At 31.6% G+C, this 72,089-nt stretch overlaps 3 protein-coding genes and 2 pseudogenes across 6 annotated transcripts; all 5 read right to left on the reverse strand.

The window, feature by feature from the left end:
- Positions 1-474: 474 nt before the first annotated feature.
- On the reverse strand, positions 475-1,792 carry LOC131037431 (cationic peroxidase 1-like). The gene is made up of 4 exons (XM_059217298.1): positions 1,673-1,792; positions 1,399-1,590; positions 1,141-1,306; positions 475-1,053 (listed from the first exon to the last, which is right to left on the reverse strand). Exons 1-4 carry the CDS (start codon positions 1,790-1,792, stop codon positions 668-670), a joined length of 864 nt encoding a protein of 287 aa, XP_059073281.1. The 3' UTR covers positions 475-667.
- Positions 1,793-8,407: 6,615 nt separating this feature from the next.
- LOC131037449 (cationic peroxidase 1-like) lies at positions 8,408-9,878 on the reverse strand. Of its 2 annotated transcripts, XM_059218214.1 has the most exons (5): positions 9,616-9,878; positions 9,341-9,532; positions 9,081-9,246; positions 8,739-8,992; positions 8,408-8,650 (listed from the first exon to the last, which is right to left on the reverse strand). In XM_059218214.1, exons 1-5 carry the CDS (start codon positions 9,823-9,825, stop codon positions 8,633-8,635), a joined length of 840 nt encoding a protein of 279 aa, XP_059074197.1. In that variant the 5' UTR covers positions 9,826-9,878; the 3' UTR covers positions 8,408-8,632. The 2 variants fall into 2 exon arrangements, with proteins under 2 accessions (XP_059074197.1, XP_059074196.1); XM_059218213.1 differs by having other exon boundaries at positions 8,408-8,992.
- An 8,693-nt stretch (positions 9,879-18,571) lies between these two features.
- Positions 18,572-23,847, reverse strand: LOC131874075 (cationic peroxidase 1-like; annotated as a pseudogene).
- A 2,780-nt stretch (positions 23,848-26,627) lies between these two features.
- Positions 26,628-28,018, reverse strand: LOC131874076 (cationic peroxidase 1-like; annotated as a pseudogene).
- Positions 28,019-33,717: 5,699 nt separating this feature from the next.
- LOC131874485 (cationic peroxidase 1-like) lies at positions 33,718-42,006 on the reverse strand. 3 transcript variants are annotated; one of them, XM_059217885.1, is made up of 5 exons: positions 41,964-42,006; positions 34,829-35,019; positions 34,537-34,728; positions 34,208-34,373; positions 33,718-34,103 (listed from the first exon to the last, which is right to left on the reverse strand). In XM_059217885.1, exons 2-5 carry the CDS (start codon positions 34,874-34,876, stop codon positions 33,718-33,720), a joined length of 792 nt encoding a protein of 263 aa, XP_059073868.1. In that variant the 5' UTR covers positions 34,877-35,019; positions 41,964-42,006. The 3 variants fall into 3 exon arrangements, with proteins under 3 accessions (XP_059073868.1, XP_059073867.1, XP_059073866.1); XM_059217884.1 differs by lacking the exon at positions 41,964-42,006 and adding an exon at positions 41,210-41,268 and having other exon boundaries at positions 34,829-34,988; XM_059217883.1 differs by lacking the exon at positions 41,964-42,006 and having other exon boundaries at positions 34,829-35,035.
- Positions 42,007-72,089: the final 30,083 nt, after the last annotated feature.

Genomic DNA, 72,089 nt, shown 5'->3' on the forward strand with positions numbered 1-72,089 from the left:
CTCATTCAAATAAAAATAAAAAGATTTTATTTAAAACATGAAGTGGGATTGATGTAGATGATAGGCATGAACCTAATTTGTTAGGTAAGATTCTATCATTCATTTCTCTAGGCTAAAAATGGATCAGGGACCCTATGTTTATGAAATAATTCAAATCCACTATATTGCAAACATAGGGGGACCATGCCTCAAAATAATATGGTCCCCATGTGGGTTTTTTCCTAGTGCTTTTAGCACTTTGTGAAAAGCAGGTTTGGGAAGGTGTGAAAATTCTAACGAAATCATCAACAAGCAAAGATTCAAATTAGCTGACGTTTAATGTAATTATCGCCAAATTTATGCATTTGACAAAATAAATAAAAAAATAAAACTGTCAGCTACTGACAAGAGAGACGGACAAATTCAAATCATCAGTAATGCAAATAAATATTTGAATGCTGTTGGCGAGAGAAGTCGACTTCTGAATCTCCCAGTTATATCTCTCCTTCAAGAATTCGTTAACAAAGTAGGGTTCTTGTCATCTCATAGCTCTCATACTTGATGTACGCTGTCAAGCTTTACGTGCCCCAAATATGTCGAACTTATCGAATAACTTAACTAGCTGGAGAACACTTCAGGAATTATTAGAACAAAAGCAATATCTGAATCGAAGATATGAAGACATCATTCAATTAGGCTTCCGACAGTTCTTTCGGACTTCTCCACTGCTTCTCGTGAGAGGGCTTATGTTTCCCATATTCACCATGGCAGCTGCAAAATCCGTGAAGAAAGTGCTTCGGTTATTAGCGTAGGTAGTAACCTGAGAGTCAGCTGATCCATTATTAAAAAGCTCATGGTCGGAGTGGAGAAGTCCCTGCTGGCTCATCAGATTTGTGTAGTAATCGTTGTCAAAGGTAGTGGGAGTTTGTACATCTAAGGGGGACAGATTGTTGTCTCCACCACTGAAAGGGCAGTTAGCCCGCACAGAACTCGCGAATGTGCTGTTGATGTTGGTTTCATTGTAGATGTGCGTTCTGAAAATGGTACACCGAGCTTGACCAATTGTATGAGCACCTGAACATCATTAAACACTCAAGCCCATCAAACATAACAGACATTGAGCTCAGAATTTTCATTCTTATTTCCGACATTCAAAATTACCTGAAAGGGCAATCATGTCCTTGGTAGAAAGACCTTGAGCACTGAATGCTGAGATGAGTCCCCTGAGGTTCAATGCAGGAAACGGAATGTTGCTGTTTGCAGTGGTTAGGCTCGCAGTCAACGAGTCCCTCCTTCCCAACTGAACTGTCCATGTTGGCCCTCCCAACTGCCAATTTCAAATAACATTCTTTTGATCAATTCATTTCCTGGTGACAATCAGGATACAAATACAGAGTTTTCTACAAGAAGAGTAGTTACCGCGACAATAGAATCACGAGCAGCAATAGCGAGAATGTCTGCACAAGACACAACTCCACTGCAAATTGCTTCGACTTGTGATTTGATGGTATCGATCACGTCGAATCCTCTTACAGAATTGTTGTTTGGACCAGCGGTTTTTTCTCCTGTTATGTTCACTGAGTCATCCAACAGTATCGACCCGTCACACCCCTGCAAAAGCAAATTAGCAATTTTAAAAGATCGAGATGGTAAAAGAGAAGAAAGTGAAGCATAGGCTAGTTGAAAATGTTACGTTAACAAAGCAGTCGTGAAAATGAAGGCGGAGTAAGGATGCGCCCATCCTTGATTCGTTGGCGATTGCTTGTTTCACCACCGCTTGAACGATCGACGACACATTCAGACATGTATACATTGAATGGAACTGACTACTGTCATCATTGCTTCCTATGCACTTCAATGCATAACTTGCACAAATTCAATTTCTATGTCGGCAATGAAGAGATTGAGGGAAGAGTTGGCTTGTTATAGTTGCTATTTGTTAAGAGGTTAACACGTCAATTTCTCTGAGCTCGTCATTGACAATGATTGATAGTAAACTGCGAGCTTCGGCTTTCGGTTGATTGGATTAATTGCACAGAGCAGGTAACAAGATTCCAAATGTGGCAGCCCACACGTCTCCACCGCCACCCATAGCATGCGTGGACTATTGAATAATGTTATTATATTTTCTGTCCGAGTTCCAATAATGAAGATTCCTTTAGAGTATTTAGAAAGCAAATGCTTAAAAATGGTTCTTAGAGAGCAAAATTACGGCTTCTTAGTTTCTGGTTAGCGCAAGCCAGTTATTCAATTGACGCTGTACTGTAAATATGTAGAATTGCATATTCTCGTTAATGTCTCTCTATCTAACATATTGAAATTCAGAACATTTTAGGTTTTACATTCAAATTAATTATTTAGGGCGAAACGTGAATACAATATGCTTGATAGGCAACTCGCGTGTTTCTTTAAATGATTTTTCTTGTTAATGTTCTTTAACCTTATCTACATGAAAGTAAATCATTATAATATATTTTTAAAATGTTTTTTATTATTATTTTATTAAAGGTGCGAGGAGGTTCTGAATAGGAAAGGACAAAAGGATTCAAAAAGTATATTTTTTTGATAAGGTGGTTGTTTCCTTTTGGTTTTGGGTCATGTTCAGTTACTAGTAAGATCATGTTCTGTTACTAGTAAGATATTAGAATCTATATCTCTATCTTTGTATTAGGAAGATATATTTGGAAGTTAATTTTTTTTTTCAATTTAGTGATGTTTGTATAATTTAGTGATGTTTGTATAATTGTGATTAATATTCTTTATAGTTTTATTGTATCTACAACAAAAGCTTGATATCTAGATTAGGTAGCGTTCTTGGTATTTTGTAGGTATTTTTTGAGGATTTTCTCAATGGTAATTATGTCTCACAAATATCTAAAAAGATTAGGATAATAGAATATTGGAAATTGTGGTGAGTGTTTTGAAATGGTGTATAGGTATAAATGGAATAATGACTTATATTTTCTAGTGGTGTGTGTTGACATATTGTCTTTGTTGTTATGAAAATAGCATGCCTTGATTTCATTGAACTAGAGACATATTTTTTTATTTTCTTATAATTATCTAGGATGATTACAAAACTAAAAAGAAAAAATGATTTTTTTCACGTATTTGTCATGTACTAAATTTATCCTTTTCCTCTTCAAATGACAATAAACTCAAAACTCCAATACAATCACTCTAATTTAATGGTACTTGTAGATGTATAAATCTGACCACTTTCTAAAATAAATATTTAATATTTATTTTAACCCTATCCCCCTATTAATTAAATCTTATTTAATTAATTTCTTCATTTTCATCTATTTGATTAAATAAATTATTCAATTTATTTAATTAAATTCACCTAAACCTTTTCTAGCCTTTAATTAAATAAATCACTTTATTTAATTAATTCCCCTTTCTTCCTTTTAATTAAATTTACATTTAATTAAATCCCCCTACTTGTATTTATGCAAGTTGCATCTATTTTGTTTTCAATGGTAGTAATCGATCGTTCATCAAAATATACGTAAAGATTTTAAAACCGAGGTCGTCTAGGGTTCAACCAGGTATGATTCAAATTAGCTGACGTTAAATGTAAACATCAACGAATTAATGCGTTTGACAAAATAAAATCAGAAACGAAAGAGTGAGCTACAGATAAGAAAGGCGGACAACTATAAACCATCAGCAATGTGAATAATAAATATCCTAGTCTTGTTGGCGAGAGAAATGGACGTCTGAAATTCTTGAAATCTTACCATTGCTCATGATGTGTATCCGTCCTTCAATAAATACTAAACAATGTAGTATTTTTCTTCAGATAACTGTGATACTTTATGTATGCTGTCAAGCTTTACTGAATAGAGAAATTACTGGAATTGACTATTGGAGCTTAGTTCATTTCTTGCTCTTTGTATTCTTATTTATGGCAAGACACATCAACAGAATTTACTGTCCATATTTCTACATTGCAGATTATTCAAAATACTTGTATGAGATTTTTTATGTAGGTTGACTGTGATTGTGGAAGGTGATTAGAAACGGTGGTGTTGATTTTGTTCAAATTTATTTATTTTAATATCATTATAATATTATTTTTAAATATTTTTTATAATTTAAAAATAATGATGAATTTTAATATAAAATCTTGTTAGAAATTTATTTAGAATTGATACTTCTTTTAAGATTTGAATGGTGATGAGGTTTATTTATTTTTCTTTAACTACATTGAAACTGAAGATTCATAATTTTTCAAATTACATGTCACCCTTTTTGTACTTTCTAGAATTTATCTCCACTATCTTAATTTTTAATTTTACCTTTTCTATCATTATAAACACTCTTTTCTTCAACATAACTTTTATATCATAATGATCATCGACTTGCTTTTGCAAAATACTAAAGCTTGCTAGATAGGTGGCAACATAGTGTAGTAGCACAACTTTGATAGTATACAGATGTCTGTAGCCCATAGCAACATGCCAAGCTGGCATGTGTCATGAAGTATAGACTTGGGCAAAAGCTTGCAATGTTGAATCTTAACAATGCGAAGTGGAAATGTTGACTTCTATCAACGCAACGCTCTGGTTTGCAGATTTACTGGGTTTTGGCCTTCCCTCCCTAACCTTCATTGCTGGGTGAGTGATTCTTGGAAGCCCCTTGTTTCTTTTGGCATTGAGCTTTTCCCTTGTGCTAAGGGGTTTTTTGTGGCCTCCTTTACCTCTACTCATGAGCGTGATTTGATTCTGGGTAATCTATGGACTTGGGGGGATCACTCCCTCTCTATCAAGCCCTGGACTCCTTCTTTCAACCCCCTTACAGAATCCCTCTCTGTTCATCCGATTTGGGTCCGCCTCCTCAATCTCCCCCTCCATTTCTAGGAACATTCTTGTTTTGAGGCCATCAGTAACTCTATTGGCAGCTTCTTGAAGGTTGATGATGCCACGTTCTCCATGGGTCATTCTACCTTTGCTTGCCTTTTAATTGATGTTGACATATCTTTGGCTCTCCCTAGGGATGTGGTTCTTATGGTTGGAGATAGGCCTTGGACCCAACCGCTGGATTATGAGGGCCTCCCTTTTCGCTGTCAAAGGTGCTTCTGACTATTCTCTCTCTCGTCACAAAGGTGTTGTTACTTGGTGGAAGGATGCTACAGAAGACCACTTGATGATTAATGCTTCAGATTCTGTTTCGGTTGATTCATCTCATGATGAGGTGCCCCTTACTGCTGATGAAGGCCTGGTTGCTGTTACTATTGTGGTGGACCCTTCCCCCTTGGTTCCTACACCTGTTGCTCCTGCTCCTCACCTTCACTCTGCTCTTGGCGTTTGTTCTCTTGTTGCTGCTCCGCTACAATGGCAGTTTGGCAATGACCCTGCAGGGTCTTCCCCGCTTGATTCTTCTTTGAAAGTTCCTAATGATAGTGTTGCCTAGACGGTTTTTTTGTCATAGGTGGAAAGGAAAATCTAACCCCCTTTCCCAAGCCCCCTGGTCAAGTTCTAGGTTTTTCTCCCCCCTCTTGATTTGGGTTGGGTTGTTGATGGTTTGACATGTCAGTTTGGCCTGTTCGACTTTGTTCTTTTGGGATTTGCACCCTTGGTTGATCTTTCTAATTTTGATAGCCTTTGGCTTTGTAAAGGGTCAACGCCCTATTTAACGCTTCTTTTTTAATAAAAAACAATGCAAAGTGGATGCTCGGAAATGGGGCTGATAATCGATGAGGCTATAAGACTTAAGGTCATAACTTAAAGATTGACTACAAGCTATTACAAGTCAACAGTGAAATATAATAGAAAAGTGACTATGGCTTAGGGTAACTATTAGAGTTTTCACACTTAGAAAAAATGCAAGATCTGACAAGGCTTTTAAGACAGAGAAAATTTTCCAAGGTGCTACTAGAAGGTACCTAATATATCTATACGCTTTGCAAAATGGAGAGTCCTTTAGTTTTGTTCTTTTTTATGCTTTCTCATGATATTTTCTTGGCTCATGATTTTTGGTTCACTTTTCAAATGTATAATAATCAGTTCATATAAGTTTAATCATATTGAAGGTAAAGAGTACATGCTGTATATGTTCTCTTTTATTGAATATTAATACATATGTGTTCTTTTATTTGACGATGAAATTTATTCATATAATAGTTTTTTGTGTACATATGGTATCATGTCTTTATTTATCATAGTTAACTAGTTTCTATTTTTTTTATTCAATACTCTCTTAATGAGCCCTCAAATGTTGCATTAATAAAAAAACAAAAAGAATCTTATATGATCTTTGAAGAAATAATGTTTATAATATTTACCCTTGTTTTAACAAGAAAAATGTAGACTCCATTGATTCAATTTTAAAGAATGAAAAGTATACTTTAACCAATAAAAAGGTATCTTCTACTATATAGATTGTTTCTTTCATTTTAACTTATTTTGAATTATAATTTAATTTTAAAATAAATATTTTATTGAGTACTAATTTGGATCATTATCCAATATTAATATTTGAGGTCTCTCCTCTCAAATTTAAGATTATATTACAATCTTAATTTGGAAGATTTTCTTAAGATATGGTGGATAGATTATTTAATTTCACATGGGTCCAAGTTGTTTTCCTTATCTTATAAATATAAATATATTGAAAAATATTTGAGGATTGGAATCATCTACACATAGAAAATATTTTTCAAGAAAATAAAATTCAATTTGAACATGAATTGTTAGGTTAAAATTGAAGTGGATGGTGGACATGGATAAAGTTTGATTCAACATAAAGATAAATTAGTTTAAATTTAATTTAATGAAATATATATAAGAGGAGTTATTATAGAAATAAAAATTGTTAAAGAGGGGGTTAATATATCAATTTTTTTTCTTAACTCTACAAAGACAAAGGGAACAATTAATAGAATATCATCTACCCATTTGATTAATGACAGGGTGTTTCATCCCTTTTAAATATCATAATCTCTTCTACCCAACTTAAGATTATCATTAGCACATTATATATTAATTTTCTATAAAATTCCCTCAATCATTCTTTAGACCCAAGAAGATGCTTATGGACTTATTTTCGAAGAAGGGGGCCAAAATTGTTTTATTCTAAATGTAGAAGGACAATTCTTTTTTCTTCTAGTTTTCAAAAGCGCTTTTGACATTTTGCACAAAAGGAGGTTTAGAGTTAGTAGAAAATTCATACAATCAATTATAGTATCCACCACAATGATAAACACCAGCATATAAGTTATTTATTTATTTACTTGACTTGACTCCACCTTGAAAAATTCTATCTCATTTGTTGTGTATTAATCACTAATAGATTTAAATAAGATTTTTTAACCATAATAAGAAAATAAATTTCAAATTTGTTAGAATCAATTTTACATCTTTATATTATTTGTAAGATTATTTAAATGAATCTTGCACAAAAGTATTATATCATTTTTTATAGTAATAAATATCCATCTCACCAAACATATTACATATAACATATTACATATAACATATTTTCATCAAAATACAATAAAATTGAAAATAAAATAATCCATAACTGGTACATTAAGTCTTTTTCAATATTAAATTTGTATCTTAAAATATAATTTATTATTATTAACTTATTTTAAAAATTACTACTTATTTGAATAGTAATAATTAGAATCTAACTTACTTTTAAAAGTCCCTTGAAACTCAATATTCTTACAACTATTAGACATTCTACTAATAGCGTGTATGTCTCAAAGAAACTTTTTTCCTTTTAAGTGTAACATTTATTCTTTCTTCACGATATGTGAACTTAAAGTCTCACTCAAAAATCCTACTCCAATTTATGTCCATTTCATCGTGTTTTCAATGGCAGTAATCCATCGTTCATAAAAATTTACGTGAAGATTTTAAAACCAAGGTCGTGTAGGGTTCAACCAGGCAAGATTCAAATTTACTGACGTTAAATGTAATTTTCACCCAATTAATGCGTTTGACAAAATTAAATCAGAAACAAAACAGTAAACCATCAGCAATGCAAATAAATATCTTAATCTTGTTGGCGAGAGAAGTAGACTTTTGAATATCTTATTCTCTTAGAATTCTTGAAAACTTACCATTGTTCATGATGTTCATCTGTCCTTCAATATATACTAAACAAAGTAGTGTTTTTCTTCACGTAACTGTGATACTTGTTGTGCGCTGTCAAGCTTTAATGAACATTTTTTAAACTGAGAGAGACAGATATATTTTTTTAAAAAGGCACTAATAAATATTTAATATTTTTCTCTTCTTTGTTTCAGAACATTCTATTTATAATCTCTTTTTCATTAGAAAATTACAATGCTCCAAAAATGTATAGGCAAAATAAATTAAAGAGAATTTTACAATACACATTTTCCACATTGCAGATCATTCATTCGAGTTACTTGAAAACATTTATCAGGTTGACAGTGAATCTCGAGAGTGAGTGGACTGGCGAAGTAAACTTTGTCGGCAGATAAGCTCTGCCGACTAAAGCAAGAAATTAATTTATCTAAATCAAAAGTATGGATACACCTTTCAAATATATCAAATTTTATTGAATAACTTAATTATCTGCAGAACACGTTTGAGTAATTACTGCAACGAAAACAATTTTTAAATCATAGGTATGGATGGATACACCATTCAATTGGGCTTTCGACAATTGGTTCTTACTTCCCCACTGCTACCTGTCAGAGGATTTATGTTTCCCATATTCACCATAGCAGATGCAAAATCAGTGAAAAAGGTATTCTGATTGTTAGAATAGGTAGTTACCTGGGAATCAGCAGATCCTCCATTGAAAAGCTCTTGGTCGGAATGGAGAAGTCCACTCTGGCTCATCAGATTCATGTAGTAATCGTTGTCAAAGGTAGTGGGCGTTTGTAAATCTAAGGGCGATAAATTGTTGTCTCCACCACTTAAAGGGCAATTAGCCTGCACAGAACTAGCGAATGTGCTGTTGATATTTGTTTCATTGTAGATATGCGTTCTGAAGACAGTACACCGCGCTTGACCAATTGTATGAGCACCTAAACACCATTAAACACACAACGCCATTAAACACAAGTAGATATTTAGCTCAGAATTTGGATCCTTATATGCAATGTTCAAAATTACCTGAAAGGGCAATCATGTCCTGCGTAGAAAGACCCTGATTACTGAATGATGAGATAAGTGCGCTAAGATTCGATGTCGGCGCCGGAATGTTGCTGTTTGCAGTGCTTAGGCTTGCAGTTAACGAGTCCCTTCTGCCCAGCTGCACTGTCCATGTGGGCCCTCCCAACTGCCAAATTGCAAACAACATTCTTTCTCTATAATTCATCCCCTTCTGATAATTACAATACAAATACATAGTTTATCAAGAGAAGAGTATTTACTGCGACAACAGAATCACGAGCAGCAAGGGTGAGGATGTCTGCACAAGACACAACTCCACTGCAGATTGCTTCGACTTGTGATTTGATGGTATCGATTACGTCGAATCCTCTCACAGAATTGTTGTTTGGACCAGCGGTTTTTTCTCCGGTTATGTTCACCGAGTCGTCCAACAGTATCGACCCATCGCACCCCTGCAAAAATCAAATTACCCATTTGAAAAGAGCGAGCAGACAAAGAAAAAGTAAGCGCAGTATTGGATAGTTAAGAATGTTACGTTGACAAAGCAATCATGAAAGTGAAGACGGAGCAAGGATGCGCCCATTCTCGCTTCGTTGGCGATCGCTTGTTGCACCGCCGCCTGAACAGTCGACGATACATTCGGACACGTACTGTCATAAAACGTTGAATTGAGCTGCCCGTTCACTTTACTAAAACCCAGAAAAATCAACGTAATACATGCAATGGAACTAAGCGCCCTCGTCATTGCTTCCTCTGCAATTCAACACATAAACTGAACAAATTCAATTTCTGTGAAGAGATTGTGGTAAGCGTTGGCTTGTTATAGTCGCTGAAGAGGTTATCACTTCATTTTCACCGACGTAATCGACAATTATTGATAGTAGACTGTGAGCTTTGGGTTTCCCTCCATTGGACTAATTCCACAGAGGCGGGCAAGAAGATCCCACATATGGCGGCCCACACGTCTTCACCGCCATCTTAGTACGCGTGGACTAACGACTAACATTCACATATTTGAGTCAGAATCTTAATTATTAAGATTCCTTAGAGTATCTAGAAAGAGAACACTTAAATATGGTTTCCTGAAAGTGAAAATACGGCTTGTTATTTCCGCGTTGTTGTAAGCTGTCGATTCAGTTGAGACTGGAAAAAATATATTTGCTTGCCTGTCTTTAATATATTGAAATTCAAGGTTTAACATTTCAGTTAATTAATTTTCCACGTCAAATGTTTATACTATGTCCTGGATACGCAACATGCATATTCCACACTTTTTGCCATGGACTGCGGAGCATATACCCCGCAAAGTCTTTGAAAATGTTCTCTAACTGTCTTTTCGTTAGGAGTAATGTCAATAATTTAGGGAAGAATTCTCTCATTCTCTTCGATCAAGCTTCCTTTTTCTTGCTGTTTAAAAATTAGAACATTGTTGCGGCGGAGCTAACGGAGGAGTACGCCGAAGATCGAATTTTTTTAATTTACTTTCCACAGATGTGATTCATAATAGTATATTTTTAAAACGTTTTCTATTATTATAAATTCCAAAATCGTTTTCTTTCTGCAAGTTTTTGTTAAAAAAAAGTTGAATTTCTGAGATGGAATGACCGACCGAAATCTAAAGAATGACATTTTTGTTATTCTTCTCTATACTGGGATGCTCTACTGTCTATTCTGGCCTACAATCTGCACCTTTTTTGCCAGCTTTCTATTGACTTCCTGGGCATTGCAATTTAGTACGAATATTGACGTCCAACTACCTCTATTATCATCTTCAATACTACCAACTACCTCCCTAAACCTACGCCACTGTAGATTCCTAAACTTCATGTATTAAATTTGCCTCTTTTCTATCAGATAAAAGTAGTTCTAATCCGCCTAATAAGCTCTTCTATGGAGATTAATAGTTAACATCAAACTTATGAATAAAGTTTCTAACTCCCTTCTCCCATCAGTAGTGCTTCTTAATTTACCATCCACATTATGAATAGAATTTTGAATCCTTTTCAGTTCTAATAGTAATAGACAAACCCTTCTTATTATAATTATATATCCTCTCCTTTTTAATTCTCTATCAAATAAAAGGGAATGTAACCCAAATTATAGTATTTGTCAATATAGAATCAAATGTCATCCAAGACCTAACTACATGTCACTTCAATTTCACACTTATTTGATCTATTGTGAATGAATTCCAAAGAAACTATATATAGGGGAGAGGGACGAGTAGTTATGTGGGTTAACTTCGTCCACATGTAGCCATTATATAGAATATCATAGGACCTTTTTTTTTTTCTAGAAATGTAAAATGCACACTTAACTATCTAAAACTAAGGTTTGAAGGTATGACTCATCATGCAACTTGTCAAAATAACATGGACCTCGTGCCAAGTATTGAAAAAAAGACTTTTTAAAGATTCTACCAAAACTTAATCTAAAAATCTCCAGTATTTAAATAAAAAAATATCATTTGTTATTAGTAGAATATTTTATTTTTTATAAAATACAACTTATATGCAACTTAAATGAACCAAATACCTATTAGTAATCATAAATGTTTGTTATCTCTAACTTTAATATCCAACACAAAGGGACCAATAGTTGAACACAAAAAAATATTTTTTGTTATAAAAACAACATATTATTATATAGAATACAAGTTATGTCCAACACAAATGGACCAATATTTAAACACTAAAACCTTTTGGCAATATGTTACATTTTAAAGAAAAATACAAGGTATTTATTGTACTCGCATTTTATATTTGTGAGAAGACAAATTATTAATATGAAATACTCCAATGCATATATATTGTTATGCCAATAGTTGTACACATAAGAACAATATTTTTTCACTGTGATAACAATACTTGTTTAAGTGGGCATCTTATTTTATTAAATGAGCATCTTAATTTATAAATGACACACTTATAGTGGATAGGTATGATATTTTATTTGGAACAAAAATTATTTATTTCATTTTTTAATGAATATATTTATGTCTTTTTTATACATCTATAGGTTCTCATGTGTACAAGTATTGGTCCATTTTGACCAACATTTCATAATTTTTTTTTTTAACATATGGATTATTTATTTACAATATATAGTATAAATATGTGGAAAGACTAGATATTTTATTGGCTCGTGAGTTTTGATTCACTTTTCAAATGCATAATATCTAGTCCATATAAATTTAATCATATTGAAGGTAGAGTACTTGTTGTATATGTGAACTCTTTTATTGAATATTAATACATATGCGTTCTTTTATTTGATGCTCTGGAATTAATATTATCATTTGGTAAGAAAAGACTTTATTATTAATTAGAATATTTATTTATCATAGCCTTGGTTTATTTATTTATTTAGGTTTATATTTAATAGGTGATTTTATATTATTGATTTATGATCATTGGATAAATATTATTTATTAATTTGAGTATTTGTCTGTACACCTTTAGCTATTTTGTTGATGGAATTTTATAGTTAATTGTGCCCATGATTATTATTATTATTTCTCTTTTTACACGTTTAGATAATTAATATATTCTTTCTACTTACCCTCTCATTCTATTTGTTGAATTATTGATTAAGTTAATTAAATAATATCTTATTATTTTTACCTTGGTTTTTAAGATGGGTTGATTAAATATCTTATTATTTCTACCTACCCTTTCGTGTGATTGGTTGAGTTTTTGGGTAAGTAAATTAACTATTATTTCATTTATTTTTACCTTGGAGTTTGATATGGTTTGGTAAGGAATATTATTTTGCCTATTATTTTTTATTGGCCAACTTATTCTATGGCTTGGTTTGGTTTTCTATTTAATTGTTTTTCTGTGATTTCATTGGGGTTGGCTCTAGAAGTATTTTCTGCGATTTTGGATTTGGATTGCTTGAAGGGATTTGGATTGTAGCTTGTTGGATTGTCTTCAGAAAATTCAAGCTTTCAATTTTAGCTTTTCCAAGTTGAAGGATTTCTTACATTGTATTTTAAGATTTGAAAATATTGTCTTCTCTATGTATTCTCAGGAAATTTGGGGAAAATAATTATTATCTCTAGTTGTATGTTAGTTGGCTATATTTCTCTAGGGTATTTTGGAGGGCATTACATCTAGTATTAGAGTGATTGTTGCAAACACTGGGATCTCTAGTTAAGGTTGTTTCTCTTAGTCTTGTGTGGTGTGATTTAATGTTTTCTTGATTGAGTTGTTCTCAGAGATTTAAGATATACATGCATTATGTTCTCTCCCTACCTCTCTCTAGAAATAATAACTATGTGCGATATGCATATTTGTTCTTGTATTTGACTTTTGAATGCTAGCAAGGAACCAATGATTATTCTGTAGAGATAGTGTATGTCCCTTAACTAATGTTATGGTTACAAGAATAACTTGTTGTGTTGGAGTAATATATTAATTTGTTAAAAAGTATAGAAGCTAAAATGTTTGTATTATGTGATTGGAAAAGTTTGTATTAAATGCTCTATCTCTCCCTAGAAAATGTTCTCTCTATCTTTTACTTAACTTTTACAAGAGAATGCATTGCATTAAGATTAACAAGGTGTGTAGATATATATAATAAATGTATGGACTTAAATGTTCGTACGCACTCTCTGTCATATCTAGGGCATTCTACCCTTGGAGGTTGTGTAGCAGTTACTCCCTTTGGCATGACTGGTAATGGTCGCCTCGTGATGTAGATTTGAATGTATTGGCCATGTTGTGTTGATTCGTTGGATTTTTGGATTTCTATAATTTATTCTTCTATCTATTTTGATCTTTATAGTGGCACTTGTCACACTTGTTCCTTGTTAATTTCATTGGTAATCTTTCATGATTTGATGGTTTTCCTTTTTGGATTATTTCCTTCTTCTCTTTCTTTTTTGTTGTTGTTGTTAATTGTTGTTTCTAGTGGTTATTTTGGGCATTGATTATTGTAGGCCCTCGTCTTGTGTTATGAGTAGTCTCTATCATGTTCGCTTGGAACCTCTGATAGTGTGTGCAAGGGAGAACATTGCGGAGATATGCACTATATTAGTAAACAATTACATAATGATGATGATAATCGAGTAGATAAACATGTTAAGAGGATGAAAAGTAATGGTAACTTTCTAGATTTTATGAAATATTAGATAGAAGTACATTTGAAATTGAGACATTTGTAATAGTTAAATATAAATGAACTACAAATTTCCTAGCTTTAGTAAGTGCTTATGTACAAAATGTATATCTGACTTATTGATTGTGTGTAACTAGCTATTAAAAGAGTGATTGTCAAGCTTGAATGGTGTGAGTTATTGTGATTTTTGCACATAGATGCTAATTTTGTGACATAAATTATAGATTTGTCTTGCGAAATGTGATTAAATGAAGCTTTGTTGAAAATATTTTAATGATTTAGCATGCTTTTTGTAATTAGTAGAAGTTTTGTGACTTTTATTATCTATTTTGTATTGTATTTATCGTGAATAAATAAAGCATATGTAGGAAAATTTAGTTGTCATTATCTTACTATGGGCTAGGAAATGTTTGGATTAGGAAGTTCTATTGATTGATAAATCCTCTAATGAGGAAGATTAGGTGTATTGTTGGTAATTGTCCTAAAGGAAAAATTTTAGTTTGTCTATGTTCAAGGAATTTTTGGATTAATGTGTGTGTGTTTCAACTTAATCTTTGCGACTTCCAGGAGTAAGTCGAGCCCAAGGGGGGTAGGATGTAGTGTCCCTTCCTGATTAATCTTGTCTATTGTGCATTAATAGATCATATTGATATAGCTTAGTTTACTTTATGATGATTTGATGGTATCTAACCATGTACTAAACCTAATTCATAATTATATTGGATATGATGATGATTATGATATTGCTTGATTGTTTGCGAGTGTCTTCTACTGTCTTTGTGATAGGGATGATGTCACATCACTCATTGCGAGTGGGATGTGCCATTGTGATTCTCTATCACTTGCATGTTGTTATGTATTGTATATGTTGTATAGTGGCCTTGTGGATGCAGGTTGTGCAGGTACCAAACATCAACTCCATCAGGCTTCATAGGTCTAAGCATGTCTTATCCCAATGGCAAGTTGATCAGAGATACATAAAATCCTATCCTACGCTCTAGGTTTGAGATTGATTACCCTTGTCAATCTTATGTGAGTTGTAGTTCAGTGTTGAGTGATCTCTTGAGTTGTCTCTTGTTGGCATTCTTGGAGTGTTGAATGTATTGATTGGTTTAATTATTAATTAATTAAAGTACTTTATATAATTTAATATTGTTAAATTAAATTAATAGACTTATATAGTTTATAATAACATAAATAAATATAGTTAGCAATAATAAAATAAATAAATATTTGGTAATAATATTTAATAATTAATTCAAAAAGAGTAATATTGGATAAATGATTTTATATCATTAGATAATTATTATCCATTTTTTAATTAATTGATTTGGAATTAATATTATCATTTAGTAAGAAAAGACTTTATTATTAATTAGAATATTTATTTATTATAGCCTTTATTTATTTATTTATTGAGGTTTATATTTAATAGGTGATTTTATATTATTAATTAAGTATTTATTGATTTATGATCATTGGATAAATATTATCTATTAATTTGAGTATTTGTCTGTACACCTTTGGCTATTCTGTTCATGGGCTTTTATAGTTAATTGTGCCCATGAGTATTATTATTATTTCTCCTTTTACACTTTGAGATAATTAATATATTCTTTCTACTTACCTTCTCATTCTATTGGTTCAATTATTGAGTAAGTTAATTAAATAATATCTTATTTTTTTTACCTTGGTTTTTGAGATGGGTTGATTAAATATTATTCTACCTACCCTTTCGTGTGATTGGTTGAATTTTTGGGTAAGTAAATTAATTATTATCTCATTTATTTTTACCTTGGAGTTTGATATGGGTTGGTAAGGAATATTATTTTGCCTATTATTTTTATTGGCCGACTTATTCTATGGTTTGGTTTGGTTTTCTATTTAATTGCTTTCTTGTGATTTCATAGGGGTTGGTTCCAGAAGTATTTTCTGCGATTTTGGATTTTGATTACTTGGAGGGATTTGGATTGTAGCTTGTTGGACTGTCTTCAACAAATTCGTCCTTTCATTTTTAGCTTTTACCAGGTCGGAGGATTTCTTACATTGTATTTTTAGATTTGAAAAGATTGTCTTCTCTACGTATTCTTGGGAGATTTGGGGAAAATAATTTATTAGTATAATTTTGTATAGTTGGCTTATAAAATATTTCCTTACATATAATTTAACTTTAGGAAATGGGAAAAATAATTTGGGGATATGGTTGTTGTTGTGAATATACAACTCTGTATTTTTGTCTTTAATGGAGTCTTGCTCTTTTCTCTCAATTATTGATTGAAATGTGTTTAGTTGTGGTTTTGATGGAGTATTGTCTTGTTTTGGGTTCTCTATGGGCTGTAAGAGGCTTTTGGTAACTCCATTTTTGTGAAGTTTGGGTATTTGTTGTGTAGTTTTGGAAGGGAGAATTCTTCCTGATTATTCTATGTTATTTTGATTTGTTTACATCTTTCTTTTGGTCTTGGTTGGGTGTCACTTTTTAGTCTCATTTCAAGGCTTAGATTTTTTTCCTTGATTTTTAATTTGAAGTCTTAACTTAGCCTTTTTTGATAGCTTTTCCTTTCTATGTTATATGCGCTACTTAATCTGTCATATGTGCTACTTAATCCGTCATATGTGCTACCTAAATTGTCATATGCGCTACTTAATCTGTCATATGCACTACTTAAATTGTCATATGCACTAAATTGTTTTCCATATGCATTAAACTGTAGATCATATGCGCTAAAACGTATGTTGAATGCACTATAACAGTTATTGTATGTGCTGAAGGATCAATCATACGCGCTGAAGAAATAGTTATATGCGTTATTTTTCTTATCATATGTGCTATTCTATGTTGACTGTATTATTTCACCTTTTGGAGTTTGTAGTTTCCTCTTTTTGATTCTCAGTTTTTTAAGGGGTCGGCTCAGAGGTTGTGTCGTGTTTCTAAGTGCTCTTGGTTGTCCAGAGTAGAGATTTAATATAATATTTGATTATTCATTTGGTTGCAAGATGTATAATATCTTGCTACGATGATGGTTATTTGCTTTATGATATTTATGTAACCATGTTGGATTGTGTTATTGGCTCAATGCGTATTTATTATGTTCTATCTTGGTTAGCCAGATTTTGGTTTATGAGCTTTATTGTTTGATTAGGGGGAGTGGGCTTCCATGAGTCTAACGAGGTCAGGAGGAATAGACTGCTAGGATTCTTGAGTAAGAGAGCCAAGGTCTAGACTGATTGGATAGCTCATTGGAGGTTTTCTATTGTAATTGATAAATGATAACATAATAATTAATACTAGGTGGGTTGGGTAGAGTAACTCATCTAAGCAAGATAATAAATGTGTTGTGTAGTGCCTATCTCATGGATTGGGTACAACAGTGAGGTAGAAGATCTGATAACCAAGTATACCGAACTCCCTTGATTTCCTCAAAGGTTGAGATGGTTCTGCATGTGTATCCTATGTGGTATCATGTGATGACACTCTTTCCCTACATGATGATCCTAGTTTCTTGTGTCTTGTTGTTGATATGCGTCTGGAGGTTGTTTGGTATGTTTTTCTTGGTTTGTGATAGTGTTGCATTCTCTTTGGTTGTTAGGTGCCAGCTTAGATCTAGATTGTGTGTGGGATCTTGTGTCATCTCCTAGCACGGGGGGTGGTTCCTTTGGTTCCATATGGTCAGGTGGTTGGTGCCTTTCTTCCATTGGGATGTTCTTCATTGGATGCTCTCTTATGCGTGGATGTGGCTTCTATCATTGTAGCTCATGGATGGATATTTGTAGCAGTTTATTGTAATATGATTCATTTGACATTTGTATTGGTATTATCCTTGATGTAACTGTATATAGAGAGTTATACTCAGTGATGTAAAAGACATTGTATTCATGTATCTAGTAGATGTTATTAGGTAAATGATGTATCATGTGTATCTTGAGATTGTTTAATAATGAGATTAGTGGATATTGAATCTATGGTTGGGATTAGGAACATTTGGTATTGGTGCTTAAAATGAACCTTATGGGATGGTTGAGGATTCATAAATGGATGCAAACATTCTAGGATAAAGTAATCAATTATATATGATTATCTGAAAGGAATTAATGATAGTAAGTTAGATTGCATATGGATTATGGAAATTAAATGACATCATAATTAGGAATTGTTAAGGGTGTAGTTAAGCAGTGGAGTTGATTTACCCTGGGGAAGTTAGATGGCTATTGATGTATTGTATTTCATTTCCACTTGCATAACGTGATTGGTGATTATATTCGTGATGAGTAGTTGTGTTTCAAGTTAATGAATGTTGAAAGCATACGAGTAGTTGATTATAAATGTTGTATTAGCTTATGTGATATTTTTTTTAAAAAATGGTATCCCTATTTTATATGTTAGTGTGTTTCTCTAGAATATTTTGACGGACATTACAGCATAGATAGTAACCTGAGAATCCACTATGGCTCATAAGATTCATGTAGTAATCGTTGTCAAAGGGAGTGGGAGTTTGTAAATCTAAGGGCGACAAATTGTTATCTCCACCACTTAAAGGGCAGTTAGCCTGTACAGAACTAGCGAATGTGCTGTTGATATTGGTCTCATTGTAGATATGCGTTCTGAAGACACTACACCGCGCTTGACCAATTGTATGAGCACCTAAACATCATTAAACACTCAACACCATTAAACACAAGCAGAAAATTTAGCTCAGAATTTGATTCCTTATATGCAATGTTCAAAATTACATGAAAGGGCAATCATGTCCTGAGTAGAAAGACTCTTGGCACTAAATGCTGAGATAAGTGTGTTGAGGCTCGATGTTGGGGCCGGAAGGTCGCTGTTTGCACCGCTTAGGTTCGCAGTTAACGAGTCTCTCCTCCCCAGCTGTACTGTCCATGATGGTCTTCCCAACTGCCAGTTTCAAACAACATTCTTCCCATTAAATATTCCCATATTGATAATTCCAATACGAATACAGAGTTCATTAACAGAAGATTAGTTACCACAACCACAGAATCACGAGCTGCAGTGGCCAGAATGTCTGCACAAAGACACAACTCCACTGTAGATTGCTTTGACTTGTGATTTGATGGTATCGATCACGTCGAATCCTCTCAAAGAATTGTTGTTGTGAACACCGGTTTTTTCTCCGGTTATGTTCGCCGAGTCGTCCAACAGTATCGACCCGTCGCTCCCGTGCAAAAAACAAATCACCCATTTGAAAAGTGCGAGCAGGCACCGAAAAAGTGAGCGCAGTATTGGATAGTTAAGAATGTTACGTTGACAAAGCAATCGTGAAAGTGAAGACGGAGTAAGGATGCGCCCATCCTCGTTTCGTTGGCGATCGCTTGTTGCACCACCACCTGAACTGTCGATGATACATTCGGACACGTACTGTCATAAAACGTCGAATTGAGCTGCCCGTTCACTTTACTCAAACTCAGAAAAATCAACGCAATACATGCAATGGAACCAAACACCCTCGTCATTGCTTCCTCTGCAATTCAACACATAAACTGTACAAATTCAATTTCTGTGAAGAGATTAGGGGAAGCGTTGGCTTGTCATAGTCGTTGAAGAGGTTATCACTTCAATTTCATCGACTTCATCGGCAACTATTGATAGTAAGCTGTAAGCTTCTGGTTTCGCTCCATTGGAGGCGAGCAAAACGATCCCACATATGGCGGCCCACACGTCTTAACTACCATCTTAGCACGCATGGACTAAGGACTACCATTCATATATTTGAGTCAGTATCTTAATGATGAAGATTCCTTAGAGTATTTAGAAAGCAAACACTTTAAAAATATGGTTTCCAGAAAGCGAAAATACGGCTTGTTATTTCCGCGTTGGGGTAAGCAAACACTTTAAAAATATGGTTTTCAGACTGCAAAAAATATATTTGCTTGCCTGTCTTTGGCAATTTCTGTCTGTCCAGAATATTGAAATTCAAGGTTTAACGTTTCAGTTAATTGATTTTCCACGTCAAATGTGTATACTGGATAGACAACTTGTGTGTTCCACACTTTTTGCCATGGACTGCGGAGCATATACCCCGGAAAACTTAGTCTTTTAAAAAAAGGGTCTCCACTATAATTAGAGAACATGATCTAGGAATAATAGTGAAGTAATTTATAAAATAACAAGAAAAATTATGAGAATTGTTTTTAATGATATCAACAAACGAAAAAAAAGGTGAAGATAAGAATGGTTTAAAATACAATTTTACATCATTATTTTTATTATATGAATCTATCATATGTCAAAATTATATGTATTATAGTGAAAATTGTAATGAAACAAGGTCATTAACCACATGAAAAAAGGATGTAGAATTTGTACTATGAGCATCACTAAAGATATCATCATAAGATCGTGAGTGAAAATATATAGAAAATGGATTGTTAATTTCGTATGATGGTAGAATATGTATATTAATTTTATGGGAATTCTAATATAGGAAAACCCTATTTGATTACATGAAAAGATAGACTAAGATGTAGAATCGATAAGCTCACTATGGAGATATCAAAATCACGTGATATTACATACCTAGATGCATCATGAGAGGTTAGGGTCAAAGTATCATTAACATAAGAAGGCGAGGTGGTTAAAGCTAATATGTCATTGAATGCATCTTTGTATCACTAGTTGTAAGAAGAGAAGAAGAAACAAGATAAAATGATAAGAAGTAACAAGATATATAAAATAAAATAAAACATGATAGAATGATATCTCATAAGGAAACACCTCCATGCATATGATAAAATCATATCAAAGTATCAAGGAAGGAGTAATCATAAATTAAAGTGTAAGAACATATATGTATAGATAGAACCCAATCACAATGGATTGTGATAATCCATGATAAAAGATCAATTGGTGAAGAGAAGATGAGCACATGTGCATACAAGATTAAGAAACATTAACTCAAACCCTAATATGAATAAATAAACAAAAAACATACAAAGATTAATCTAAATATTAATCATACCTAAAAGGAAAAAGGTAAATTTTAAAAATGAAACCCTAGAGTCAGGGCATAAGTATAAAGGTATTTTCCATTTGTGGGTTACATGTTGACTAAAAAATTTAGGGTAAAGTTTATATTTGTGTCACTTTTATTCAAAAAAATGTCCCGAGGAAAAAAATTCATCCTAAATAGCTTCAAGCATAATGGTTTTACTTGAAATTATATAGCTATCAGGAAAAATGAGTTTTGGGTGAAACCCTTTCACCCAAGAAACCACTGAAAATATAATTTAATTACATAACATATTGTGGATGATTATGAATGCAATATTATAAGCCATAAGATATTAAGCAAGAGGGTTTTATGCAGAATCTTTAAATCTAAAACTATCTAAAATTTCTCACATTAGTGACATTTTAATGAAAATAAAAATATACCCTTTTATAAAGCTCAAAGTCTGGCATCTATTTTTTTAGATATTTTTATTAGTTTTTATTGGGATTAGCTAGGATTAGAAAGAAAAAAACCCAACTTCAACATGTTATGAGCACAAAAAATTTCAAATGAATGTTATGAAGGAGTTGAATATAACTTACAAAGTAGACGCATATATAGGCAAGCTAGTAGCGGTAGGCAAGTTGGACATAGTGACTAACTATCCTTCTAAGGATGAGACAATTGTTAACACACTTGACAAGTGTTCTAGTGAGTGGCAAGTGTGTGTGTATGTGTGCAAGAGGTGTCTCGCAAAGTGAGTACACATGTTTCGACTACATAAGGCGAGACAAAAAACTATACAACCTAAGAAAAAATAAGCTTCTATGTGAATAGGTCAATCTAGAAATTCATTACAAGTAACTACTTATGTAATGATTTTATTTACACTAATATATTAGAACTATGTTTGACTAATAAAATTGATAATACCAAAATTTAAATAAATTCATAAACAATGTGTTTACATTAGATATAGTGACTTGGTCATATAAAAAATTGATCCTAACACTATATGAGTGGTGGCAAGTAAGCTCCACTGAGTGGAAAAGAAGTTGTGACATGTATCTTGGATGAGAGTGATCAACTCTCCGATTTTCCACATGACCTATCTAAGGTGGATGTGTAGAAATTCATGGAATAAATACTTATTCAATAAAATACATTCTACACTAACAATTTTATTATGATACTTTTTTAGTTATTTACAATTAAGTTATTATAATCAATCATGACACTAAATTAAAATTAAAATTTAAAAAATAACTATCGAAATACAATAACAATGTTCAAAAAATATACCATGCATTAAAGAAGAGAATTTTATTCAAGAGAATATAATTTATTTTTTTAAAATTATAAAAATATTCAAATAAAAACTACACAGTTTGATTAAATTTAACTTAAAAAATGTTAAAAAAATATTTATATAATTTAGTTTTCTTCATTAAGTTTAGAGAGAATAAGATTAAAATTAAGATTATAATATATTCATTAAAAAATTTATTATATTTATGATTTTTAATAACAAGTTTTATTAATTGTATATGAAATTTTTTACATGTACCTTTCATATCTCAAATATTCTATGTTGTATGATTTTTCCTCTAATACAATGCCCATCATGACATAAGACTTTACACAACCTTCAAAATTAACTTTCAAAAAATTATAAACAAGTATATATCTATAGCACACATTGAAAACTAGCTAACAAGAAAATTAATTAAATAGAGTTCTCTTGGCTTTATTTCAAAAAGGAAAAAAAAAATATATGATAAAATATTGAGGCATTATCAAGAATTATTTAAATTAATATTTTTTTTCATGTAAAAATTAGTAATAAATTAAAATAACATAAAAATGTGCATTCTAAACATCAACCTTAATAATCTGTATTTAAAATATTATGAAGAGATTTTATTGTAGATTATGTTGTGCATGTTACAAAAAAAGTGTTCATTAAAAATATTATCAAATGTTAAAAACACATTTAACAATTTATATTTTATTAATCATTAAAAATAAAATTACACTGCTTAACAACTTTGCATTTTAAAGACTCAACAACCATCAACCAGAAAACACCCACCAACAAATTCCATCCTACAACATTCATAGGGAAAACAATCAAGATTTGTATTTTGCTCCACTCTTCATATGAGAGCGAAGAATCATCAAAGGATGCCTTTGATTTTTTGACTTTATTGCTTTTCACAGTCATCCAACCATCTTCCACTTTGGCTGCCTCCTCTTGCCACTCTAGCAATTTACAATCAACCATCCTCCCTACCATGATAATCCTTCCATCTTGTTGAAGGTGGTTGTCAACACTCTCCTCCACTTCCTCATGCGCTTCTGCAATTCTTTTTTTTCTCCCTCCCAAAAGGCTTTGTATTGATCAACACCATTTTACCTTCAAAAGTGATAGTCTTAACACTATGCAAAGAAGGATGTGCACCCAAATTCGAAGGCACACCGACATCTAGAGTGCCTTCCGCATTAGATTGGGAATTTACTCACATATCATCAACACTACCACCAGTAGCAACCACACCCTGAGGAGATGTCTCTTGCGGCCTATCTTTTGCCTCCTTTGCCACTACTTGGGAAAAACTCCTCTGTTTATCAACCTTCTTCTCAACCGTGTAGTGATGTTCTATAGCATTTTTCCACCAAGAAGCTTCCCTAGGCATTTTATCTTTGCTACATTGTGCAGCCACATGTCTTGTTTGATGACATCTTCTTCACCTAAAGGGCGTCCTTTCGTAGTCTAGAGATTGAACCCAGTGTCCCTTAGATGTTTTTATCAAGATTTCTGCAGGCAACCCTTTAGACACATCTATTTCAACTAAAACACGAGCATAGGTGAAATGTAGAAGACTTGACGAATCAACATCTACCATCAAGAAATCCCCTAGCGCATTTCTAATTACTTCCAAAAGAGAATCAAACCACAAATGAAAAGGAAGATTAGGGAGCGTTACCCATAGAGGGATCTTGTCAAAAGCTTCTATAGATGGATTAAAGTCAGGATGCCATGGCTTCAGCATCAGAGAGAACTTGTCCTCCCAACACCAAAAATATTCACATAACACCTTATTTCTGTCCGGAATGTTCTCAAAAACAGCAATGAAAAACCCTTTTGCTGCCGGATAAATTTGAACACGACCTGTAAGAATAGGCTCCTAGTGGGCAGATATCTAGGAATGCAACTTCGGAAGGCTTGGCCAAAGGCCCCTGAATCGGCCAATAACACCAAGATTAGAGAAAACTGAAACATTCGAAGTGATTTCTTCTTCCGCCTCTGCTTCCAGATCCATCGCAATAACATTTAATGTTGGTATTAAAACCCCCATTCTTCCCGTCGCCTTTCTCTGCAACCCAACCTGTAATTTTTTGCGCTTGGCGGGATCGCAACCTTGAGACGCTGCAAAAACCTTATCTACCATCAGATTCGAAGCCTCTTTCTGGTTAGCATTGGTAAGCCGCTCGCATTCCGTGACTCTAGCCTTCTATGTGCCATCAAAACCTGCAGAGGTCAGAGCCGTCCAAAAAACCCCCAAAGTCTTTCCTCTGCATATGTTCAGCCAAGCTTTCAGCGTCGCCATTACCAATAGGCTTGATCGCGTATGCAGTCTTTCTTCTCGACCCTGTAAACCCATCATTCGCCTGGCCATGGCAGGAGAATTTCACCTCAGACCCTGAAGATGAAACCCTAGTCGCACCACCCAAGGGTTTCAAACAGCTCCAAAGCGTCATTTTCCTTTAATGAATAAAGTTTTGATACACCTAAAATCAATCTTTTAGAACAACAAAACTGAACAAGCTAAAGAAACAAATTAACACATTTAACAATATTAAAAATATTAGATAAGTTTTTTAATTTGCTTGAAATTAAAAATAGAATCTACATAGAAAATGTATTTTGCTAGATTTGATCAAATACATTATGGAATATATTTGTCCTTTATGAAAGTTACCCAAATTTGTAAGATGAATCTAAGAAAAAGTTAAAGACTATGATAATTCTGCAAAATGTAATAGTTATATACTATGCATTTTTATTTTTAAGCAAAAAAGAATCTAATGGATAGATATAAACGAAGAATCTAGAAAAAAATATTTCCAAACAACAATAATTGTCATCAGGATTGAACAAATAAAAAATCAAGAAGTTTTTCCACAAACTAACAATCTCTAAAAAATAAAGGAATTTATGAGATCATTAAAAAGTAATGTTCTAATAAAAAATGTGAGAGTGATCAAACCATTGTGAAGGCACTAAAGAAACTAGGAAAGTTTAACAAAAGATAAGAAAATCATTGTTCAATTAATTATTTCAAAACTTTATGTAAGTTATTCTAATAATGAGTTAATTTGTATCTTATTAAATCGATATTTAAGAAAAAAAAAAAAGAAGTTTTTTAAGAATATATTTAGAAAATTATTAGAATATGATTTTATTACTTTCTTATTTTATACTATTAATACTAAGTTCAAAATTTTCTCAACTTTTCAAAAAATAAAATTCACTATCGTGTTTGGTATTAATAATTTATATAGAGATATGTTTTTCTTTATGACTTTGGAGAATGTTTGGAAGTTGGGTTGGAAGCGAAACATTATTTGTGTGAGAGATTCCATGATTCTGATTTCTTTTTTAAAGAAAGGAAGTTTTGATGAGTTTTTTCACCATTGACATCTTTTGTGGAGCAAATTCTCCATGTTTCCTAAAACATTGATTCAATCTTCTTTATTCATATTTCTTGTGAATGGAATGTTTTTCTAGTTTATCTAGCTAAATAAACTTCTAAAACTAATTATAAATGAAATGTTTTATAATGAAAATTCTTATCCTTTGATGAATCTTTTTTATTTCTTTCACCCCTTTATTATTATTTTTATTTTTTTATTTAAGATTGTTTGATTTGTGAAATTTTTGTTTCTGTCTGAACCTTTGAAGTGGTGGTTCAGTGACAAACCTCTCTGACTTCTAAATCTTCAGATTTTAATAATAACTATTGCTCTATAAAAATTCTCTTTAATCTTTTTGACTTGTTAACCAATATTTTTATTTTTGTTCAGAAAAGAAGAGAATGGAACTAACGCTGCGTGCATAAAAGAAGGAAGGCGATCAAATTCATCCATCTTAATATCAGTGCATAAACATTCTTCATTTTTGATAAACCTTCTCTCCTTGTTCACTATTATAAACATTCTTCTTTTTCCTTTGAAATAGACCGTCCATTTCTGGTCCCTTGTTTGATGCGAGAAATGGGATATATGCTCTTTTCGTTGTGAAAATAACTCAAATTTTTCATTTCGGTTGGTAGTTTACATCCAAGAGAAAAACTACTTTATTCAAATCAATTCAGTACAGTATTTCCTCACAGGCTTTGCAACTGTGGTGAATTCCCAACAAGAAAACAATCTCTTACAAACATATGTGACGACACCCATTTAATGCATAACTTTATTGAACTGTGAGTTGGAAATAATACTTCCTAATTGGGTTTCTGCAGTTCTTTCTAACTTCTCCATTGGTGCCAGTGAGAGGACTTATGTTACCCATATTCACCATGGCAGCTGCAAAATCAAGCAAGAAGGCATTTCGGTTGTTAGAATAGGTAGTTACTTGAGAATCAGCAGATCCTCCATTGAATAGCTCCTGGTCAGAGTGAAGAAGTCCTTTCTGGCTTTTAAGATTTATGTAGTATTTGTTATCAAAGACATTGGGACTTCGAACATCTAAGGGCGACAAGTTGTTGTCACCACTAGTGCTTGGGCACTTAGCCTTAACAGAAGTAGCAAATATACTGTTTATGTTGGTTTCATTATAGATGTGAGTTTTGAAAGTGGTGCACCGCGCTTGACCAATTGTATGAGCACCTGAAAGTCGTCAAAACAGTCACTCCTTGAGTTAACATAAATGCCAATTTAACTAGCATACAACCAGCATAAAATTGCTATTCAAACATATATAACATAAAATGACCTGAAAGGGCTATCATAACCTTTGTAGAAAGACCTTTATTACTAAAAGATGAGATAAGTGTGCAGAGGCTGGATGTAGGTGCAGGAATCTGGCTGTTTGCGCCACTCAAGCTTGCAGTTCTCGAATCTCTTCTCCTCAGCTGTACTCTCCATATTGGTCCTCCCAACTACCAATGTCAAACAATATTCTTTCTAATCAATATCAATATTGTGTCTCTTGCATCAACTCTAACAGCAATGTTATTTTTTATGAATCTCCCTCACATTAATAGTAAAAGTACTACTATTTTTATTCAATCCCTCCCACAACAGCACTAACGATTTATAGTAACTGGGTAAAATAAACAGGGTGGAGGAGGAAATTAGCTACTTCAACTACTGAATCACGAGCGGCAATGGCTAAAATGTCGGCACAAGAAACAATTCCGGTGCAAGCTGCTTCCACTTGAGACTTGATGTTGTCTATCACGTCGAATCCTCTCACAGAATTGTTATTAGGACCCGCAGTTTTTTATCCAGTAAAGTTTGCGGAGTCGTCCAACAGTATCGACCCATCACACCCCTAGAAATTAAAACAACAATTGTTGAGAACAACGTTATATTGAAATAGTAATCTAAGAGATCAAGAAACCAGATAACGTAAAAGTTGCAGGAGAGTCTTACGTTAACGAAACAGTCGTGAAAGTGAAGGCGGACTAACGATGCACCCATGCGCTTTTCCTTGGCGACTGCCTGTTTCACCACAGCTTTGATTATCGACAGTGCCTTGGGACATGTCGTGACGTAAAACGTCGAACTGAGCTGCCCATTGGCAGGACTCGAAGACAAGACTACCAATACAATGCATGTAATGAGATTATTAATCTCCATGATCGACTGTTATGCAGCTTAATTGATAAACTGCACTGATATTTCTTGGTTGGAGAATAGAAATAATTTGTTGTGTGGAAACATTTGAGAGAGCAATGGCTTTTTATAGTTGTTGAAGAGCTTCCGTAGGTGATAAAAACACTAACTACAATAATTGATGGCAAGCACAATAATTGGATGTTTCTGTCTGAATTCTGAAAGTAATCATTCTTGGGTGGAATGAGTCCCAAGCACACAAAAATTCAAAAGACTACCCTACAGCCGCGAACTGCTAAGAGATTTTTTTGAAAGCAATATCTACTTCGTGTGGGCTCCTTCTTCGTCGCGTAGAAAATGCTGTGATATCATGCTGTCAAAACACGTTGAATCCTTATAAAATTAATTTACGATAAAAATTCTTTAAGTCTGTTTCATTTTAAGTTGTGAACTAATTTATCCTTTTCCTCCGTCGACGTCGTGCTTGAATACATAATAGAAAATTGAAATTCTTTGATGTTTGAAAATTATTTGTTAAACCTTTCGATGAGACATCAACTTTTGTGCAATCCCCCCAAAAATTAAAATAACGGTTAGTGATTGTTTATTTTTTCCATGCTATTTTGAATAATTTTAAGTTATTGAGTTTAACTTTTTATTCATAAAATTAAATAGTTTATGAAAAATTGTAAGGAAATTAAATTTTGATAGTTCAAATATTTTCTATTTTAAAGAGATGATATTCAATTTTTTTTCAAATGAATTTTGTGAAATGAATCTTTTTTAGATGCAATTTACACATCAAAATCTATAATGTGTTAAAACTAATATTATAATATATTTATCTTTTAATGACTGATAGTTTAAATTTTACAATGACAATATTTTTAATATAAAAATTGATTTTAGAGGTGTTAATTTATTATATTAAAAATAACTATTTAAATTTAAATAAGAATGAAGAATAATTGAAAAAAATAATACACTTAAATAACATTTAAAATAAATATAAGTCAATTATTAATTTAAAAATAATATGATAAAAACAACATACTCTATAATACTAAAATTATTTTGTTGACTAAATTACAATTTCTTTATTATTAACCATATTTTAAAAAAAAGAATAAATGTTTACCAACATTTCATTTTACAAAACACATAGATAAGAGCTTTCCTTTCAATTTTAAAAGAATTGACTTTAGATATTTATATTAAATTAAGCTAAAAACCATACAACACTTGTCAACATGTCTAAAAATAACACACTTTCAAATCAAAGACAAACAACAGTCACCTAAACATGAAATTATATATATTTTTATGATTCCTTACTTTTAATAATTAAATATGCATTGTCTTTTACTATTTATTCATACATTGTATAAAATAGTTTGAAATATTTATATAATAATTTAAATGTAACAAATAATTTTACAAGAATACATATAAAAGTAGAGTTAAGTCAACCATACAATTTAGAATTTGTTAAGACTACCAATTATTTGTCGTAAGCCTATAAAGTTACTCCTAGAAACGTGTTGACCAACTCTTGGACTTTAAACTATCTCCTTAAAATAATGAAATCGTTGAAAATTTCCTAGTGGGCGAATAAAAGAGACTAAATATATATTAAAAAAAAAATAACATATAGCAAGTGCCTTAAACTTCAAGTTTAATTAACTATATAAAACACCTAAATATCTAACTAACTTTAGGAATCCGATTCGCCAACTTGCCAAAATGTTGCGTATGCCACGTTTCCCTTCGTTGGAGTATGTACAAACTCTTATTTTGGATCTATTGACGACATTAATATTTCACAAATCTGTGGATATTATTTTTCCCTAGGTTTGAAACAAAGACTCTCAACGTGAAGAAGTGCATGTTTTATTATTTCGAATTTATTTTAACTTTTTAAATACAATGATGATTATATAGATGGTGTATGGTTTTATAGATTCGCTGGCATGTAGATGGAAACATAGAGAAAAATATCTTAATGGGATGCTTGAACATATTAAGAAAATGTTGAATGTTGGTCTTAATAATAAAAAAGATTCAAATTTCTGTTAGTGTAATTGAAATTCAATTATAAAAATTGAATAATTATGAAGATAAAGATGTTAAGATAAGAGCTAGATTTCATTGAATCAAGGAATGAAACAGAGGGTTTAAATTTTTCTTTAAATATTTCAATTATAAGCATGAAAAAGAGAGAAATGAAGTCATATAATATGAGCATGGATTACATACTGATTTTGTTGAAATTTCCATGATATTCAATAAATTTTATAAAAATTTATATAAAGAAGAGAAAAAATAGACTTTACATCATATCGTCAAGGAGTATTTCTCTATTAAAATTGATTTTGGATATAGTCTTTATTTTGATCATATCTTTTTCTTGGAAGGTATTGAGTGTGTTCTTTTTTCAATGAAATCAAATTTAAGCCTAAGTTTTCATGGCCTCCTTATTGAATTTTATCAAATTATCGGGGATCATATCAAGAACTTTTTTAATAAAAGGTTGTAGAACCTTAATATATTATAAAGTTTATTAAACATATCAAATTCAATATTTTTACAATCTAATAATTTAGATTAATATTTGTGGATGAGGATTATTAAAAAGTTGTGCCTAGTACCCCTTTGAGTATGTTTCCACCCTTCCTCTTGTTCCCTCTCATTTGAGAGTGTGTAAATTAAAAATTTATAATGAGTCATATTACTATGCATAGAATGTGTTATTGACCATGTAAAAATAAGGAGCAACATCTCCAAGTTCAATTTATTTTATATAGTCTATTTCGTAAGTGTTTTAATAAACTTATGCTTTATGGTGTTTTTTATCCAAATGGATTTTTTCCATATGTATGTTATATAATTTGTATTTTTTTTAATATAGTTATCAGCTTTAATATGTATATGTATATCTATAAATTTTAATATCCATAACCTAATATATGTTATAGCCTTATGATATTAATTTTTTTTAAACCATTCTTTGGAGATTACTTTTTAGTTACAAACTCTTTGATATCTCAAGTCTTTCAATAAAAAAAAATAGATACACATTTTTTAGAAGATATTTCTTTGAAGAACAAATCTTGAATCAATCCAAACTCCATCAAGTTGCCTTGTGACCTGAAAGGTCAACCATTGTAAAGGTGTAGCTTTGAGTTCAATCCTTGAGCTCTCACTCTTGAACTCTCGAATCAGAGACACCAAATTATTCTAGACTACAATCCATATTGAGATCCACACATAGTTCTCCATCATGTAGTCTCTAGTCCTTGTAAGGGTGATAATTATTGATTCATAGTCTCATTAACACTTGGGAAACCACCCAAATTGAGCTCTTGAACAAACCCCAAACCTATCTCCAAAAATCAAACTCCACAATATATGTATTCTTGAAAAACTATAAGTGGTGAAAAGGGAAAAAAATTAAAAGGAAAGCAAGAAAGAATAAAGCCAAAAATGCTTCTCATGTAAGCACCATCTCAAAGTGAGAGGCTTACTTGAGATCATAGAACTTACTCCATCCTTTGATGCCACTGACCTAAAAAAGTGAAGGTCCAATGTATTAATACAAAATTAGCAGCACCACAGGATCCATTACTAAAATCATCATTTGTGAATCCTCATCCTCAATGCAACTAAATTTCCTTCATCTAATTGATCTTTGAGCTTTCCTTGAAGAAGCTCACTAGCTCAAACTATACAAAACCATACCATGTGACCATTTCTCTTATAGTAAAAACATCTATTTTCTCTTTTTATTGTACAATATTGTTTATCATTGCTATATGAATATAGCTAGCTTTAACATGAGTATCATCTTCTGAATCTTATTTTGTTCTCTTTTTTTCTACTAAAAGAGCTAAAATCATATCTTCTAAATTTTGTGATGTAATTTGACTGAGTGTGAAAATAACATTATTGTATTTTGAAGGCAAGTTATTTAACAATATAGCTTTGGAATCATCATAATCTACTGAAGCCTTAACCTATGATAGTTGCCTAATGAGAGACCTCAAATTACTTATATGGTTGGACATTCTGATTCCATCTTTCATTTTGAACCTAAACAATTGAAATTTTAGAGAAAATTTTGCATTGACTTTTTTTGATCCAAACTGTTTATTCAAATTATCCCAAATTTCTATTGATGATTTATCTAGAGCTATGTGGTGTGATTCAGAGTTGGAAAGAGAAAGACCAAAAATAGTCTTTTCTTTATCATCCCTACTATTCTAATCCAATAACTTAATTGCATATGTGGGCGCTTATTTATTTCCACTTATCTTTCCCATTAATTCTTATTCATCAATTGCTTTTGAATTTTGATTCTCTAGATATAAGAATACTTGTCAAATAGAATTTCCATTTTAAAGACTATTATCAATCTAGCCTATTTTTTTTTCACTTCTCTCTCTATAAAGTGGCTTCCATTTAATGTTCTAACACAATTCGTTCACCCTTTCTCGCTATTTTGGTGCCTTGTAGCCTTTTGTTAATAGTCAAGGCACTTAGTTTGCATCCTACTCTTAAAGTCCATTCCACCATTATATTATTGTCTCCAAACATAATGACAAATCAATATACGACAACAAACTAAAGTCAAAACATTTAATAATATATGATGTACTTCCTTGGTAGCAAGGTGAGACGGCCAGCATTAAACCACATACACTAAGCAACATATTAAGCCTAGAGAATGTCAGTCAACTCTAAATGTTTAAAGCTTTTAAGTCTAAAAATCAAAGCTTAATGTGTGTAATTTAAGCCATGCTGATAGAACACACTGTGCAGCTTTGAATGTATTCAATTTCCAAATAGGCCCAGCTCACACTTGAATCAGTTACAAATCACGTCCCCATCCTATCTCTAATGTCAATAAAGCATTAGAAACATATGTTGGTCCATGCGTGGCAGACCTAGCGCATCTTCAAGATAAGAAATAATTGTACACAGTAAGGGTAGGAACACTTAAACAGTTAGGGTGACAAAAAGATCCTTGTATTATCTTTATGAAAGATTATAACATGTAATACATGAACAAACATCAATGTGCAGTAATGAAAGGCAAAGGTCAAGCAGTTAAAAGATTACTAATGGAACAATGATTATGTTAGTGATCTCATAAAGGATCTGAGTTGTGACCATGGATTGCGACTTCATCAAAGCAATATCCGGTTGGTTTGTGAATTTTTAATTTCTTCTGAACCTCTCAAGCGGCGGTTCAGTGGCAAATCTCTTTGACTTTTCATTCTTTAGATTTTAGTGATAACTATTGCTATCTAAAAATTCTCTTTAATTTTTTTGCCTTGTTAATTAATTTTTTTATTTTATTAAAGAAAAAAAGTGAGAAGGGAACTAACGCTGCGTGTATAAAAAGAGGAAGGTGATCAAATTCATCCATATTAATATCAGAGCATAAACATTCTTTATTTTTAATAAACTTTCTTTTCCTTGTTCATTGCGAGAAATGGGATACATGCTCCTTTCGTTGTGAAACTTTGTCGAATTCTTCATTTAGGCTGGTAGTTTACATCCAAGAGAAAAACTAAATTATTCAATCAATTCAGTACATTATTTTCTCACAGGCTTCGCAACTGTGGTAAATTCCCAATAAGAGAACAATCTTCTACAAACATATATAACGACACCAATTTAATGCATGACTTTATTGAACTGTAAGCTGGAAATAATACTTCCTAATTGGGTTTTCTGCAGTTCTTTCTGACTTCTCCGTTGGTACCAGTGAGAGGACTTATGTTACCCATATTCACCATGGCAGCTGCAAAATCACGGAAGAAGGTATTTCGTTTGTTAGAATAGGTAGTCACTTGAGAATCAGCAGAGCCTCCATTGAATAGCTCCTGGTAAGAGTGAAGAAGTCCTTTCTGGCTTTTAAGATTTATGTAGTATTTGTTATCAAAGACGGTGGCAGTTTGAACATCTAAGGGCGACAAGTTGTTGTCGCCACCAGTGCTTGGGCAGTTAGCTTTCACAGAAGTGGCAAAGGTACTGTTAATGTTCGTTTCATTGTAGATGTGGCCTTTGAAAGTGGTGCACCGCGCTTGCCCAATTGTATGAGCGCCTGAAAGTCATCAAAACAGTCACTCCTTGAGTTAACATAAACGCCAATTTAACTAGCTTGCAACCAACATTAAATTGTTATTCAATAATATAATATTAAATGACCTGAAAGGGCTATCATATCCTTTGTAGAAAGACCCTTATTACTAAAAGATGAGATAAGTGCGCTGAGGTTAGATGTAGGTGCAGGAATTTGGCTGTTTGCTCCGCGTAAGCTTGCATTTCTCGAATCTCTTCTCCCCAGCTGTACTCTCCATGTTGGCCCTCCCAACTGCCAATACCAAAAAATATTCTTTCTAAGTAGCATTAATATCGCGTGTCTTACATAAACTAATACTGACAGTATTATGACTTTTATTCAATCTCTCCCACAATAATTCTAACAATTTATAATAGCTGGAAAAGATAAACATAATAGAAGGGAAATTAGCTACTTCAACAACTGAATCACGAGCAGCAATGGCTAAAATGTCGGCGCAAGAAACAATTCCAGTGCAAGCTGCTTCCAGTTGAGTCTTGATGGTGTCTATCACGTCGAATCCTCTCACAGAGTTGTTATTAGGACCCGCACTTTTTTCGCCTGTAATGTTTGCAGAGTCGTCCAACAGTATCGACCCATCACGCCCCTGCAAATTCACAGAACTATTTAAGAGAAAACGTTATTTTAAAATAATATTCTAAAAGATCAAGAAACCAGATAGTGTAAAAATAAAAGAAGAATCTTACGTTAACGAAACAGTCGTGAAAGTGAAGGCGGACTAATGATGCACCCATGCGCTTTTCCTTGGCGAGCGCTTGTTTCACCGCAGCTCTGACTATCGACAATGCCTTCGGACACGTATTATTATAAAATGTCGAACTGAGCTGCCCATTGGTAGGACTCGAACACAAGACTACCAAGACAATGCATATAATGAGAGTATTAATCCCCATTATCGATTGTTATGCAGCTCGATAAATAAACTGCACTGATATGTCTATGTTGGAGAATAGAAGCAGTTTGTTGTGTGGAAACATTTGAGAGAGCAATGGCTTTTTATAGTGGTAGAGGAGCTTCCGTATGTGATAAGAATAATTACAGTAATTGATGGCAAGCGCAATCATTGGAATTTCTGTCTGAAAGTATTCATCTTTCTCAGTGGAGTAAGTCAAAAAGTTGTATTAAATTCAAAAGGCTACCCCACAGCCGCGAATTTCTCAGAGATTTCATAAAAGCAATAGCTACTTCGGGAGGGCTCCTTCTTCATCATGTAGAAAATTCTGTGAAATCACGCCGTCCAAACACGTTGAATTCTTATTAAATTTATTTAGAGTGACCATTCTTTAAATCTCTTTTATTTTAAGTTGTGAACTAATTTATTCTCTTAGTCTGTCAATGCCGTGCTTGAATACATAATAGAAAATTGAAATTCTTTAATGGATAAGAATCAGTTGTTGAACCTTTCGATGAGACATCAACTTTTCTGTAATCCAAAAATACTATGTTTAAGGAGTAGATACAGAGCATAATTGTTAGTAGTAGTTTTATTTTCTTCATATTATTTGGAATAATTTTCATTTATTTAGTTTTCTTCATAAAATTGAATAGTTTATAAAAAATTATAAAGAATTTTTTTTTTTCAAAAAATTATAAAGAATTAATTTTTGATGTGTTTAGAGATTTTTTATCTTAATAAATTGATTTTTGAATTGTATTTTCAATGGATTTTATGAAATGATTTTTTCTTAAATTCAATTCATACATCAAATTCTATGATGTTTGAATAATTTTAAGTTACTATGTTTTTTCTTTATTCATAAAATATAATAGTCTATCAAAAATTATAGGAAATTTAATTTTTGATGAGTTCAAAGATTTTTCTATCTTTAAGGGAAATGTTCGAATTGTATTTCAAACAAATTTTGTGAAATAAATCTTCCTTGGATGCAAGTCATGTATCAAATTCTATGATGTGTAAACTAACATTATAAGATATTTATCTTTTAAATAGATTAAATTTTACAATAACAATATTTTTTTTATATACAAATTGATTTTAGAAGAGTTGATTTATTATATAAAAGATAAGTATTCATTTTTTAACAAGAATGTAGAATAATTGAAATAGACTTACTACACTTCATCATTTACAATAAATTTAAAGTCAATTATAAATTCAAAATTAATATGATATAAACGACTTACTTTATAATACTAAAATTGTTTTGTCCACTAAATTACAAATATATTATTCTTAACAATATTTAGAAAAAGAGAATCAAATGTTTACCAACATTTCATATTATAAATAAGAGCTTTCCTATCAATTTAAAAAAAGTTGACTTTAGATATTTTATATTAAATTAAGTATGAAAACAACCAACACTTATCAACATATCTAAGATTAACAAAAAATCAAATCAAAGACAAATAACAATCACTAATCAATTACACCTAAACATAAAAGTATATAAATTTCATCATTTCTTATTTTTAATAATTAAATATTTTTAATATTGATTCATACATTATATAAAATAATTTGAAATCTTAATATAAATATTTAAATATAACAAATAATTTTGTAATAATACATATAAAAGTGGAGTGAAGTCAACCATAGAAATTATAATTCGTCGAGACTGCCAACTATTTGTCTTAAGTTACTCTTAGAAACGTGTTGACCAAATCTCTGAACTTTACAATATCTCCTTAGAATATTGAAATCGTTGAAAATTCCTGGTGTGCGAAGAAAAGAGAATTAAATAAAATAAATAAAAAAACATATAGCAAGTGTCTTAAAATTCAAGTTTAATTAACTATATAAAACACCATATATAATATTAAATTTAGCAATCCGATTCAGCAGCTTGCCAAAATGATCTGTCCGTCATTTTAAATATTGCATATGCCACGACAATACCACTTTTTAAATCGCCTAACATAATTTCGTAATCCACACGTTTGCCCTCCTTCGAGTATGTATAAACTCTTATTGTATTAACTACAATAATATTTTACAAATTTGTGGATTTTTTTTCCCTAGGTTTGAAACAAAGATACTCAAATTTCTGTTGTTTTCATTGAAATTCACTATGAAATTTGGACAATTACAATTATGAAGGCCAAGGTGCTAGGATAAGAGCTAGAATTCATTATATCTAGGAAGGAAATACGGGGTTTAAATTTTTTATTAAATATTTCAATTATAAACACAAAAAATAAACAATTGGTGCCATATCATATGAATATGGATTACATACAGATTATGTTGAAATTTCTTTGGTATTAAAGAAATTTTATGAAAATCTATTTAAAGAAGAGAAAAAAAATTGACTATGCAACAAACTTTGGAAGATATTGTCAAGGAGTTTATGCCTAATAAAATTGATCTTAGATATAGTCTTTATTTGGATAGTACATTTTTCTTGAAAGGTATTGAGTGTTCTCTTTTTTCTATGAAACCTAATTAAAGCGTAGGTTTTGATGGTTTCTTCATTAAATTCCATCAAATTATGTGGGATCATATCAAGGAGGATTGTTCTAATATAAGTTATTAAACTTTATATATTATATGCTTTATTAAGCATATCCAATTTAAATTTTTGATAATCTAATAACTATTAGATCATTATTTATGAATGGGGGTTATTGAAAAGGTGTGACCAATAATCCAAGTATGTTTTCACCCTTATTCCAATATTTAAAGGTGTTCCCTTTCATTTGAGAGTGTACATTTGAATTTTTATAATGAGTCATATCAATATGTATAGAAGGTTTTATTGGACATGTGGAAGTAAGGATAGGCATATCCAAGTTTAGTATATTTTTTAAAGACCATTTTGTAAGTGTTGTAATAAAATGACACTTTATGTCATTTTTTACTTGAAACAATTTTCGCCATGTGTATGTTGTATAATGTGTAAAATTTATATATACAGACCATGATTAGTATCAAAAGATCGTAATTTCTAACATGCTATTAGAATCGATTAGACTATACTAATCATTTCTATAGGTTATACTAGAAGACATGTAAAACTTTATGAGAAACCTTTCTATGTTCAATCAACACATGTGCAAGAGCATTTTGTACAATACATCTAGTATACCCTTTCTATTTTTTTAATATTTTGACAAATGATATTTGAAATATTTTTCATACTAATCATTCCTTCTCACATACTCATGAAATTCCTTAAATAACTTTTTCAACTACCTCATATTATATTAAACTATACATTATATTGAATATATATATAAATATATAGCAAATATTAATATACATCTACACATTAATTTACAACCGAGTTATGCTATGTAGCTTCTCTTCTTTACATGTACCTTATGTAGTTTCTCATAGCTATAGATGCAAATATACTTAGGTGTTTTAGATGGGAAAAACATGGCAGCTCTTCAAGCTCTTAACACTCCATTATATGTAACACTTCTAGATCAAAGTTATTGGAGACTCTTTTAAGAAATTAAAACCTATACAATTGAAGATGATTGTACTTTGAGCATTTATCAACACTCTAGAAGCATTCAAGTGAAACAAATTAGAGTTCTTGGTAAAATTTTGTTTGATGAGTTTCTTAGAAAACAAGTTAATGGGGCATGCTATTTACTTTGACGGATCATGATGGGATTCTTTTATATTACTCGATGAGAAAGCTAGAAGAGATCATGAAGGAGTAGGCTACATAATATATAAAAGTGAACATTAGATTCATCTTTTAGATGGAGTTTTATAATAAATAAATTTAAATAAATTCCACATCATAATGGTCATTTTAAGTGCAATATATTCTCACCCCTTAAGAACATTAAATCATTCACAATCCTAGTCATTTGTGATGGGATATGAGTATGATAGATGATATGATAGATGATGTGTTGTTTTAATTTTTTAAAACCACATAATCATTATTAGGGTTTTTTCGATTTGAAGATATTCAAGATGCATAAATTTTCTTAAAACTATTGTATGTAATAGTGTACATGTGCTCCAACCTCCATGTAATACATTTTAAGGTCTAGGATTGAATTTGTGACTTTTATGCTTGGTGATTTGCACTACTTCCTAGATTTTTTTGCAAACTAGATGACTATTTTTAGGTTATTATTGATGAATTTTTTAAATGTAGTCTATGAGAGATTTAAAAATGTATAATAATAAGTGTACATATTTTTTTTGCATTATAATTTTGTCTAGCATGTAATATTAGCTATGAAAATCTAACAACCTAAATATTCTCACTTTTCCCACCACCCAAAGTTTAGTTAAATACATTTCAATTCAATTTGTCTATTTATATGATTAAACATTTTCTGTTTCGAATATATATAGATATTTATTGAAAGGTTCTCTAAGATTGACTATTTAAAGATTATTTATTTCTTAAGATTGTCTTTAGGATTTCCGCATCTTTTACTATAAATGTGGCTCATTCTCAATATCCTTTTTTCTACTATAACTAGGAAACCTTTTGTTTTTCTCATGTAGTTCTATATTGAGTGAATTGTTTCTTGGATCTAAATGGACATTCTAATTAACCATATGTTCCAATATATGTTTGATATTTAGTTTTTCATTACTAGCCTCATCATTTCATTTATGATTCTTTTGTGAAAAAGACTCTTCATTTTTTATTCAATTTGTTGAGATGAAAATATAAAATGTCAAATGAGAAAGTATTCTTAAAATTATATTTATGAAAAATGCATTTCAAAAAGTCTAAAGTGAACAAATACCACAAAATAAGTAAATATATTAGCAAAACTTAGGAACTATTTGAATTTTTATCAATACCCTTGTTTAGGATATACACTTATCCAAAAGTTCTTATCATTTTTTATAAGGACCATTAGGTTATATACTTTTTTAGAAGCCTTATACATTGCACTGTTATTCCATGTTGTTAAATTAGAGATAGTTGAATCACTTTGTTTGACTTTTGCTATGCTAGTGACTACCTCAATCCATTGTCTTTCTTTTCATTCTCTTTCAAAATAGAAATTATCTCTTGTTTCAAGTACCTATTTTGTATTTGAATTTATTTGTAAATGAGAGGCCAAACATCTTTCACCATCATGACATATTTTTATGTAGACACTAAAGCTTAAGATTCATAAATTGTTGAAACTATTCATGAAGTACCTTAATTTATTCATTTTACAATGAAAATTATTAAAATTGCCCTTGAATCTAAATATAGTTGATTCCACTATTATTAATCTTGTAGATCATCTATTCTTGAATGTAAATATAGTTGATGCTACTATTGTAGATAAAATATGGCTCTAATGTAGTAGTCATAAATATGGCATAAAAATGGGATGAGCCTTAGGAAAACAAGGATAAATCATTGAGATGGTATTTAATGCTCCATCATTGTTTTTCTAATCCTCATCACTACTAAAAAATCTATAGTAGAAACAAGCATTGTGGCAAATTTCATAGGAGGAGCAAAGAAGAAATATATTTATCCTTAGTTTGCCACTTACTTGTAGCTTTCGAAAGGACCCTCTAAATTTCTAGGTTGATGTCATTGACTCATCTATAGAAACCTAATAAAAAATAGAGGATAAATTTCAATTGTAAAAGTTGATGAATTTTCCAAAGTTTTCTATGCCTAATTCCTACAAAGGGTTTCAACATCGTGCTTGTGAACCCTTAACTGTATACCATGAATAATCATTTCATTACATAAAATGTAATAGAATTATAAGAATTTAAAAGTAACGTAAAAGAGTGAACCTATAAAAAATAATTTTTCAATTAACTTAAAAATGTCATTTTCGTTGTGTATATCCACATACAAACCTAATGTCAAAAATAAGATACCTTATTCTCTATATTGATTGTTTTTAAATTTTATGGCTTCCTCTAAATGAAATAATAAAGTGGTTGGACAAGGAGCCATTGTCTTGTTAGGTGACAGAGGGTGTACAAGTGTCTTATTGGCATTTTCCCTTATATATATATATATATATATATATATTAATGGATATTTGGTATTAAATGTGGATAGGAAGGTTGGTTATGTGGTGATGTATACACATGTGAGAAATGGTGGCAAGTGGAGTGCACCAATTTTCAAGGCAGATTTAGAATTGTGTGAAAGGATGAAAGAATAGAGGATTTAATGAGATTGATTTGGAAATATTTGATCACAAAAGGCATTAATTACCCTATCCTATGGAGATATGATGTATTTGAAAGGAGTTAGGAAATATTTTTGTTAATAAGGAGTGGCATTTGGTAGTAAGTCTGAACAAAAAAGTTAATCTACAATGGACATGCCAATTTTATTGGAAACAACCAAAAAATAGATGGCCTTTCATGGAAAGGTGACTCATAAGAGGTTATATGATATTCTATCCTTTGGCCATCCTTTGATTTTGCATGTTGTTAAGTCTATTCTGGGGGAGGATTTTATCATGGCTTATCATAAATATAGGGTGAAAATGGACATAATCACAATGTTCTTGGCAATGGAACTGTACATGGGCACCCCAAAGGAAAGAGTGAAAAAATTGTGCCAAATGCTCTTCAAACATGCTTTTTTGGGGGAGATTTATCTATTAATTGATAATGTGGATGGAAATATTATGGTCCCATTACCACAGAGTTATTACTTATCTCGAGGAAGGGGTTGTGAGAAAAGAAAATTCCTAGTGGTATGAATGATGGAACCAAAGATTTTCGCAAGCTAGGTGGGGAGATGTTGACATGAGCATCAATTTTCTACAATGTGTGGTGGGTGTGATGGGAATCTTGAAAGAGAGATGGGTGAAAGAATATATGGTAGATGAGGGCCTACTAGATGATGAGGAGGTTGTGATTTGGGAGGAGGAACAAAATTGGTATTGCCAATGCAAGAGAGAAGTGGCTTGAGAATGATATGTGAGATGTTGAAGAGGTGGCAAACAACCCAACTCATGCAACCTACAATGCAGATTGTCTAGTGGTGACTAGGGCTATGGCATTCTAGAAAATCTAGAGAGAGGACATAAATCAAGTCAAGGTCTTAGGTTCGATGCATACGTTTTTGGTTGATCCTTTTAGTTTATAATTGTTGATAGCATATTTTTTGATTTGTGTGGGTTGCCTGTGTAATTGGATGTATTTCAGACTTGGGTTTTGGTTGGTGGCTTTGATTTTTTGGCTCTTGTTGGTAGTATTTGAGGTATGGACAACTATTTTTTCTTCCACCCCCACTTTTATGCTCTATTACTTATAATCCTTACTATTTCTATTTAGGGTGCTTCCTCTTAGAAGATATTTAATTATATAAAAAAAAATGCATTGAATGTCATGAAGAAGAAACAAGAAGGGAATGTACCCTAATTTAGGAGATGCCTCAATTATTTCATGTAGCCTACTACATACAAGTTTATGCAAGTGCGGTAGATGGTAAAAACCCCCTAATTTTCATTTTGAAGATGTCTAATGTGCTAGCTACAATTAGCATTATATTGAATATTTAGCAATAAATCCCTATCCTATCTTCAATTTCAAATAAATCTGACAAATATACACAAGGATGAAAGAAAAAAATCAACCAAATACATGAAAGGAGGGGAGCTTATGGTGACCCTGGGAATGAATAGTAGAAGGAAAATCAATCCTCCAAGGTGGGCAACAAGTTCAAATCTAGCAGCAAAAATGTGCAAGACTTGGAGCCCCCCACCAAAAAGAAAACAAAATTAACCAAATCTAGTGGGTCCAAAGTCTTGGACGATGAGATTAGGTTGGAAATCCACATCAATGTGGATGATGAGAAACAAGGGTTTGTGAATAAGGAAAATAAAGATGAGAAAAAGGAGGAGATGGTTTTGGGAAATCTTCTTTTGGAGGCTACTAGAAGTTAGGAGAACTACTGGAAGTGGGTGGATAAGGAAATTGGATCCCCAAAAGATGGGATCTAGGGAATTATTGAGACTATCATGAAATCCCTTGGGCCAAGTAAAAATGAGAAGATCATGAGTATGATCTAGAAGATTTATGAGGATGTTGCAAATATGAAGGTTGTCCATGAGCATTGAATTGAGAAGCTAGAAGAGTATGTGATTGAGATCAAGGAAAACCTGAACAACCTGGTGGAAATCAGTAGGCAAAAAATGAACAATAGTGCTAATGGTTTGGAAAAAAAATTCCATGATGACCGACTATAGAACTAGGACCATCGCCAATGAACCTCCCTTGGGGGAAAAGTAGAAAAAGAATGTGTTAAAGGGTGGACAGAGTGCTACTGGTTGGAAGACTAGCTCGGGTCCTTGCACCAAAACCAAGAGCTGGAGCTAGGACTAGGGAACCTCCAGATTCATCATGGAGGATTTGGAGAAAATTAATAAGAGGACTATTGAGAAAAACATTGATTTGATGCACTCTTTTAGTTGAGTGCTACGCCCCGTTTTTTGGTTTTGTAGTTTTGGTTTTTTGGCTTTTGATCTATGTGGGGTTTGTCCCCTGTTTTTCTTAGTTTTAATGTTTGGTTGGTTGTTGGCCTTGGTTTGTAATACTTTGGGTTTTAGGTCCCTGTAAAACTTGTTTATCATTATAAAAAACAAATCAACCAAATGCAACTTGCAATAGTACATTGCATGAGTTCCATTTGTGTGCCCTTATTTCCTTTCTCCAAAGCATGCAATAGAAATATGCTAGCATATGTGCCCGCAAGAGAACCACAAAAATAGAACTCAAGCCCATAACAAAGTGAAAGGAAATAAAAGAGCAATAAAATGAAAAATAAATCCAGTTAAGTATGTTTATTGAAGTAATGCTACCAAAGTAGAGAGCAACTTGAGAGCAATCACCCAAAACTTGAAGAGGAGACACAAGAGCTTTTAAAAGGGGAAAAGAAAAGAAAAACCTCTTATGTATTATGAATGAAGGAAAAGCCTAGAGAGAGAGAGAGAGAGAGAGAGAGAGAGAGAGAGAGAGAGAGAGAGAGAGAGAGAGAGAGAGAGAGAGAGAGAGAGAGAAGCTCATTACAATGCTATCAAAAGTGAAGAATGAAAGGAGAAGGATCTCTTAAATAGAGATGAGAAGAGGAGATACAAAGTAACTCCCAAATCCATGAATTCCACCATTCATAATATGTGTGTGCAATGTGTCAACATCCTCTTAAGGAGGATAAACTAATATTCTTTAATAAAGGAAAAAAAAGAGAAATGACTTGTCCTCACACATGTACTAGAGGACAAATTAGATGTAGGGATTCCAAAGGAACATCCAAAACTAAATACAAATAAACCTAAGCCAAGTAAAGATTAAATATTCTAACACCTCCCCTTAAGCTTTACTGGGGAGTTTACATCAAACCCTTCAATGGGTTGCTAACCAAGATTTTTACAATGAATTTGGAACTTCTCTTTACAAAGTAGCTTTGTTAGAATATCTACAACTTGATCTTCACCCTTGCAATATAGAAGTGAAACATGCTTGTATTCAATTTGTTCTCTAATAAAGTGGTGTTGGAGAGCAATATGTTTTGTCCTTGCATGGAAGATAGGATTCTTAGCCAAGGAAATGACACTTTTATTGTCACAATACAAAGGTGGTTGATGTTTTTGAGGTGTCCCCAAATCTTCAAGCAATCTTCTAAACCATAATACTTCTTTAGAGGCATTAGTGCATCCTTTATATTCAGCTTCTATAGAACCAAGAGAGGTAGATTGTTTCTTTTTACTATTACAAGAAATGGCACCTAAACCAACAAAGAAATAATATCCACAAGTAGATTTCCCATCATTGGGATCTCCCCCTAGATCTGAATCAGTAAATCCTTTTAAAGTAAAATCACAATTTGCATCATAAAATAAACCAACATTAAGAGTTCCTTTAATATATCTCAAAATTTGTTTTGCAACTTTAAAGTGAGTTTATTGAGGTTTAGACATAAATCTAGAAACTAAACCCACACTATAAGCAATATCTAGTCTAGTAAGAGTTAAATAATTTAAACTTCCAACTATTTGTCTATATAAAATACTATCAACTAAAGGAGTTTGCATATCAAGCATTAACTTTGTGCCTAATTCACATGGAGTAGAAACATGATTAGCATCATTCATTTTAAACTTGTCTAAAAGATATTGAGCATATTTACTTTGAGCTAGAAAAATACCATTACTTGTTTGCCAAATTTGAATTCTCAAAAAATAATGTAAAATTTTTAAATCAGTCATTTTAAATTTGTGATTGAGTTGAAACTTAATTTTAGAAATCAAATTATTGGAACTTGAAGTTATAATTAAAGCATCTATATATAAAATAATAATCACAATGTTATCTTCACTATGTTTAATATATAAATTTGGATCATTTTTACTTCTAATAAAATCTTGAGAAAGAAAGAATGAATTTATCTTAGAATATCATTCCCTAGGAGATTGTTTAAAACCATAAATTGATTTCTTTAACTTGCAAACTAAATGTTCATTACCTTCCTTAACAAAACCTGGAGGTTGAGACATAAATTTCCTCATGTAAATCACCATTTAGAAAAACACTTTTAACATCCATTTGATGAATAGGACAATTCATATTAGAAGCTAAAGAAAGAACAAGTTTAATCATAGGCATTTTAGCAACAGGAGCAAAAGTTTCATTATAATCTAAGCCTTCAATTTGAGAAAAAAATCTAGAAACTAATCTAGCTTTAGACTAAGTAACTTCATTATTTGCATTCAACTTGGTTTTATATAACCACTTACAAGAAACAAGATTTTTACCATGAGGTAAAGGAACTAAACCCCAAGTTTGATTAGCAAGAAAAATATCATGTTCTTCTTGCATAGCTTTTTGCCAATGAGGTTGATTTTTAGATTTCTCAAAAGAATTAGGATAATTTAAATTCATAATAGTAGACATCAAAGCATAATTGCAATAATTTATTCCTCTAGCCTTAAGTTTATCCATTCTAGATAAATAATCATCACTTTCTTGAATCAAAGTCTTAAGCCATTTAGGCTTCCTTTTAGAAGTAATAGAATCATCACTAGAAGAAGAATCACTAGGAGTAGAATTATCCTGATCATCATCACTATCACTTTTAGAAATAGATGCATTAGGAATAGGGTTGAGAGACAGAGTAGGGTTTAGAGGAGGAGGTTTATCCTCGACAACCACAACCTTACTTTCAACAAATTCAATAAACTGCACATTAGAACAATCATGAATACCATTTTCAGCAATACAAACATCTCTAGCAACTTTAACTTTGTTAGTTATAGGATTGTAAACTCTATATGCTTTAGAATGTTCATCATAACAAACAAATATATAAGGAGAAGATTTATAATCTAATTTGTACCTCTTTTGTTTAAGTTTATGAACATAATCAATGGAACCAAAAATTCTTAAATGCTTTAAATTAGGCTTTCTAGCGGACCAAGCTTCTTCAGGAATTATATCCTTTAAGGCTTTGGTAGGTGTTCTATTAATGAGATAACTAGCACAAGCCATAGATTCAGCCCAAAATTTATATTGCATATTCTTAGCATGCAATAAACATCTATCCATTTCAACAATGGTTTTATGCTTCCTTTCAGCTACACCATTTTATTGAGGTGTATAGGGAATAGTAAGCTCATGTTTAATACCAAAAGATTTCAAATAACCATTAAATACATTGTTAACATATTCCTTACCATTATCAGTTCTAAAGATTTTAATCTTAAAACTAGATTTCATTTCAACAAACATATGAAATTCAGTAAAAACATCAAGAACTTGATCCTTACTATGAAGGAAATAAATCCAAGTTCTCCTGGAAAAATCATCAACAAATGTAAGTACATACCTTGATCCTTGGATGGAGGTATTCTCCATAGGTTCCAAAAGGTCACTATGAACGAGGTGCAATTTATGATTTTCCCTCCATGATTGACCATGAGGAAAGGGCTCCCTATGCATCTTACCACTCATGCATCCTGTGCATACAATCTTAGGAGGAAAAATGCTAGGCAATCCATCTACCATATTTTCTTTTTGCATCAAGGCAATATTATTAAAATTTATGTGGCCAAGTCTTTCATGCCAAACATTAAAATCAATGGTAGTAAGCAAAGAATACTTTGAACAAGCAAACTCATAAAATTTGAATAAGTTATCATTGTCCACTTTAGCATTAACAATAACTTGGTTATTCTTTGGATCAATGATATAACACATATCCCTATAGAATTCAATCTTATAATCTTGGCAAAGCTTAGCAACAAAAAAAAAATTGATTTTAATTCAGGAACATAAAGAACATCATGTAATTTACCATTAGGAACATCAACATCACCAATAGCTTCTACTTTACAAGTATAATTGTTAGAAAGTTGAACATTCTTATTTGAAGTATCAGGATGCATAGAATAAAAAAAAAAATTATTAGAAGTAACGTGTTAAGATGCACCAGAATCAATAATCCATTCAAGATGCTTTGAAACATTGTAACTACAAGTAAATGCATGATGAGATGAATTATCATTATTATTACCTTTCTTATAATGAGGTTTATCTTGTTGATTATTTGGATTATTTTGGTTCATGGGCTTTTTACCATTTTGCTTCTTAAAACAATTATTATTCACATGACGATCCTTACCACAATACGTACAATGGGGCCTCTTAGAATAATTATTCTTTTGATTATTATTAGAATTGTTATTAAAAGATTTAGAATGAAATTTATTATTAGAATAATGATTATTATATTATTATTATTATTGGATTTAAAATAATTATTATGATTTTGATTTTTAAACATAAAAGCATGTTCACTACTTTTAAGAGTACCAAACTGAATTAATTTAGCTTCCTCTTGATGTAATAATTTACAAAAAATATCATAAGTTAATTGAGTAGCTAAACTAAGAATATCAATTTGAGCATGAATATTAGTAATAAATTGCTGAAATTGATGAGGAAGACATTTTTTAAGAATAAGATGAATTAAACATATATCAGGTAGCTTAACTCCTAAACTAGTTAATTGACTATTAATAGAATCAAAATTTAATAAGAATTCATCCATGGTTTTAAAATCCGTATTCCTAATGTCTTCGAGTTGATCTTGAAGTTGAATTTTGCAAGATTCTTTTGATATATCATAAGTTGTTTTACAAATTTCCCATGCTTCATATGCTTTTGTACAATCTCCAATAAGAATGTGTACAATTCATGACCCATCAAAAAACCAATTAAACCAAGTGCTTCCTCATTTTAAGCCTTCCACCTATCTTGGTCGTTTTGAGGAGTAGTTGTAGCGGGCTCTGAACTTTTATCAGTTACAACATCCAAAAGGTGTTTGAAATGAAAAATAAAGGAAATATGTGTTTTCCATGAATGATAATTAGTTCTATTTAATTTAATTTCAGGAATTAATATAGACATGATAGCAAGATAAAGTTGAACAAATAATTCTTAAAAATTAAAATAAAAGAATTACCCCCTTTGACAAATAGACAAAAAATAGCCTCCTTGATTAAAAATAATAATTTAAAACTATTTATCAAAAAATGTTATTTTTAAAATTTTAATAATAACTTTAAATTTTTTAAAAAGCTTAAATTTTAATAAAACAAACTTTACATTAAAAATACTTAAAAGCTTTATTAATAAAATAAAATAATTTATTTTAAAACTTTATTGAAGAAAATTTATATATTAAAATACTTTATTAAAAAAAAATTATAAACTTTTTTAAAGCTTTTATCTTTTTAATTTTTTTTTATATATTAATCTTTATAAAATTCTAATCTTTTGAAATATATGAATGATTAAGATATGAAAAATTTAGAACTTTTTATAAATTAGTTTGCATGAAACATGGACAAGCTACTTAGGAAAATTTAAGAAACATCAGGAAATACTTGAGATTATAATACGTTAAAGATAGAGCCACGAATAAGGCATGGGGTGATATAATTGTTGGTCAGAAACGAAAGCTAACAAAGATGCTAAAAGAAAAGGAAGAGCAATATCATAGCAATCAAAAAGCTATCAAGGTAGGCAGTTCGAGAAATTTAGAAGGCAAAAAGAATGATACTTTTATAGACTAACTACCATACAAATATAGTTTGAGCGCGGTCTATAGGTTGGTTACAGTGAAAACGAATATGAAGAAGAGTGAACTCACAAAGCTAGTTTTCACTTTTTTGTACATCCTGATTTTTGTTGAAATCATACATTTTTTAGAAAATATAATGATTTAAGCTTTAAGAGGTCCCATTTGAAGTAATTAATTGAAGAGAGTTAGATCAAAGGCTCTGAGATCAAAATTTCTTGGATAGAACCTCTCTACTTCCAAATCATACTTGCAATGGAGTCTCCTTTGCATCTATCAAATGTTGATAAAAAACCAATTTTACATTAGCTTTTGGGGACTCAAATGAATTCATTTAGAATTTTTATTTTTTTAAGTATTTAGCCCTTATTATAAGCTTTCCAAATAATATAATCTTTAATATATTTAATTTCACTAATATATATATATATATTTCTTATGAATGTAGGTTTTTCACCAAACATGAACTTCTTTGTTCAACGCTTATGGAAAAATAGTAAACGTCAAATATTTATGCACTAGGTATTGAAGTCCTCTTTCCAACAAAAAAATAAATTAATTTTTCCTACATATACAACAAGTTATGTAATATCAAATGGACATATGGCAAAATTACATTAAACTCAACTTCAAATCTTCATAAAATATGAAATATTGAAGATAATGTTACAAAACCAATTGCAAACACTAGATATGGATGTTACGAAACTGAATTCAAAATAATCACATTCATATCTATTGTAGAAAAAAAAAGTTATAATACACAGAGTGAGTATCACTATTTAAAAATGTTGTTTTTTGAAAAAAACTAGTTTCCAAGGGAGATAGAAAAATTGAAGTAAATTGATTCCAAAAATAATCAAAAAAATATTTGTAGAATCTACATACAAAATGACATAAATCACTAGTTCACATCATCTACAAATTCTTTACAGTTTAGAAGTAATAGGTGTTTGAATCTGATTTTTTTTTTTTTTTTGAGAAAATGAATATTACAGTGTCAAAGTTGGTAAAAAAGTGTAATCCACTATTGTGGGCTTACCCAAAAATATGGGCCCTAAAACATAGATTGATAAAACAGAGATATGAAACTTCCTGCATTATACAAATTTGGAGAAAATATAATGAAAACTAGAGATATTTATTACATAGAGATCAATATGAAACTTCTTTTTAACAAAATATTGCAAACACGAGATGTTAGAATCTACAAGCAAATTAGATAATGTCTTGGCAACAAGCCTTCCAAAACAACATATACAAAAAAGGGTTTGGTGGCAAGCCTTAAAAAACTAAAAGAAAATAAACTTTCATCTAGAATCTAAATGGATTAATCCTGCATGCAAACTTGTTAACAAGTTTGGAAAAAAAATTAAATACTGATCAAAACTTGCACAAGAAAAACGTTAGTGAATGAACTTCTTCTCTCCTCCCAAAGAATGTTTCCAAGAAAGGTGAGCTCCACAAAATGAACAATGACAACCTTCCTCAACTTCCACTTAAATAAGGATTAGTAATCTGCTCTGATACCATGAAACGAAATGCAAGAGCAAGAAAATGAAAAATAAATCTAAGTAAGTATGTTGATTGAAGTAATGCTACCAAAGTAGAGAGCAACTTGAGAGCAATCACCCAAAACTTGAAGAGGAGACACAAGAGCTTTTGAAAGGGGGAAAACAAAGAAAAGCCCCTTATGTATTATGAATAAAGGCAAAGCCTAGAAAGAGAGAGAGAGAGAGAGAGAGAGAGAGAGAGAATCTCATTACAATGATATCAAAAGTGAAGAATGAAAGGAGAAGCATCTCTTAAATAGAGATGAGAAGAGGAGATACAAAGTAACTCTCAAATATATGAATGCCACCATTCCTAATATGTGTGTGCAATGTGTCAACATCCTCTTAAGGAGGATAAACTAGTATTCCTTAATAAAGGAAAATAAAAGAAGTGACGTGTCCTCACACATGTAGTAGAGGACAAATTACATGTAGGGATTCCAAAGGAATATCCCAAACTAAATACAGATAAACCTAGGCCAAGTAAAGATTAAATATTCAAACACAAAGACACATCCATAGTCCAAAAAACTTTAGAAAGCCAAAAAAAAATATTCCCTTGGTCACATTTGATTGGCCGCTAGATTTTTTCCTTCAAATTTGTAAATGAGAAAAGCCAAAAAAAACTCCTAGCAAAAATTTGAGCCACGAATCAAAAAATATCATAAATTAGAAGAAAAACCATTTTAGTAGAAAAAATGTACAAACAATAAGATAAACAATTTCCTCCTTTTCCTAAAAAGAAATTAATTGCAAATAAGAAGATGAAAACATAAGTCTCAACCTTATGAGGTAGGGACTAACAAGTGAATGCAATATAAAAAGAAGCTTGTTAATTGTCTGGATGTAACTTTTTCATCATCCACGTGCCACTGTGATTACCAACTTCTCACATCGTGATAGGCTTCAATATATCCAAAACTATTTAATGCCTTTTTTCTACATACTCCAATTTCACCATCTACGAACTATCTTAGACACCTAGGCGAGAATTTACATTGTTGCTCTAGTGCCCAAATACATTGTAGAATGCTCAATAGTATATTTGATCCAACAATAAACACATTTATACAAATGAGAAATGTAATTGCGATATTCCAAACTACATAACTGTCAAATCAAATCGGTAGCTGAGACAAGGTAGAATATATATACATAAATTGATAAAAGAATATGAAGAAAAGTAAATTAATATGTATTTAAAGAAAATGAACATATCATTAAATCCAAATCAAAATGAATATCTTAATTTGATAAAAATGCAAAATAAATTATATTGTTAAAAAAAATAGACCCAGAAATTGGTGGTGTGACTTAGATCTAAAATGTGTATATACATAATGAAGAGCTAGTAAATTTTTTTATTATTTTTCGTAGAATATGTATTTGTACACCTATTATCAAAAGTATCTATAGATGGATTTTAATTGTTAAGAGGTTCAATATGTGCTCCAATTTTTTTTTTTGCAATCTTATTGTAATGTTATCACATTATGGCTCATACAAGACTTTTTGGAGTGCATATTATTATGCATTAAATTATATTTTGCCCTTTTTTCCCCATATTGGTGCACATGTATAAATATTTAATAATACTTTAGAATATATAAGTTTTCTAAAAGATTAAAGGAACTACACTTCAGTCATGTAAATTTCCTAGAGTTATTTGATGAAAAATTATGTTCTGTTTAATAATTTAACATAAATGAATTATTTTTAGCATTATTGTCTTCTCAACATATAGTTTTTTTTATATTAATTATTTCTATGGTAATGAAGAAACTTAAAATAAATTTAAATGCATATACATATCTAGTAATAATGTGGAATATGTACTAAGTTAGCTCATAGAACTCCTAAAATAGGCTAAGGTTGGAAAAAGTTATAGTTAAAATATTTAATTTTCAAGTCATTTTATCATTATATTAGATAGTGCCCACATCTCATAAGATTTTTTAGGGGTAAATAAGTTATAAAACAAATGCTAATAATGGATGTATCAAAAGTAGAAATGCATGTGATAAAATAAAAATTATTAGAAATATACTGGAAGAAAGTGGGTATGGAATATGCATAGATATATGAGAATGGGTGTAAATGGAGATGGCTGATCAATCAAGGAATGAGTTCAACTATGAAAATGATTTTTTAATTTTTTAATTTTTAATTGTCTAAATTAATCAAAATGTGCTCAAAATTAAACAAGAATTAGCATGGGTGTTTATATTCTATAATTATAATACTAAAGTTTTTAAAATTAATAATTCAACTCATTAATTGGTTAAGTTATCTTAACATGTATTATTATTATAAAACTGTAGCACTTCATGAAATTTTCATAGCCATGTTGATTCTATTTAGTTCTGTCTCATTTGGTGGTTTTTAATACAAAGTTTTGTATTAAAGAAAAAAAAGGTTTTGAAGGGTTCCCGAAACCCTTTACAAAAAGATTATAGGAGAGTTAGAATCATAGATTCACATAAATCCTAAACAAAACAGGCTGCAAAAGATAGACATTATAAACAACAACCATAGAGACAACAAAATCCCAAACGGGTAACAAAAACTAGCAAAGAGAAGAAAAACACAAAACTAGCAAAACAAAGACAACACCGACCACAGACAATAGAAACACAGACTCAATTACATGAAGTTATTGAGGGTCTCAGCCAACTTAGCCTCAAGGACACTCATATTTTCAACAACAAATTTTATTTCTTTGTAGTCCACCTTCTGAACGACTATCTTCTTCTTCATGTTGCCATGGGTCCTTTTGTTCGGTCCTTCAATCTGAGTCACATCAGTTTCATCTCCAATGGTGACAATATCCCTTTCCTACTACTCCCAACTATGCACTATAACATTCATAACATCAACAGTATTCTTCACGATCTTGTTTCTATTCGATATGATATCCTTAAGCATAGCCTAGGCCTTATTGTATCCCTCTTCAACGTTGGAGATGCATTCTTCAAACCTTTTCTTTATCTAATCAACCCCTTCACCTATACTTTTAATGCATTCCAGCACCAACTTCTTCTCCTCTGTTGTCCACTGCCCCATATCCATCTGATTGCTTTGATCATTCCCAACATGGATGGCCTCCATTTTACTTCCCAGGGCTCTCTGATTGAGTCTAACCTCCTTCAATTCATGAAACAACCATTTAAACACGTTGAACATGTCAATTACATGCTCTCAAGCCATACCCAACACATTCTCATAACCTTCCTCTTTATCACTAAGCTTTTCATATTTTGGGTGAAGGCCCTCATGAATCGCCACACCCACATTACCAGAATCATGGGGTGGGGAATGAGGGGTTTGGAGATTATGGTTGTCCGACTCCTTTCTATCTTTTTTCTCACTCAAATAATCCTCAAGACTTGCTTGGGTGCCACTAGAAGTAGGGGAATCATCTCCAGTAGAGGTAGAAGAGGAAGAAACCATAATTTTCTTATGACCTTATTACCCTTGCCCCCCATGGGATTGGTATTCACGTATTTCTCAAGTTTAACTTATTTTAGAGGGGGATGAGACTCATCTTCAGAATCAGACCTAGAGTAATCATCACCCAAATCACCTGCACTAGTATCCTTTTTAGAAGAAGTGTGAATATTGTCATCAGGGGCAGGAAGGGCACAAAAATGAGATTCAATAAGGACTAATAGTCCTTTATGAAATATAGGGAACTTATAGGGGTTCTTATTGTGGTCTTTAAAATTGGCTCTCAGGGAAGACATAAGATAAAACAAGAATGACATCTTGACTCCATGACAAAAATTATTCATGATCACAAAATGATGCCCATACACTCTAGTAAAATGACCATCTAAAGTGAGGTATTCCATAATTACCTTTAACATCTTCTGCCAGAAGGGCTTGAACACCAAGATGGAGTAGTAATTGGTAGTCTTTTTAACAATTTTAGTGCTCTCCACTTCCTTCTTGGGAAAATCCTTCACAACCTACTCCATATATGCTCTATCCCTATAATATTTCATGCCATCCATGGAAAGCCCAGTGACTTGGGCAATGAGAATTTCATCCACCAGAACTTTTCGCCCATGGAGAATAATGGTCCCATCCTTCCAATGCTTAGCAAAGTAATTCATAACATTCTTGTTACAAACCTCCAATCTCTCAATATAAGAGGTGAAACCCCCTTTCTCCAAAATTATCCATTTCTTAGGTTCCTTCTTCAGCTTCATGCAACTAGGAGGTTCAATCCTTTTTCTTGTGCCCCCCATTTTCAAATTCTCTTTGTCACTTTCACAACAATCAGCTTGCAGAACAAAAAGAAAAGCCCAAATAATGCCAATAATTACCCACAAAATGTACGATATGAAATCGCACTTACTATTATCTACTCTCTTCTCACCTACCTTGGTTGGAAAGGTTTCGATCTTTCTAGAATCACTTTGATTCATTATAGACCATCATTATTAATGTTACTCCCTCGGCTTCGGTCATGAAGAAAATTAATCACAAAATCCAAGTCCAACCTATCACCATTGGTCCAACTCAACTGACTCTTACTTGGTACCCCTTAGGTAGTTAATAATATTTTTTGAATCCCCTTCCACCTAAACACAACTAAAGTTGTGATTTTAAGTAAGAATTAAGCTTTGATAGGCCCCTATGGCTTGAACAATATGGTTGGTCTGAATGCCTAAGGGGAGCACCACCACTGAAAGAAAATTGCCATCATGATCTCGCAACACTCACCCGCAACCGATTGGTCTAGGGTTCCCTTTGGTCGCCTCTTCAAAGTTGATTTTGGCCCACCCTTGGGGAGGTAACTTCTAGCTAATGTTGGTTATTTTATAATTTTATTTAACTTAGGCTTGGATAACTGAAAGAGATGATTTAATTCCCAAGAATTGGTGACTCTGACCTCATAATCATGAACATTTCCATTCTGATTTTGACTCTTGTCACTCACTATAGAAAGATTTTCATTAATGGCCCTGGTGACTTTCTTGAAGACAATTTCAGGGTGATGATAAATCTCCCTAAAAATTCTATTATTACGCTCTTTCCATAAACCCCATGCCACATGAGTTAACACAAAGAATCATAAAGTCTTCAAAAGATGATTCCTCTAGTAGGTGATCTCCATTTATAAATAAACTCCTTGACAAACGCAGGGAAGATCTAGCAAAGATCCAATTTTTGAAGCACTTGGCACCATACTTCAGTAGCATAAGAACAGTTCAAAAAGAGATGATCAATTGATTCCGCTTCCTTCAAACATAAGTAACATCTATTAGGTATGGAGAATCCCCTCTTAGATAGATTATCCGTAGTCAAGATTTTGTTTAGGACAAGAAGCCAAAAAAACATGTTAACCTTAGGAGTAAGACCTTTAATCCACACCTTTGACCACCAAGGAATAGGAGGATTAGTACAACAATCCGCAGGAGCAACTAAAAACTTACCATTAGATGCAAATCTCTATATTAGCTCATCTTCAAATCTAATTTCTAACTAGAAGGAGTTTAAGGACATCTGCAACTAAGTAAGAGACCGGTTAACATTAGTGAGGTTCACCCGTTTACCTTCCTTCCAATAATTAGCCACCTCCAGTCCAATAAAAGCCACACAAATATCTCTAAAATCCCCCAACAAAGGATCATAAGCCATCAGACATTTACCAATCCAACAGTCATCCCAAAAATGAATACTCCTCCCATTGCCCACCTTCCAGAAAGTTCCACGAATAGTCACATCCATGGCTTTGACGATATTGTTCCATAGGTGTGATCTAACAGGAATATGAGGGTAATGCAAAAAATCTTGAAAGTAGTGAACATTAAAGAGGTATTTGTTATGCCATATTGTATTCCATTCCCTTCTACAATCATAGGTTCTCTATACTTGTTTAGCCAAAAGAGAAAGAATAAAAGTCTTGATACTCTGAATCCTTAAATCCCCATACTTCTAAGGTTTGTAGACACTCTCCCAAGCAACCAAAGGAATTCTCTTTCTTTCCTCCACCCAGACCAAAGGAATCCTTTTTGAATTTTTTTAATAATCTCTGCATATTTTGAGGGCATCTTGAACAAGACGAGTGCATACACCAGGAGGTTCTGAAGAGTGGCTTTGAGCAACTGAACCTTACTAGCCTAACTAAGGAGGTCCCCCTTCCAGCTAGCAACTTCCTATTGAATCAGTCAAACAAAGAGAGCCAAAAAGTATTAGAGAGTTTAGGTCCCAAAGGAAAGCCAAGGTAAGTAGAAGGAAGCAAGCCAATCCAGCAATCAAGAATATTAGCAATTTTCTTTTGCCTAGACTTAGGGGTATTAATAAAGTAGATAAGAGTTTTAGCTCTATTAACCATCTGTCCCAAGGCCTTTTCATAGAGGCTGAGGGTGGATTTAATAACTCTAGCCTCCTCAAAAAATGAGCTCCCCATTAAGATTGTATCATCCACAAATTTTTGATGAGAACAAGTCAAATTAGCAGAGGAAGGCCTCAAACCTTTTAGAGATCTTTCTAGCACCTGTTTATGAATAAATCTACCTAGACTTTTAGCCATAATAGTAAACAAAATCAGAGATATATGGCCACCCTACCTTAATCCCCTTAAAGTTCTAAAGAAATGAGAAGGCGACCCATTAACAATAACAGTAGTAGAAGTAGTAGAGATAAGCTTCCAAATTCGACTAATGACTTTACTCAAAAATCTGAAGGCATGAAGAACTTTTTCAAAAAACACCAATCCACTCTATCATAAGCCTTTACAATGTCAAACTTCAACAAGGACCTTGGAGATTTAGCCTCTATCAATGAATGAATATTCTCATGAACAATGATGATAAAATCAAGGATGTGTCTCCTAGGGACGAAGCCATTTTGATGAGGAGAGATTAGAAAGGGTAGAATCCTCAATAGCCATGATGTGAGAACTTTGGAAATGATTTTGTAAAATGAATTGCACAAACTAATAGGTCTGAAAGCCTCCAAAGTGTTAGCTCCATACATTTTAGGAATGAGAACAATGAAGGTTGCATTCAATTCCTTAAGCAAAGGCCTGGCTCCAAAACAATCTTCAACAACATTAGAGACATCAATATCCATAATATCCCAGAAGTGCTAAAAGAAGAACATAGGAAAACCATCGGGACTAGGGGCCTTATTTCCATCAAAGGAGAATACAACAAATTCTATTTCCTCATTTGAGGGAATAGTAGCCAAGTTATGGTTCCGATCTTCGAAAAGCACCTTAGAAATAGCATCCACCATAATACCTTGGGCATCTGGATCCAATAAAGAATCATCCTTTAACAATTCCCTAAAAAACTCAACAACAGCTTCACTAATTTCCTCTTCCTTCTCTATCCTTCTACCATTTTTGACAAGGTGATCAATTCTATTAGCTTCTCTATGTTTGAGAGTAGAAACGTCGAACTGAGCTGCCCATTGGCAGGACTCAAACACAAGACTACCAAGACGATGCATGCAATCAAAGTATTAGTCTCCATGATCCCTTGTTATGCAGCACAATGAATAAACTGCACTGATATTTCTTTGTTGGAGAATAGAAGAAATTTGTTGTGTGGAAACATTTGAGAGAGTAATGGGTTTTTATAGTGGCTGAAGAGCTTCCGTAGGTGATAAGAATAATAACACCAATAATTGAGGGCAAGCACAATCATTGGACTTTTATGTTTGGAAGTATTCCTCTTCCTGGGTTGAATGAGTCCAAAGCGCACAAAAATTCAACGTACGCTTCCCCACAGTCGAGATATCATAAAAGCAAATAGCGTCTTCGGGAGGACGACTTCGTCGTGGGAGTACTGTGCAGGTTCGATGCATTGACCGTAGAAAATGCTGTGATATCATGCCGTCCAAACAATGTGTAATCCTATTAAAATTAATTTACGATAAGTATTGTTTATATCTCTTTCATTTTAACTTGTGAACTACTTTATTCTTTCTGTCCATCAACGTCGTGCTTGGGTACATGATAGAAAAAAATGAAATTCTTTAATACATAGAAAATTATTTGTTGAATCTTTCAACGAAACATCAACATTTGTGTACTATTAAAAAAAAATGTTGGAGAAGTTTATGTGTTATGGACAGGAATATGTGTAAAGGAAGATTTTTGTTTGGTATATTAGTATATCTATATTTAAAAAATATAGATAAATTATGCTGAGAGATATCTTATAATAGAAGGGAATGATGATTGCAACAATATTAGTAGTATACAAGAGTTTTAAAAATATGGATAATAATAGAGTTACTTAAGTATGTACGAGCATTATCTAAGACGACATCATGAACCTCGAATTTAGAATTGTCATATACTCAAGCCCACTCCTCCACTAACCTCTCAACTCTACTTGATTTTATTGATTGTTCCCTTTTAAATATTATGGCACTCTTCCACTATCATTTGAATGTAATGGTTTCATATAGTTGAAGACAAGTGGCAAAGGTTCTATTTTGTTTGGAGTAATAAAATAATACCTCCACAAAAATCAAAAGATGACATATTTCATGCATTTACGGTCATTTGCATGTCAAATTGTTTCAAATTTGAATTTTGATGTCATTGTAGATGCCTCTTGGCATAATTACACAAAATGATTGTTTTGTTATGTTATTTTTTAATAATTTATTATATAATTTTTATTTTATAATCATATGATTTTCACAGTTTATAATGTTATTGTACTTAATTTTTTGTATCAATTGTGTGAATATATTTCATCTCCAATTTTTGTTTTATTCATAAAATTTAATGATCTACTAAAAAAATTATGAAAGTAAAGTGTTTTATTTTTAAGAGTAAAATTGTGATTGTATTTCAAAATAAAATAGAATTTTCAGACCTTATTCATACACTCAATTTTATGATGTGTAGAATCTAATAATATAAGATTTTTTGTTGTAATGAGTAATTTATAATTTACAATGACAACATTTTTCTACACATTGATTTTTAAATTTTTAATTCATTATATAAACAAATAAATATTCAATTTTTTTAATAAAAATAGAAAACAATTGAAAACAACCCAATTAACTTACATAAATTCTATAAAGAATTTAAAGTCAATTATAAATTGAAAAACAATGTGATGTAAACAACTTATTATATAAGATTAAAGTTGTGTAGTTGGTCAACTTAAACATTTTCTATTATTAACAACATTTTAAAAAAGAGAATCAAATGTTAGTAGATCCTATAAATATAGATAAGAACTTTCCTAACAATTCTTAAAGAATTGAGTATAATTATTTTTGTATTAAATTAAATATAAAATATACAATACTTATCAACAAATAAAAAACCCAAATTTAAATCAGAAGCAATAGCAATCATCCAAACAACTACACCTAAATAAAAAACTATGCATAATTTAATGGTTTCTTTTTTAAAAATATTAAATATACCTCAGAATAAACACCGTCTTTACTTTTCAGTCACGCATTATACAAAATAATGTAAAACCTTTAACATAGTTATATTTAAATGTAGCAAATGTTTTTAATAACGCACAAAATAGGCTTTAAGTCAACCATAAAATATATAATTCATGAACACTGCCAACAATTTGTCCCAAGCCTATTTTCTCTTAAAAACGTGTTGACCGAATCTCGTTAACTTTGAAACATCTCTTATAAATAATGAAATCGTTGAAAGAAGCCTTCTGTACGAAAAGACGTAAATGTATATTAAAAAAGAAAGCATATAATAAATGTCTTCAAATTCAAGTTTAATTAACAGACGAAAACACCAAAAATAATTAACAAAATTTAGGAATCCGATCTCGCACCTTTCCAAAATGATTAGTCAGCCATTGCATAAACAGCAAGCACAATTTCAGAATTTACATGTTGCCGGACGCGTCTATTCTAGTTTCAAAAAGATAGTATAGATTGACTAACACACATGTTAGTCGCGCGTTTTACACTGTCAATTTTATAGTTAACAGTTGCGATTGACTAACCTGTCACTAACACACTGTACGACAGGTCTGTTTTGGAACTAGAATAGCCGCAGCCCATGTTTCCCTCCCTTAAATGTACGTACACTCTTACTTTTGTTAGTATTAACGACATTAATATTTTACATATATGTGAGTATATTTTCCCTTAGATTGGAAACAAAGTTACCCTCAACGTGAAAAGTGCACATTTTGTTATTTTGAATTTAATTTTGCTATAATTCTAATTAGTTTCAAATTTCTAACTTGAGTCAAATTTAATTATTATTATTTAAATACATAAAATGTGATGACAACATAAATTAATAAATTCGAGAGTATGTTTCATTATACAATGATGGGTTAGTGGAAGGGTAAAAACAGAAGAGAGAATATGTTGAGTGTTGGATTCAATTAGATCAAACATTTAATGAGTTCAAGAGTGGTGAATTATTGTCTTTATTCTTAGTTGAAATTTGAAATTCATTATTATATCAAGTTATACAAATGTGAAGATTTTTATTGTGGTCATAATCCATGATAAACGGTTTTGAATGTATCATTTGACTGAAAATATAGAATATTAGAGTGTGTGTTATTATATAATTTTAAAGATGAAAATTTTCTGCTTTGCAATTTCTATTCTTTCCTATCTTATTTTGGTGCCCACTTTCTTATTTGTGTTTTAGAAAAATTACCATAATTTTGGCCTTCCCTAATCATAGAATGATAATGTAAGTGACCTTAGCCTTACGAACCTTTCACAAAAAATATGAGCCTATATCTCATCAAGTCCTTACTAGTGCAAATTGGGCACTAGTGTCCTTAGTCAAATTTCAGAAACTAACTTTGCCCACCCATTCATGGCCTAATCCTTATCATGCTTTTAGTATTCATCTTCAAAATATGATATTAACTAAATTTTGACCTCCATTTTTTCTTTGTAATGTCCATAATAAAATCTTAGCAATTTACTTAAAATCTCTCTATAAATATACAATTTAAGTGACATGCTCTAATACCGTTGTAATGTCCTATACAAGTATTTTATGCAATATTTATAAAAAATTCCTACAATTATATTATCTTTAAAAAGAAATTCATCAAACATGGTACATAATTAGATTTCTCACAATTTACACAACAAACCTAATATTTCAATCTCAACCCATGCGCTATTAAATAATATATCAACCATATGACTCAAAATTTTATATTTTTACCCAAATCATGAAATCCCCCAAAAAATCCTTGCATTTACACAAAATATAAGTGGCCTTATATTACACTCAATGATAAAAAATAAAAATATATTATTGGTCTAATATTTTAGCCTAATGTAATAGCATATATCAATGAAGATTTTTATATGCATTAATATAAGTTGCCTAGATTACAAAATGCTAATGAAGATATACAATAAGAAGTATACCACTTGCCAAATTAGATAATTCTATAGTGCATTAATAATAATGTCACATAAATAGTAAATACGTATTTAAAATAACAATTATGACATGCAATAATGGCCATAATTAAAACTCAAAGATGACATCAAGACAAGAATCACTCCCTCAAAAATAGCTCAATTTTTATCCTTTGGAATGCAACATCTTCAAGGTTGTCACTCTATCCTTAGATATATATTCTCAAATACTAGGTTTGAGAATATCCTATATTTAGTGTTTAGATTATTTTTTTAATAATTATTTTATTTTGACTTTGTATCCTCAATAATTATCTAATAAAAAATTTGTATCTTAAATAACCATACAAACAATTCCAAAATCTACATGAAATGCCAATAACTCTACCTAGTAGGTAATAGAGAGCTGTTGTAGTTAACAAGTGTCATTTTCTCGTTAAATCACACTTGAAATAATACAACACATGCTTGGATGTACATTTTAGGGATGGAGAAAAGTTTCCTATGACATAGAATATCCTCTACCAAAATAGCAAGAGATCTCATAGTTTTGAAACCCTAACTAACTTATAAATTGACAACATGATGACCTTCTTTATTTTTCATCATATTAAATAATATACTTTTGAGGAGATAAATTATTTTTGAAGTTTTTATTTCAAATTTATGCATTTATGATGATTTGAGAGAAACTAGTCTACGTATGCGAGGTAAACAATGCAAATAAGTGATATTTTTCAATTTTGAGGGTTAGAGATACCTCATGACACATAGAAAATGATCAAATTTTTGGTAGGTAGAATGTATGCAAGATATTCTTGGATAATGAAGTCTAACAAGTATAAGGAAAAGTAGATTTGAGTGAATCATTAGTTTCGGATGGTGAAGTTTTAAATTCTGATGGGACCAAGGAAGGTAGAATTTTGAAGGGATGGATGACTAAATGATGCATTCCAAACCTTTCATTACTAGAAAATACTTAGAAGGTTAGGCATCTCTCCTTACTTATATACTTTAGGAACCTTAAACTAATATAGTGGGTAGGAATAACAATATAGCACATATTAATAAATAGACTAGGGAAGATAAGGGAAATACGAAGTAGGAATTTTGGTCTTTACCATAATTTATTACAAAAGAAATTACAAAAGTGGGACATGACAAGTCAACCCCTTAATATTTACTTCCCTCAAGAAATATGAATTAAAATTTTCTATAATTATTGCTTCTTCTCAAGAATTATCCTCTTTAGCTAGGTTCTTTGCATGAACCAACTATTTTTTTATGGATCCAAGTTCTAAATTTTTTACCCTTGTGATGATGATGATGATATTCATTTTCCTTATGAAAAAACTCCAAAATCTATAAAAACTAAATTAATTCAATGTAGGGAATCATAAGCACCCATTCCTATACATGCAAATATTCCAAGGATTAGATGTTAGGGCCTATTGTAGCAATAGTCCCCTCAATATATCCACATAATCCAAGTGAACTTATGCTTTGAAATATGTTCTCCCAAGGTTCTTAATACCCTCTGGTTCACCCTTATTGTTAGGCCCATTGTTGGTAGATGATAACTTGTAATGGAGATGAATTCAATACTATCAACTAAGAGAATCCCTATTAGTGATGACTATTAATTATACTTTATAATATCATTGGTCAAATTCATTTGCAACTCAAGGAGCCCAAATATTCAAAAGGAAATTAATGATGCAACATGATGTGCATTGAATTTTAGATGAATCATTAATGAGTGTGCATATTTATTTATATTGTTAGTAACAAAATAATTACAATTTTTTCCATGTGTTATTTGGCTATATTCACAATTGGATCCCTAGACACGTATTCTAAATATTGATGAGGAATAAATAAAGGTTGAAATAGAGTTATTAAATAGTCATATTCTCCATTTTGTTCAGAGGTGATGTTCAACCTATTGTTCTTAGAATACTCATTCTTGAAGATTGTCCATTGTAATATCTCTCTTATAATTATAAATATTGTAGGGTCTATAATATCCCACCATGGGTGTATCATGCACCATTTTCAATATACTTTTCTTAATCATGGACCTAGATAATGTAAAGATTCTATTTTTATATAAAATATAACTACCTTCTATCCCATTTATTTCTTCAAGTATATTTCAACTTAATATTTTTACAATAGATGTATTCTCAATGTATTCAATTGTGATAGAATTCTTCAAGTTGCCAAAGTTGACATAAATTAAACAAGGCCTAAAAATCATAGAAAAGGAACCATTAGCTACATCCCTATTTCATATTTGTATTATATTTTAAGAAAAATGAGTTTGTACTCTCCTTACCTGTACAAATTATTAGAACTTGTAATTTCCTCATCCTTAGACATTCTTGTGACAAAATTTGATTATACTAGACAATATTATGATAATATTGCAAGCTAAGGAACTTTCAACCCAAAATATATCATTGCATTTATCTTAAAGAATGGGTTATGAAAAATCTAATGACAGCAAAAAAAACATTATAAATTATTTCTACTTTTCCATTCAAACCTTTCTTTGTATTGGCTAAAATTCCTATAGTTTTTAGTATATTATTACAATTATTAGCCTTCAAATCATTTCCCTTATAGATATGGATGATTATATGCTTGACTCTATTAGCAAGGAGATGTGGAATGTTGATTCAACTTTTTAAATTGAATCAATAGAAGGTGAAATATATGTTTTAAATTTTGAAATGATGTAAAATAATAAAATGTATATTTATTTGTGCATTTCATGTTTATAATTTTGTAAAAAAAATTAAAAATTATTTGAATATACTTTCTTATAAAGTAAACACTATAATTTAGTTATTGATAAAATGTTAAAATTGAATTTAGACAAGGTGTCACATTTTATATCGTAAATTTTACCTTTTTTTTCTTCAATTTTTTTTGTGTATATTGATAACTTCAAACTTTAGTGCAAAATATATTTTTAACTATTTTTTATGTATATATATTTTTTAATAAATTTCAAAAGTTGTGTGCATAGAATAATAAATCTTTCCATTTGGCATCACCTTTTTTCTTAATTATTTATCCCAATTAAAAAATAATTTTATCATCTTGACATAGACTTTTTTCTCTAGTGCATTTTTTTCAAAATTTTAAAATAAATTTTAGTATTTTTCCTGTACAAGATAATCAAACTTATATTTTAGTGTTGATGACATACTTTGAATAAAATAAAATATAAAATATAAAAAACTAATATATATATATATATATATATATATATATATATATATATATATATATATATATATATATATATATATATATATATATATATATATATATATATATATATATATATATATATATATATATATATATATTGGAATATAGATCTATAAAAGGGTATTTTTACATTTTTAAAAAACTATTATTTATAAGAGGAGTTGTTGAAACATCGAGTTTAAAAAAAAAAAAAAGATAATTAGACCCACAATGGTATTAAATATACATTTAGTAGACAATTTCAATTGGAAAAGTTGTGGCCTATATATAATATAGCTATAATGATTCTGTATAGACCATATGTTTGACTAAAATTAAATTTTAGTTAGAATTACATAAATTCACTTGTGTTGTAAGTTGGCTTGACACGTGACATAGTTTTTGTTAAAGTTGTGAAATACAACCTCACAAAACCCAATGAACACCTGTATGCAAATAACCTGTCACAACAATGGAAGATTCACACAAAACACAAAAGTTGCTTTGAAACCCCAGAGCAAGAATATGCAATAATAATAATCAAATTGTTAAAGATTACAAAGGGATCAATCCTTATAAAAAGAGATCAAAACCTAAAAACATAAACCCTAAAAAGCAATTAATAATTAATAATGAATTAATTATTAATGTGCCTAAGTTTAGCTTCCTAAATTTAGCTTAAGTGAAAATAAAATGAAAGGTGACTTAATTAATAAATCAATATGATTTAATTAATTAAGAACCTTATTACTCCAACACCCCCCTTAAGATGAAGTTAGGGAGAAGCTAAAAAATCTAAGGACTAGATGCATGAAAGGAAAAATGGGTCCCAGCAACAAGGCTTGATGAGGTACCCAAGTATAATAAAATCTTTGTAAAGTGGAGAAAAGGAGAAAACCCTATGGGAACAAAACTCCTCTCCAAGAAGAGAAACACAAGTGAAGGACTAAGAAGCCTACAAACAAGAATGTTCCAAAAGATAGGAATAAAAGATGAGCATGAAGAATCGCTGAAGCATGAAGAAGATGCAAACACTATCATAGAATGAATACTATGATGTTGAAATAAGAACCTCCTCTGAAACAAAAGATGATTAGGAAGAAGAAGACATGAATCTGCATGAGTGCCCTCAATGACACTACTCAAATCCAAATCAGATGGCAAACACAAACAAAAAATTTGGAACTCAAAGATATAGATGACATAAGTACCAATAGCCCGAAGAAATAATCAAGTGAAAAAAAGGAAGGTTGCATCCAGAAATAGGATTGCAAGAGTGTCCATATGGTAAGTATTCCATCTCGCTGAAATGCATGGGTAACTAACCACTGCATCTGCCTAGTACTTAGGAACAAATACTAAATACATAGCTCACTCAAAAGTGAAAACAAGGAAGAATTAGCATCAATAGTAGAAACCCCCCCATAATGCTGACAAGGGAGAGGTATGACAAGTACACTGAATCTGAAAGCCATAATGTAGTGCATGAAGAAGAACCAAGAACATTTGATTGTGCAAAGATAAAAGTACAAGCAAATACAAAGGTTGTGCAAACTAAGGCACACACACATGAGAAAGGTATGAAGGCAAAACAAAGGAAAACATCAAACCCCCATGGCACTTTATATCACAGTGCGAGTAAAATAAGGCATAAAACCGATGTGCCAGGTTCCATAATACATATGCAATATAGAGGCACTTTATCTCAACGTGTTTACACAATAATAAGTTCTTATAATGAAAGCTTAGAATGTCAAAAAAAGACACAAGACTGGAAATACATGAAGAACAACCAAAAATGAGTCATCCCATGCAAACAAGAAGTTTCCATGAGCTCATATGTCCAAGTAATTCACCAGAGTGTGAAAAAAAAAAAAACTAAATAAAATGTACTTGGAGTAAAATCTAGAAAAACGTGCATGGACAACTATGAAGAGCTCTAAAACACCATCCCAATGCTTCTAGAATCACAAAAAATAGAGAAACAGATGAAAAGTTATGAGCTCAGAACTGAAAACAACACCTCTAACTTCAAATGGCCATAGAATGTACCAGTAGAAAATACAGGTGATAAGACCCACAAATTTGGAAAATAGATGAAACCATCTTTCCAATGATATCTCATTTGCCAAAAAATGATATCGTATGCCCAAGTTATGGCCAAAAGAAAAAAAACTCTCTTTTAGTGCACAAAGAGGGTCAAAGAGGGCCATGAAGAGTACTTCATACTATTGACGTTAGTAGAATATGCTAAAAAATATTTCATTCTACCGACAAAAAAATCCCCTGACCGGTAAAAAAATTTCAGCTGACAAATAGTTTGCAGCAACCAAAAAATGGCAGCAGAGGTGGCAATGGTGGCGGTAGAGTCTGTGGCAATGGGAGTTGTCGTGGCCATGGCAACGACGACATGTAGGGGGTAGCAAGAACTACCGAAAAAATGAACGGAGGGCGGGGGGCGACAAAAAAATTGTCAGCATTGCTGCAGGGCGTACATAGTAACTATTAAGTGTGCCATTAGTTTCCTAGCATTGAGAGTAACTATTAACCAACTCGTTCATATCATAATTCATTTTTAACTCTTTATTTGCTTCTTTGCATACCACATTTCAATATAGATTATGTTGGAGTAATTATAGGTCCAATTATCTAATTATTTATTAGTTAGGTCATTTAATTTCTATTTCACTAAGGTAAACTTAGGTGCTTTATTTAATCTAGGTTTTATGTTTTTTTAGTTAGAATTAACTTAGAGGCACTTCTAGCTAGCTTTTTCAGCTTGTAGTTGATCTTAATTTAGCTCCTACTTTGCATTGCATTAGTTCTTCTAATTTTAGGATTAGGGCATCTCTTTCTTTCTATAAAGAAATTTATTCATTTATTGTAATTCTATTTTCATTATTGTATCTCCAATATTATTTATGCAATAATATAGAATTATGTGGTTGTTATAGAGTATAATATTTGCTTGATCTCTTTTGTACGATAGGTGTTTTGCTTGTAGATCCTGGCTCCTGTGGTTGATCATCAACTTCTACATGGTACCATAGCTTTAGATTTTTCAAGTTCTTGTTTGCATACTTGAGGGATCCAACCTAGGGTAATTTTTTGTTCACATTGGGCACAAACAGAGGTTTCCATCATGTCTGTAGTTTTGAAAAACCCTAAGATCAATTGTCATTTCATAAAAATTGGAGTAATTGAAAAATCAGGTCAAATTGTCTAAGGGCACAAAAATCAAGGTGACATCTTGGGGTAGCTAAAAAACTTGGGTACCTTGTGCAAAACTGAGTTCACCATTATGGTCAGAGGTCCCAAAACCCTTAATTGCCTATCAAATCGTCAAAATCAAAGATCGGGACAATTTTTGATAAAAAATTTAGAGCCACATTTTTTTGTACAAGAAAAGATTTGTATGGATCTATACATATCTGTACATGCACCTACATCAAAGTCGATTTTTTTTTAGGCAAAATTTTTTATTGTAAATTTTTTACAAAAAATTCATTGAAAATTTTTCATCATAAATTGATATTTGTTTCAAAAACGTAAAAATGTCACATCAAAAAGGTACATACGAGCTTGTACCAAGACAACATCAAAGGTAAACACTGACATTAGAAAATTTGGTGCTATTTTTGGTGTTCCACTAAATTTAGCATCCACCTAAATTTAGCTAACCTTTTCTATTTTTGCCCTCCAAGTCGTAAAAAGTAACATGTGGTTTTTTGCCTATAACTTTTTCATACAAAGTCAAAATCAAGCAAAAAGATATAATTAGAAAGTTGGTTCCAACACCAATATTATTTTGTAGGTAGTTTGATTAGATTATATACTATTTTTATTTACTAGGCTTCCAAAGTTAGGCTTCAATTTCGTGCTTCTAGGGCCATATCTTGCACATTTGGACTCTGTCACTCGACTTCCATACATTGTCTAAAAGCTCGAAGAGTCCTCTACTCAAATATTAGGTCATTTTTTTGCAGAATTTTTATCAAGCACTCAAAGATGTCAATATTTTCTTTTTTTGGTTCTTTCTTAGAAAATGTGCAAATCAATTATTTTTTCAATGATTCAAGCTGAATTTTTTGGGAGTGAGAGGATATATATTACTGTATCAATCCATTTATGTACTTTCTTTTATTTTGTCATGGATCCAAATCATATTTCTCCCCTTACTCCATTCAACTATCATGGTTGGAAAAAACAAATGGAGATTCACCTGAAACACCAAGGGTTATACAAAGTGATCATGAGTACATAAGTTGAGCCTACAAGTGCTGCTAAGAAGGAAAAATGGTTTAATAGATGTGATGAGAATTTTTAACATTATGCATGTCTATCTCTCTAGATATTTTCTTTCATATTGAGTCTTGAACAACAACCAATGAGATATGGACTACATTGGAGTCCCTATTTTGAAAGAAAGATAAATTGAGGGGTTTTGAGTTGGAGAATGAGATTTTTGGCTCGAATCCAAATGATTTTGACAACATCCAAGACTTTTTCACCAAAATCAAGTCTCTCATATTACAGTTGAAGGAATGCAGAATTGAGTAGGATTCTATTGATTCTTTGTATCCTTCCCAAGCTTGATCCTAATTATTTAATTTTTGTTTCTACATTTTATGTCACTAGAGATTGTCTTGGTACTATTTCACCATGCCTTCACTTGACGAGTTTTCTTCTCAACTCACATGAGGGAAAACCAAGTTGGTTCAAATGGGGAAATTGAAGTCTTCCACATTGCAGGGTCTTGTTGCTTCCCAGAGTTCCATAGATCAGAAGGCTTCACATGGTAAAGGAAAGAAACAAAATGTCAAGGATTTCACGTCACATGAGTAGCCCAAGGACACACAATCACATGATTCTTTGGATTTTTCTTCCTCTTCCAATAGTTCATCATCAAAGAAGGATAAGTTGAAGTGTTCTTATTGTAATAAGTAAGGACACAATGAGCATCAATCTTATGCAAAGAAGATTGATGAGTGGACACATCTTCTACATAAGCACAATATTCACCCACCTTCATCTAATATATCTTCTTCCACCACTTTAGGACCTATACATTATAGGTCTTCATCTATGACACATGGTGAAGACAAGATGAAGGGCCATTCTCTACTTGCATCGACACATTCTCAATCCTCCAGGTGGCTTCTTGATTTAGGAGCTTCAAATCATATGACATCATCAAAGGGTATGTTCTCTTCTTTTGAGCAACATCCATTTCCATAGATTTTGATGGGTAATAACAATTACATGAGTGTTAATGGGAGTGGTTCGATTGAGGTTGATGGTGGCACATTTAATATTAATGTTCTTTGTCTCCATGCGCTATCTTACTAAATTCTTTTCATCTACCAAATTACTCACAATGGGATAGGAAAGACAATTGAGTTCACCCTTGATTCAGTTCTTATTAGATATCTTCATAGTAGAGAGCTTATTGCAAAAGACTATGTTGATCACACATCATGGTTGTATGAGTTCTATCATTTTTCCCTCATTGAGAATGCATCTGGTCCTATCTCTAATGCATTGAGAGTAGATCATAAATTTGAGGATAGGTTTGGTCACTTGAACCTATGTGTTCTTCAGTCATCTACAGTGATTCCTAAGACTTGTTTTGATCCTCATCCATCTCTTGCTTCTTTAGAGATCAGATCAGTTCAATTCAGCAAGTTGATTGTTCCCTTCCAATTTTAGCAGAGTGGGATGAGTACTTGCCAAATATTGCAAGATTATTTGATACATCACACACTCCTGACATTGGGAACATGATTGAAGATATTTCATCCCTCTTTGATAGTAGTTTTGAGCATTCCTATTATCCCATCTTTAGTGCTTTCAGGGGTTGTTCAGCAAGTATCTTCACAATAGTTTGGATTTCCTTCATTTGATTTGTCATATCATGGTTAAGATAATTGGATAGTTGAGTACAAGTTTTAGATGACACACATTTTGAGACTATTCCTTCCATCTCCTTTCATGGAGTTGTTTCAGCCTTGACCTCTTGACTTTTTTATTCCTAATGGGAAGAACGTGGTTTCCTACACTTGGATCTCCATCAACATACATCTCCAAGCCTTCATCTTTGACATTGGAGCTTCTTCATTATGAGGGGGATAACATTGTCTCTTCTTCTATCACCTTTTGGGGGGTATTCATTGTACTTATGTGGCCGATTTAGTACTTGGGGGGAAAGCTTGAGTCCTTCATCTTAGTCACTTTTAACTTTTTCTTTTTTTATCGCATCTCTCATATGTGGAGAGGGATTTTTCCCATGTGGTTTTTCTCTTTTTATCCATTTAGAGAGACATCATTGGTGTGAGTTGAATTTCTTTGCATTGGTTTGTACATGAGTACCTAATTAGGCCTTAATTGTCCATATTAATTCATGCATGCATTTTGCATTCTTATTAGCTCTTTAGATTATCCCTGAGTTAATCTTAAGGGGTGGTGGGTATTCGAGTAATTTTAGGAAAATTATCTAATTATTTATTAATGAGGTCCTTTAATTTTTTCTTCACTTAAGCTAAACTTAGGTAATTTATTTTATCTAGGTTTTATACTTATTTAGTTAGAGTTCACTTAGAGGTACTTCTAGTTAGCTTTTTTAGCATGTAGTTGAGATTAATTTAGCTCCTACTTTGCATTACTTTAGATCTTCTAATTTTAGGATTAGGGTATCTGTTGCTTCTATAAAACAATTCATTCATTCATTGTAATTGTTCTCCAATATTATTTGTGCA

The sequence above is a fragment of the Cryptomeria japonica genome, chromosome 3 (assembly GCF_030272615.1).
Source record: "Cryptomeria japonica chromosome 3, Sugi_1.0, whole genome shotgun sequence".
Lineage (NCBI taxonomy): Eukaryota > Viridiplantae > Streptophyta > Pinopsida > Cupressales > Cupressaceae > Cryptomeria > Cryptomeria japonica.

What these genes read in the sequence shown, in the direction of transcription:
- LOC131874485 (XM_059217884.1), bottom strand. Translation starts at nt 41,268, where the DNA reads ATGCCTTTTGTGATCAAATATTTCCAAATCAATCTCATTAAATCCTCT. An exon ending in AAATCCTCTATTCTTTCATC is followed by an intron (nt 34,989 to 41,209) that starts CTTTCACACAAT and finishes GGTAGTCTTGTG; the next exon opens with TTCGAGTCCTACCAATGGGC. An exon ending in CTCGTGATTCAGTTGTTGAA is followed by an intron (nt 34,374 to 34,536) that starts GTAGCTAATTTC and finishes TGGTATTGGCAG; the next exon opens with TTGGGAGGGCCAACATGGAG.
- LOC131037431 (XM_059217298.1), bottom strand. Translation starts at nt 1,792, where the DNA reads ATGTATACATGTCTGAATGTGTCGTCGATCGTTCAAGCGGTGGTGAAA. An exon ending in CTCGTGATTCTATTGTCGCG is followed by an intron (nt 1,307 to 1,398) that starts GTAACTACTCTT and finishes TGAAATTGGCAG; the next exon opens with TTGGGAGGGCCAACATGGAC. An exon ending in GGACATGATTGCCCTTTCAG is followed by an intron (nt 1,054 to 1,140) that starts GTAATTTTGAAT and finishes AATGATGTTCAG; the next exon opens with GTGCTCATACAATTGGTCAA.
- LOC131037449 (XM_059218213.1), bottom strand. Translation starts at nt 9,825, where the DNA reads ATGACGAGGGCGCTTAGTTCCATTGCATGTATTACGTTGATTTTTCTG. An exon ending in TTCATGATTGCTTTGTCAAC is followed by an intron (nt 9,533 to 9,615) that starts GTAACATTCTTA and finishes TGATTTTTGCAG; the next exon opens with GGGTGCGATGGGTCGATACT. An exon ending in CTCGTGATTCTGTTGTCGCA is followed by an intron (nt 9,247 to 9,340) that starts GTAAATACTCTT and finishes GCAATTTGGCAG; the next exon opens with TTGGGAGGGCCCACATGGAC.